This window comes from Nicotiana tabacum, chromosome 3 (genome assembly GCF_000715075.1).
Source record: "Nicotiana tabacum cultivar K326 chromosome 3, ASM71507v2, whole genome shotgun sequence".
In the NCBI taxonomy this organism is placed as follows: domain Eukaryota; kingdom Viridiplantae; phylum Streptophyta; class Magnoliopsida; order Solanales; family Solanaceae; genus Nicotiana; species Nicotiana tabacum.
The window spans coordinates 201,514,375-201,586,463 of NC_134082.1; the positions used below are offsets into that span (position 1 = coordinate 201,514,375).

Below are 72,089 nucleotides of genomic sequence, written 5' to 3' on the forward strand. Positions count from 1 at the left end.
ATGTTTTGTTACTAACAATGTACCTAAGGAAACTGCTTCAAATAAGAAAAGATTTAATATCTAGTAAAAATGCAGTCCATACTACTTTGGAGGATCGTTGACATTACTAGAGGCGATACCTCACATCGTTATGCATGTACGGATAGTATACTTAATAGTATATTTAGCACTAGCACTTGTAATATGATGCATGAGCATCACAACCCTATGCGCATGTTTTAATATATGTTACTTACCTTTCCTACCAAAAAAAAGATATGTAATTTGGTGCAATATACATAATATTATCACTACCACACAACCAAGTGGATTCAAGTATAACATTTCTTTCTGATCTGTTGTCATTTTACATATTTTTCCCAAATATTTAGTAGAACATGTCTCTTTTAAAATATGACATATTAAATATAAACGTTTATATATACTTAATACCTGTAATATACCAAAAATATTACACAACAACACTTGAATAAAACATACAATATTTGTAACCACGTAATTTTTGACTCGCACACTAAAATTATCTTTAGTAGTTTAAGTATTTTTAGAATATTTCTTTGAGTAAATTTCTATGGGATTTCGCTCTATTATTAATTTTAATTCTAGTTCTTAAAGCATAAAAATTAGAAACCGCAAAAAATAGTTTCACTCTCTGTCTTATTTGTATGTATTTGAGTAGTTAGTATTTTATAGTGATATTGATTTAGCTTATTTTAGTTTAATTTTTGAAAAATACAAAAATAGTTTCACTTTTAATATCTAATTTTATTTTAGTAGTATATGTTAATTAATTAAGAGTGATTTTTATATTTTATAAATACATTATACTATTTTAGAAGAAGATTTGAGATTTTAGCTAAAAGAGTTTGAACAACTCCAAAATTAGCCCCATTTTGGATTTTCTTAAGCAATTTTGGACCAGCCCAATTCCTCTTAGCCCAAATATCCAATAGACCTACGACCCACGTCCAAAAATTCATTGGACCCATCAGTTCAACTCTTAAAACCCTAATAGTTTAAGATGACACTCTCATAGCCTGTTGGCCAAGCTTCTCAAGAAGTCAAAAGTGTCTTTTTTTCTTTATTCCAAAAGCACTTTTTTTCCTAACTTGAGGTGTTTGACCAAGCTTTTTAGAGGGAAAAAATGCTTTTGGGAAGAAGCACAAGCAGTTTCTGAGAAGCAGAAAAAAGTAGTTTCTTTCCAAAAGCAGAAGCAAAAGTAGTTTTGACTTTTCTTTTTACCAAAAATACCCTTAACAAAATATATTATATACCAAAATAATCGTTAAACCTAATACTTAGGATATTAATATATAAGTATTTCTTCTTATTTTTAGGATAACTTTCTAATATATAGTAACTTTAGGGGTGAATGCTTTTATATTTGTTAAATGTTTTTAATATATTTAACTTATATTAAAAGAATTAAGTACTTTTTAATTTTATTTTCATATTTTACTTAAATAAAATGAAAAGATTTAACTATTACCTGTAATAACAAATTTTTGAGATTATTTATTTACTTATAATATTAACTATTAAGTAAATATATTCATGTCCTTATTCGTAATCTCATACTTAAAAGCATTTTCTGAAAAGCTTGGCCAAACACAAATTATTGTTTAAAAGTGCTTTGTAGATTGATTAGCCTAACACAAACTGTCTCTCTCCAAAAGTACGTTTTTCAAAAGCACTTTTGAAAAAAAACACTTATCAAAATAAGCCGATTTCTCTAGCTTGGACGAACATGCTATCATTCTCTAACCACTCTGTTTGGATCATTGTTCCCCATCGTTTTATAATGTATTGTATCGTGTCGTTTTATGAATATAATGTTTGAATAGATTATACAATAACAACAACAACGACCCAGTATAATCCCACAAGTGGGGTCTGGGGAGGGTAATATGTACGCAGACCTTACCGCTACCCTGAAGGATAGAGATGCTGTTTCCAGGAGACGTTTGAATATATTGTATTGTTTGTTATTGTTAAATAATATTGTTGTTTGGTTTGACTGTATCGTACTGTACTATAACTGATAAGTTTACTAAAATACCCTCAATTGTTTAAATATTAAAATTTATCAAAAATTATGCATAAAAATAATTTTAAAAAATAAAACAAAAGAAGGCAAAATACCTTAAGAAAGCAGAACAAAGGAGCGAGACAGAAGCAGACAAAACAAACGAACACAACTAATTAGAATTGAGTTAAAAGTAAATTAGGAGAAAATAAAACAGAATGCGACAAAACACCTTTAACGTTGACAGTAGAAGTTTTGAAAAAAAAAATAAAGTAGGTCATATGTTGGAGATTTGGAATTAAAATAACAAAAAGGCTAAAAGGTAAAATAGAATTATGGAGTAATAAATTAAAGCATGATTGGAAAAAAAATTTATAAACAATACCACCATACTAAATCGATTATTTTAAAAAAAATACTAATCATTGTTCCGGAACAATTAATTTAACGATACAATACAATCCATTATAATTAAACAATCATAACAACCACTTTTACGTAACAGTACAATACCATACGGCAACACCAATCTAAACAAGCTGTAAATCCATCCGCCACCCTCACTCAGCTCCCCCCTTTCCAACAACCCAGCCGCCGTCGAGCAGAGCAGAACAGCCGCCCACCCCATCTTCTCGCCTCTGCCAGCGAGACCACCCTTCTCCATTCTTCCGGCAGCCGCCGGAAACCAGACGCAAAATTCCTTCCTCTCAAAAACAATAAAAAACGGCAGCCCCAACCTCTCAATCCCTCCAACCTTAGAACAACAGGAGCATACCCTAATCTCAAAGACAAGAAACGAACCCTCCCCCCTCTCATTTTCGGAACCTTCAGCCGCAACACACACCCATATAAACAGACACACACACAAAGAACGCCGGAAATCAGCCACGCACCAGATTTTCAAGCTTCGTCGATCCTTTCACTCATCCGAGCTTCTACTGGCTTCTCCTTTTCTCTCGATACCTACCGCTGCTACTGCATTAGCACACGTCGGTGGTGCATCAGCAGGTGCAGCGTTGAACCAACGGAGTTGAGATCGTAGTCTGAGGTTCCCGGAGATATTCGCGGTTCCGTCAAGGTCGTCGCCGGTTTGAGATTTCTGTCGTGGTTTCTGGGTGACGGGTCTGTTCGTTTTTAACTACAGTGTCGGGTTCTTCTTGTAAACCAGTTGGAAGATCTTTAATATATTGAAAGGTTTCAAAGGTCCGTTGTTTTCTTCTTTACCATTTTGCTCGGAAGATCATGCTTGGTTAAATTTCTATAATCTGTTATGGTTGTGTCGTTTGAATTTTTCGTGCTAGTAAATTTCGTTGTATTGTGTGGCGGAATATTTTTGTGTTCTGTTAACTTTGTTGTTAAGGATGTAAGTGCTTAATTTTAATTTTTTAACCCCAAACTATAAAAAATGAAGAATGCTAAATGTTTTGCCATAGAAATCATTTTCGATTGGTTTGTCTCATGTTTGTTATTGAATCTTCTTGTTAATCATGAAAATTACAAAGACTAATTGAATAATTAGGGGATTAGAAATAATGGGTCATGTGTTTGCTTGTAAGAAATTACAGGTTGTAGTGGTATAAGCAGATTGTAACGTTATGGGATTGTGGGGGTTGGATAGAGCTAACTGGAATCACCCCTAAGTTTTTCAGTGAATTTCCTTAATTAGAACCTCCGCAATTAATCCTGTTTCTTAGGAAATTAATTAACCCTTTGGATATTCATAGAAATGCTTTAGGCACGCATTTAATCTACTATCGTAATTGTGTACACGTTCGCGTGACATGATTATGATTTCCAAAATTGAAACCGAAGTATGCGTTCGCGCAACAACAATATTAATAATAAAGTGTTATTAGTTGTATACACGTACGCGTGACATAACTTTGGTACACCAAACAAAAAGAGTACACGTACGCGTGACTCGTATCAAGATAATTCCATAATCACGAATAATCGAGTAATTAGAAGCGGTAAAAGGTAAAGTACACATAGGTTCTAAAATACGTAATTAAACAATTTAATTAGGCCAGGTATGATTGAAAGCGATCGTGCTAAAATCACGGAACTTGGGAGTGCCTAACACGTTCTCCCGGGTTAACAGAATTCCTTACCCAGTCTTCTGGTTTCACGGACTTTTAAACAGAGTCAAATTTCCTTGATTTGGGATTTAAAATAAACCGGTGACTTGGGACACCATAAATTATTCCAAGTGGCGACTCTGAAATTAAAAAAAATAATCCCATTTCGATTAATGTCACATTTAAATTGGAAAAACTCTCTATCCCCTCGAAAAAAGGAGGTGTGACAATATTTATACGGTGCTTTAAATACACTTATTGAGTATGTTTTATAATGATATTATACCACAAAAGTATATTTATACCAAGGGGATTTCTGGTATTTTCTTAATATTTTATTTTTATGTTGGACAATTTTATGTTTTCAACACAATATATATTTAATATATTTATAGGATATTATATTGTAAAAGTTTTATATAATTTGAATGTTCCATCAATATTAACTGAAATTATACTGTGGATATAATATAAATATTTCATCAAATATTTTACCTATTACTCTTCAGATTCCAGCAATGTATATTAGTATAAAAGAATATAATGTAAATTATACAGTGAATAATATGTAAATATTCTATTAATTTATTTCACCTTAAAAGAAAATTAAAAGAAAGACAAAAAGTTAGAAAATAGGAGACTCGGTGTGTTGGTGACATATAGAATCTTGAATGAATGTGTATAATTTCTGTTAGAGTGACGAGGGGAAGGAAAATAAGAGACTTAAATAGAAGAAATGAAAGATTATTGTTAAAAGAGAATCCCTACAAATAAGCAAAAATAAGTGGTGATTCGGAATAACTTAGTTTCCTACAAATAAGCAAAAATCTTTGTGTTTCTCTTAAGCAATGAAATTAATTAGGTGCTATTTTTGTTAATTACGTAATATTCCCTCCGTCTCATATTATCAGTCGTGGTTACTAAAATAATTGTCTCAAATTATTTGTCATTTTAGAAGTTCAAGACAAAATTAATCATTTTTTTCTTAAGGGTAAAATAGTCTATCCCTTTCTTAATTAATGTTTCTTAAGGGGAAGAAAAACACGACCGATAATATGAGGCAGAGGGAGTAGTGCCATAATTCTGTCAATTTTTTTTGAATGCTGTCTACTTATTTTGCCCATGTAAATTTTATACAATTTCAGCACAATAAGACACTATCCCATAAACTCGAATACAACAACAGTAAAATGTCCGCTCAGTCAAATTAGTGCTACACATAAGCTTTGTTACGGTTAGGAGGGATTAAAACACTTGTTTTGATTAGAAGGTATATAGAAGAAAAAAGGATGCAAATACTCGGTTCTAACTGTTATTCAGTCAAAATTATAAAATAGGGAAAAGAAAGATCTGATAGGCTAATCAACTCCCAATGTAAGTACGAATTTTATTTGATGTAAACTTAGAGCCCGTTTGGATTGGCTTAAAAATGAGTTTTCAGCAGAAATAGCTTTTAAGTCAAAAAATAATAAGTTGGGGTTATTGCGTTTGACTTATTTTATGCATTTTTTAATTTATTTTAAGCACTTTTTAACTCTGTCAAATACTGAAAAAGCTAAAAAGAGCTTAAAAGCTAATTTAACCGGCTTAAAAGCCAATTGTTGCATAAATGTTTAGAACTTAGAAGCTGTTACACATTTTTGGAATAAAGAGTCGAGCAAAGGAGTAGTAGTTAGAAATTCAAATTGTCGTTAGAGTTAGTTAGAATAACTACCTACTGTTAGTTAGAGGATATGTCAGTAGGGTCGTTAGTTAGAGAATCTATAGAAGGGGAATTCAATCAATTGTAATAGATATATATACAATTGCCATGAACAATTACAATCACATATGAAATTACATTCTTCTATCCTAATCTCTCTCTTCTCTTCTTCTCTTGTTCTTCTTTTGTAAACTCTAACCATAGCTGAATTCTCAAAGCTTTTCCTGAATCGAGCTCCTGCAATCGTGTAACATTGGTATCAGAGCTTTTGATCCTCCGAATCATGGAAAAAGGTACTGGATCAACTGATAAGTTGACTGAAGAACCCATTGATCTGCGCGAGTTGATACATAAACTAACAGCAGATGTGGGAGCTTTATCAGGTGAAGTCTCACATATGAAGTAGTTAGATCAGACAATCCTTAAATTGAAGGAGCAATTCACGAATTCAAGGGAGCAACCAAATGATAAATCATTAGTGCAGAATGAATGTGAACCATCTGAAGGAGAAAAGAGCCCTACTAGTTGTAATCACCTCGATTCTAATTTCTCGAGGTGGTCTAGAATGGAATGGAGTTCCTGCTATTTACGGGTGAAGATTTGAGATCGTGGTTATTCAAAATTGAACAATTTTTCTCTATGGAAAAAGTATTTGTTAAGGAAAGAGTGGACGTAGCTGCAATGCAATTGGAAGGAGAGGCTATTCAATTGCATCTTTCCTTCATGAGGTACATACAGTATCTACGGCCAGCTACTTGGAATGAATATGTTATGGCACTGGTAGAAAGGTTTGGGCTGATTTTGATGATCCAATGGAGGAGATCAGAAAGATCAAACAGACTGGAAGTGTGAAAGAATACCAAGCTATTTTTGAGAGGAATCTGAATCAAGTGAGGCTATCTCAAGAAAATGCCATCAGTTGTTTTATTGGTGGTTTGAAACACGAGCTGAACATTGCAATCAAACTCACCGATCCTACTACTCTATCTCAGGTGTACAAAACTGCTAGAATGCAAGAGGCTTACTTAGCTGCAACTAGACAATCCTCTTACACACCTAATTCTTCAATCAAGAGATATCCAAGACAAGGAACTACTAGTAAGCCCTTACTACCTACTCCTAACCCCAGTGGTTCAAATTATACTAACGGATTCAATAGAAGGACATTGAGTATAGAAGAAATGAATGACAAGAGGGCAAGGGGGTTATGCTAATTCTGCAATGAGAAGTATGTACCTGGGCATAAGTGCAAGAATTCCACAGATATATGTATTGGAGGTAGAAGAAATAGAGGAAGGACATGACACAGAGGAGGAGGGTGAACTGATACTACAAGAGGAAGAGTTAAAGCAACTAGAACCAGCTCAGTCCATAGAGCAAATGGAGATTTCTATCCATGCTCGGAATGGCTCTCTATTCTACAAAACTCTGAAGGTGACTGGTTATCATGTTAAAAAGGCATTGAACATACTAATTGATACGGGGAATTCACATAATTTCATAGATCCTGAATTGGTTCATCACTTGGGATGAAGATTAGATCAACTACTTCTCAAATGGTGGCTGTTGCTAATGGAAATATGATGGTGGACAAAATGTGTACCATCACATGTTTGTTGCAAGGTGCTGAGTTTTCAGCATAATTCTCACTACTACCACTAGGCTCCTATGGAGCAGTCTTAGGAGTGCAATGGTTGCTGACGCCGGGGGATATAAAAATGAGCTTCAGGAAGTTAACTACGGAGTTTTGGTACAAAGGAAGAAAGCATCTTCTGAGAGGAGCCAGCAACCAGGTCAAGGTTCAAGAAGCTGGAAAGATAGCCAAACATACAAGTAATACTTCTCAGTTATGCATGATTCAAGTAGTGCCTATGGCGAGTGCGAGTGAACAATGGCCTGCACTTAAGGCTAAAGAAGAACCTAAAACAGATGTTAGGCTAACACAACTGTTATCTGAGTATTCTAAATTCTAAACTGTTTGAAGAACCTACTGAACTACCTCCTTCTAGAGGTGTATTTGATATCATTGAGGGTTTAGTATAACAGATGCTTGATCAAGGCATCATACAACCTAGCTGTAGTCCCTTTGCATCTCCAGTTGTCTTGGTGGGGAAAAAGGATGGTACATGGAGACTTTGTGTGGACTATAGGGATCTGAATAGACATACTGTGAAGAACAAGTTTCCCATCCCAATTGAGGAAGACTTGTTAGATGAATTAGGAGGATCCAGAATCTTTTCTAAGATAGATTTAAGGTCAGGCTACCATCAACTTAGAATGGCAAAGGAGGATGTGCCTAAAACTGCTTTCAGAACTCACTCAGGTCATTTTGAGTACCTGGTTATGCCTTTTGGCCTCTCAAATGCTCCTGCAACCTTCCAAGGATTAATGAACTCTATTTTTCACAAGTTTCTTAGGAAACATGTGTTGATTTTCTTTGATGATATCCTAATCTACAACCGTACTATGGAAGATCATTTGATTCACTTAAGGTCTGTCTTTGAGGAGATTATGAAGCATCAATTGTTTGCTAAGAGGAGGAAGTGTTTCTTTGGAGTCCACAAAATTGAATATCTAGGCCACTTTATTACATCAGAATGAGTCTCTACTGATCCCCATAAAATAGAAGCTGTGAGGAATTGGCCTACACCAACCACTCTCAAACAGTTGAGAGGATTCTTAGGCCTAGCTGGCTACTACAGGAGGTTTATCAAAGGCTTTGGTGTTATTTGCAAACCATTAACTGAATTGACCAAGAAGAACAATTTCAAATGGTCACCAGTAGCAGATGCAGCCTTTGCAGAACTAAAGGAGGCACTTACTCATGCTCCTGTCTTAGCTTTACCTGATGCCAACAAGACATTCATTGTGGAGACTGATGCAAGTGGCTTTGGGATATGGGTTATACTCATGCAAGAAGGGCATCCAATAGCCTTTATTAGCAAAGCTCTGTCACCTAGACATGCTACCTTATCTGTCTATGATAGGGAGCTATTGGCTGTTGTTCATGCAGTTTCTAAATGGTCACAATACATGCTGGGATAAAAGTTTATCATAAGGACTGATCAGAAGGCTCTGAAGTTCCTTATGGAGCAAAAACTGCACACTAATTCTCAACTGCTATGGTTAACTAAATTTATGCCTTTTGACTACTCTATAGAATACAAGAAGGGAGTGGAAAACAAAGTAACTAATTCTTTTTCAAGGGTCACTGGTGCTGAACTATTAGCACTAATGCTATCACCTCATGACACTGATCTATTCCAAAACATAGTATCCAGTTGGAGTTCAGATTCTGAGCTTAAGCAACATATTATAGAACTTCAACATAACCCTGCTGCTCATAAACAGCTCACTTGGACTGAAGACCAACTAAGGAGGAAGGGCAGATTGGTGATTGGGAAAGTTCCAGAACTAAGAAAGGCAATCATGACAGCATGGCATGCTGGTCTTCAAGGTGGTCACTCAGGTGTTGAAGCTACATTAAGGAGGCTGGTGAGTTTTACTGGAAGAATATGAGGAAAGACATAAAGAAATTTGTCCAGAAACGTGATGTCTGTCAAAGGAACAAATCAGACTTAGCTGCTTATTTAGGCCTATTGCAACCACTACCTATACCAGATGTAGTTTGGTCACAGATCAACATGGACTTCATTGATGGTTTGCCAAAGTCAAATGGATGTGAAGTAATCCTAGTAGTAGTAGACAAGCTAAGCAAGTATGGTCATTTCATTCCACTTAAACATCCCTACACTGCTCAGTGAGTAGGGATTTCTTTTCATTTGATTTTACTTACTAAATTTACAAGCATTTACCTGCTTATTTTTGGAGTATTTTAAGGATACCCCTTGCCCCCCTTGGTTTCATTAACTGCCTTATAGGTGTTCGACCTTTTGCCTCAATTGGATTTGCTCGCTATCTAATCACTATCTTTCTTTCTTTTGTGGCATAATCTTTATTTCTTATTCCATTTCACATATGCAAGAATTCAAAAGAAGATTTTAGAATATTGTGTTGTTTTAGTTGTTTGATTAAAAAGTGAGAGACTGACTATTTTTCCTTTAAGAAAATCGAAAATTCAATTAATAAAAGTAGATAGGAGACAGTTCTTATCGATTAATAGAATGACTAAGTAGAATGAAAAGTACAATAATAATGTTGTATCCAGCTTGTTTGCTTCTTTATTTTATTTATTTATATTCTTTTGTGCTCAATATTTGTCATTTTTCATGTTTAGGTATCGATTTTCTGAAAACGCATTCCATTAGCATTAGAGTATTTGGTTACGTTTTTGCTTTTGGAAGTTTTTTAGGTAATAATTTCAACAGCATAGCATTAGAGAGTGACGCTAGTTTACATCTAACCTCAGGAACTTTTTTGTTCTTTCTTTTGGTTTTGTTAGAGAGTGACGCTCGTTTACACTCAAGATCTCTCTTTTACTTCCTTAATGGTTTAACTGTTGAACAGTTGCCCAATAGATACTGACACCTAGAAGCTTACTGTCATTGATAGGGTTTTCAGAGCTTGAAATTTCAACATCATGCTTTCTCGAAAAAAAGAAAAGTTCCAACATCATCCGTTGTGTTTGTTGGTGTGAAATGGCATTGGTGAGCTGTAACTTCACATGTTTTGCTTCCTGTAGTCTTCTTAACTTGAACCGTCACACTTCTTAATTATCTCATGATACATGTGCTTTTTAACAAAGTTAATCATCCATTTACCACTTGAGTCTGCAAAGTGTTTTGCACGCTTAGTCCACTTGACATCTAATACTTCTTATCAACAAGGATAAATGTTAATTTTTCCATTGTTTTCTTATCTAGGTTAATTCATTTCTTAAAGGAGTGAAAAGAGTTTGATGACAACTTGGAAAATACGCATTAAGTATTGCTGCACGAGTTAGAAGCTTTTTTTCTTCGTAATCATGATAGATTACCCCAATGAATAATCTATTCTTGGTGTTATCTTATGGCAATATGATCGACTTGCAATAGTTACTTGTGCTTGTTGGTAATTATTCTTCATTTGCTTTAATCAATATTATGTCATGTCAGGCACTAGAGCAGTATGTAATGTTGGTTCCACAACTACCAGTCTCAACAGAGTTATTTTTTATATTCCCTCCAGGTACTTTGTCTGAGAACTCACTTAGGGCAAATTGGTTGCACTTGGGAGGCCTATTTTCACAAGTCTTAGGCTTCTGCAATGGATTAACCTTGCCATGCCGCATCGTGCTGTCTCCGGCCATTTTCTATTTGTGGCAAAGCATTGATCAGGAACAGAAGGTGTATGATTGGGGAACAGTAGGTGCATGACAAGTGAGTGCATCCATCACTCAGTGCACTATTTAGTATTTGGACTAACAACAGCTGCAATACCCTCTTTGTCTTGTGGGAGAATCCCCTCTGATTATTCTGGTTTGGCACAATGCTCAACCTTATTGGTAAACGGGGATGTTTTTCTGCTGAACTAAATACATCAATTGCATTCTTGTTCATAGATTCTTCAGCAATCTTGCAATTGCATCGATCAATGACCACCAGTAAAAGAGTCCAAGACAGAAGCAAGAAGAAGCGGGTGCATGACCTTGAAATAGCCACAGAAAAGCACAAGATCCTCTCTAAAGTCCTATTAATATTTGAAGTCCTCAAACAGGAGCCTCAAAAAATCATATCTATTAGGGAACTTGATCAATATAGGAGGCAAATAAACCTCCCGAAGCCCCATAAAATCTCAGCTTTTCTACGGAAGTCCCCAAAGCTCTTTGAACTGTACAAGGATCATAGAGGGATTTTATGGTGTGGTATGACAAAGGAGGCTGAAGATTTAGTCCAAGAAGAGGAGGCTATTATTGAACAGCAGAGTGATAAAGCTGCAGAACTTGTAACTAGGATGCTGATGATGTCCATGGACAAGCGCCTTGCCTTAGATAAGATTGTTCATTTCAGAAGAGATTTGGGGTTGCCAATGGATTTTAGGAACCATTGGGTGCACAGATTTCCTGAGTACTTTAGAGTTGTTCATCCATTTAAACCTTATGATGAAAGTGAGTATTTAGAGCTTGTGAATTGGAGATCGAGTTGGGCTATGACAGAGTTAGAAAGGAAGGCGCTGGGTGGTATGCAGGCCCCAGATGATCACGTAGCTGGTCTTCTTTCCTTGTCTTTCCCAATGAAATTCCCACCTGATTATAAACAAGTTTTGTCTAGATATAAGGGGAAGATAGAGAATTTTCAGAAGCGGGAATACTTGTCGCCTTATGCAGATGCCAGGGAACTAAAGGCCGGAACACTGGAGTTCAATAAGAGGGCGGTTGCAGTGATGCATGAGCTGCTGAGCTTCACAATCGAAAAGAGGTTGGTGACAGATTATTTGACACATTTTAGGAGGGAGTTCGTAATGCCTCAGAAGCTGATGAGGCTGTTGCTTAAACATTTTGGAATGTTTTATGTTTCAGAAAGGGGTAAGAGATTTCATGTATTTCTTAATAGTGCTTATGAAGGTTCTGAGTTGAGCGAGAAGCACCCTTTGACTGTTTGGAGGGAAAAGGTTCTAAGTTTTGTTGGATACAGGAGGAAGAAGGAAACAATGGATACTCTTAAAGATTTGCAGGAATTCGTGGATGATGATTTGCTTGAGAATGAGTCAGAAGATGAAAGAGTTCAAGTGGAAAATAACGAGCATAGTATGGGTAGTTTGGAGGGTGATTTGGAAGATGAATCCGAGATGGAGATTAATGAAGTTTATAGCGCATACAGGGAATGAGAAGTTAGAAGTGCATACTAGCATGAAGAATCTTAAGGTCAGGAATCTTCTTTCATTGAATACAGAAGTCACAATTTGATTCTAATTGACATTTATTTATCTGCATTACATTGATTGCTTAACTTGTTAAGTGCTTTAGTTTCTTAAGGCAGATATTGCCAGTGGAAAGTGCAATCTCATTACATTTTTCCCTATTAAGAACAAATAACAGGCATATTGAATTCTTTCTAGATGTTTACAGAGATTATTTTGTTGGCTTAGAGTTGATTCTGTAATTAGCTTTTCCGATTTCACGAATTTGCTGGACTCTATTACTGTGTAGTTTTTGTTAGAATCCTGATCCTTCGTAAACGTTTTGGTACCTTCTTGGTACTGTTCAATTAAATACTTTACCTTATAATAAAAAAGGACAGTCATACTGAATTCTTATGAACGAAACGTGCTTCGTACTTTAGCAGTTCTAGATCTGTCCCGCTGAATTTAGGAACTTCACATATTCAACCATGTCAATTGGTTTGATAGAGACTTTTGTTTGTTACAAAGTATTCAACTAGAAGAAGATTGGTATGGGTAATTTTGCAAGCAATTTGTCCAGACAAGAGAAGCTCTTTTTGGTTAGATATGAATTTCTACCACATTTTGTTTAAAGAAACTTGATAACTAGCAACAGATTTGGCCAAGTATGAAATTTTGGAGTGTAATTTGTGGGCTACAGCAGAACACCCAGTGAATTAGTGCAGGTGAACTAAGCTGGTCCTGCCCTTTGCCGGACCTTGCGCATAGTGGGAGTTTAGTGCACCGTAGATGAAGGAAGCTAGTCCTGCCCTTTGCCGGACCCTGTGCATAGCGGGAGCTTAGTATAGCGGGTTAGCCTCTAAAAAAAGAATAAATTTTCTAGTGCAACATGAGGAAATATTAACATAAGCTGCACTATACTAATGTTTGTATAATCAGGTTTCCTTTTCAAAAAAAGGTTTCCTTTAATTGTCACACAAGTGTGAGAATTACAAGAAAATTAAGCATTAGAAGCTAAATACGCCCATCAATTGAGTTTATGGAAATGAACTGGAATAGTAAAAAATTGAAATAGATACCAAACTTGGGACAGAGTGAAATGTTTTGTATGGTATCCTCCTATATTTGAGGTATTGGATCATTTTCACACAATGTCTGAAATTAGAGGCAACATAATAAATATGACTATGTTATCTTTCCTTTACCTTTACTAAAGTGTGCACTTTATCTGTGCTTTCTGTTTAAAACCCCAACAGATACTTGGGTGCTTATTTATGCTTTTCGCCTCTGATAACCATGCTGGTAACAGTAAAATCCAAACTGCCTCATAGATTATATATGCTGTGTTGTTTTACTTCATTATTCAATCTTGAATTTCTATTCTCTACTTTTCTACCCTCATTCCCTCCCATTCTCCATGTTGGTTTTGCAATAACTTTCTTCCAGTTTGGTTTATCATTTTCTAAAACCAGCTGCTTGTAAGAAAATCAATAATCTCTTAAAGTTCTTTTACAGAGGCCTAAGTTTTGTGAAAGCACAAGTTTTCAGCTTGTAGAAGACAATAAGATCTGTCATGATTGTCAGGAGATTAAAATCCAAGAAAGTACTCAGGTATTGGCTGTTGGGGCTATTCCTCGCTCCATTCCTGTCATTCTGAAGGATGATCTTGTTGACACGGTTAAAGCTGGAGGTACTATTTTGTTAAAACTAGCTTGTTTGCAGTTCAATAAAGGTGTGTGGGCTGATTAGCTGTCTCTTGCTGCTTTTACTATGGAATATACTAAAACATCTTATGCTCTGACGCCACAAAGATTTAAGCCCCTCCATCCTACATGGTTCAAAAAGATCAATGTTTAGTATCATTTAGGACATTTATCATTCACATGTTATAAAAAAACATTTGTTGCTGTAAAGCACCCTATTCGCTACAAATTTTGTAATGAAATTTCGAAGCATTTGTTTGAGTAATCAAGGTCAAAGTTAAGATGTGTTTTGAATTTGAAACAGTAATAGGTCGCTTTTCGTAATGGAGGTAGTTTATATGTCAGTCTGCTTATTTGCAATGTTATTCTGTGTTATTTTATGTTAATTCATCTTCTATCCTAATGAGAAACAATTCTCTCTTTTCTTCCTCTTTTTCACTGATAAGCTTGATGCAGATTTTCTTCCTTGTCCTTAATTTACTGCCATGTTTTAATGTTGTCAGATGATGTGATTGTCACTGGGATCTTAACCGCCAAATGGTCCCCCGATTTAAGAGATATTCGCTGTGACCTTGATCCGGTACTAATTGCCAACCATGTAAGGTAAAGGGAGTACTCAGTTCATTTTGAGAAAGATTTCAATTCATTTCATGTGACCACAATTCAAATCCGGATAGTTAAAGGATTGTTATCCAGTTATATGTGCAGAACCTATGAATGCGAATTATTGGTATTTTGTACAAATCATTGCTGTTGCTTGAGATGAAGTGCATCACTTTGATTTGTCCTTAAGTATTACTCCCTCCGTTTCAATTTAGATGACACACTTTCCTTATTAGTCTATTCCAAAAAGAATGACACATTTCTATAATTGGAAATAATTCAACTTTAAAATTTTCATTTTACCCATTTTACCCTTAATGAGAAGCTTTTATAACCACACAAATGTCATGGGCCCATAAAGCTTTTACCTTTTAAGCTTTTAATACCACAAGTTTTAAAAGTCTCCCTCTTTTCTCTTAAACTCCGTGCCAAGTTAAACTACCTCATTTAAATCGAAACGTAGGGAGTAGGTTGTTTAGAGTCGCAGAGTAAACCATGGCAAACTCAATCTCCCTCTTTTTTCCTTTTGCCTTCGATCCTTGTCAATTTAATTTGAGAATGAAATCAGAAAGTGCCACTTAAACTGTTAGATACTGCTTGATATCTCATCAATTGGGAAGGATGGTTAATAATTGGGTTAAACAGAAGCAGGTCACGTTTTTCTTTTTGTTTCCTCTCGTTTAACATTGTTTGCAGTGACATAGATTTTTTCTCATCATAAAACTAATAGCATGGTTTCACCATCTCCCCTCCCCCCTCTAAAGGTTTATTTTTGTTATCACTGCATTTTCTTGATGACGTTCAATGAAACAACTTACAACAACAACGACGACAATATACCCAATATAATCCCACAAGTGGGGTCTGGGGAGGGTAGAGTGTACGCATACCTTACTCCTACCTTTAAGAAGGCAATGGAACAATTTACCTTGTCAAAAAAAAATTTAAAAATAAAGAAGAAGTAGAGTAATTCTAAGCCTTAGGTTGGGTCATTGTTCAGTAGATACAGCAATTTCATACAGTAAAGCATGGTGTAGATGCGACGAAGACTTTGGATGAGAGCTAATTTGCTCCGACACAGCAGTTTAGGTGTCGTACCCTTGTCGACACGACACTAGTATGCATGTGGATATGAGATCTGTACCGGATCTTGGTAAATTTGAAGAAAATAGCATACCTTATTTAGGAAATCAATCCTTTATTTTTCTACAACTTGAGAATAAAAAAGAAATTCACACTTTACAAGCTATACGTAAGTATTCCACAAAATTTCTCATAATTTTTAATATTTTTATTTTTTAAAATTATTTTTAGCCGGTTCCCCGCACCCGTATCCATACTAGGATCTATATCGTTAAATCTTAGAATTTACATCTTTAATGATCCGACCTCTAGATCTGCACCCGAGTCAGATTATCCGCACCCGTGTGCAAGCAACTTAGGGTATGTAGTTGGCCTTTTATTGACAGTATAGGGGAGTACCAATGAAGGGCTCAAGAGTATGAAGTATTGCCTTTGAATTCTTTCACTGATTTTTGTTACCAGAAAGGTGATCATCCTCCAGGATCTTGTTGTAGTTCCTCTTTCCTTTTGATTGATAGGTAAAGAAATATACGATATTACTAATTGAATTTGTCATCTTCCCAAGCTAAAATAGCATTGTGATATTTGTAGAGCTTAATGAATCTTATATCCAAGAAGGAATGGCCAAATAAGGATTTAAACTTAGAAGAGAAACAATAATATAATTGTTTTTATTAAAAAGTATCAGGAGCAGATGTACACTTTTATCTCTCAAAATATTTCAAAAACTTACACGAAGCAAAACATGACTTTCAAAGCTTTGAGGTGAAAGGCTTTGTTGACCTACCACCTTTTGTCTCCGCTGCTTGGAGGAGGTAATACATTTCTCTGACTCTTTCTCATAAAATAAACTGCCTTTCTCTTCACGTATTTCCTATAATGTGAGCTAAAGTCAGAAATCGATATCCCTGATGATGCTATTCTGAAATTCAAGCAGTTTTGGACTGATTTCAAAGATACTCCTTTAAAGGGTAAAAATTCTTTAAGCAAGTTAGATTTTAAATTACTTGCTAAAATTACTTGGGACTCAGACCTGCTTTTCTTTCTATTCTCCTTTTATTCCTAAACACAGGTAGGAATGCGATTCTAAAAGGTATTTGCCCACAGGTCTTTGGGCTTTTCACAGTCAAGCTTGCAGGTATTGTCCCCTGCAAGTGTCTCCTTTTCAGTTGATGCCACATGTGTAATTGTTAATTTATAGTTTTAACTTGTTCGATATAAAGTAGAGGGAATTTGTGTTACTCTTGGTTTTCTCTCAGCAACTGTGCATCGTGAAAAGTATCCACTATGATGTTAATGTATAATTCAATCTGTCCAAATGATGATGGATAATCCCTTTACCGTTTTGGCCAATGACCAACTTCGAGTTCAATGTAGTGGCATTGACGCTTATTGGAGGTGTCCAGATAACAATTTTTTGGAATTTGGGGTGTGAGAACCAGGAACTATCATTTTAATGTTAACTTACAGAAAGTTGGAGCAACAAGTGTCCCAGTAAATGCATTATTACCTTTCTAAAAAAAGGGTGTCCAAGGAAATACAGATATAGTTATAAAAGGAAACAATCAATTACATAAGGAGATATAACAATCTCTCTTGAGTTGGAAAACATAATTATTTTTATTTGAGATACTGTCGACAGTTGGAGGGTAGGGAATTACACCGTATACAGTCAGAAATGGCAGAAACTAGTTTGATTAGTTTAAACTATGCAGTATCTTTATGATCATCTACTTTATCTTTCTGTTGCAAGATGTCTTCACCAATTTCACGTTTCTTCTGTAAATACATTGTGAGTCCTTGGTGCTTTGATAACAGTGAAGCATCTACTTGACATTGGCCAATATCTGTAAGAATCAACTCCTTGCGTTTATACACACACCCACACACCCACCCACCCCACCCACCCACACCCTATGTCACATGAAAAATATAATTTTGATAATATACTACAGTAACAGAAACGATATGTCTCACACAGGATAAGGAGGTAACATCTTACATCACCCTATATTACATATTGGTTATTAATATGCGCTAGTGGTTAGGCAATATAAGGTATGCCTAACTCCTGCCACACCCAAGACATATTTTAAAAGATATGGGCCTCCACTACTCGATTGACCATGTTAAGCGGTCAGATAATTTTTTATTAGAAATGAATTTGCAAGAAAAATTTATTGTGAGTTGTATATGCTTTTTGAATGATGAAGGTGTCTGGATTCATTTACTCTCTCTAGTGGGTAAGTCTTTTATGAACGATTCGTAGTAGTAGAGATTTGATATGCCCTAGTTTAGTTTAATTCAAAAGTTTGTTTTATATTGTGGGTAGAATTGATTATGTGCTTGTACTTTTAACAATTTACTTATGAAGATGATTTCATTCTTCTTTGCAAAGTCTGGTTTATTCGTGAAAAATAAACTAGTAGTGTCCGGTATGATGTGGATTTTAGCCCCAAAAAAAGAAAGTTTCTTGCCCTATTTGGGTTGGTTACCAAGATAACGACCATATTGGCTTCATATAATTGCTCTGAAATTAATAGTTGCTCCTATTGTCATGCATTGTCCATGGACGGTTCTACAAACGTTTAATCACACAGTCTCAATATAGTTATGGCTGAAGTCGATCGGCTAGCAGATTTCTTAAAACAAGTTTTGGTAGGTGTTTAATCATCTTTGGATCTGGAAAAATCTATGACTATTGGCAGCAAATTGAATATGATATGATTTCAAAGTATTGTTATCGAATTATATGAACTGCTTCATCTAAAAGCTTAAACTATTAAAGAGGGAATCTATTTTCTTTAAGTCTTCAATACATCCATGTTGTCTCAGCTGATACATTTTCTTTTGCTGGACCTATAATGTGAAATATTTTGTTGATGCATAATGGTGTGACTCAAGCCGAGGACCTCTAATTGCTCTAGTATCATGTAAAACTGTGTGGATTACCTCATCCTAAGGTTAAGCTATTAAAGAGATGACACTTCTATTTATGTTTTTATGTCTTCAAGATGTTATCTTCAAAGACATGATGAAGGTGAATGATGTGAAGCTATAAAATTGGACTCGTATGGAATTGCTGCTCCAGGAGAACAAGAAAGCTGTTCGATATATCTTTGACAAGATGACAATAGACACATGACCATAGAACAGTGTTGAATGAAAGATGGGGCATGGAGTCACGGCAGGCGAAGTTTAAATGTTTAAGGTCAAAATGATTTGTTTTTGTTTATAGTAGTGAAGATGGTAAATATGATTCCGACTAAAGGAATTATTTAATCACTGTTGGCGATGATATGGCTAAAGATCAAGGAATTGATTGGGCAAAATCTGTAATTTCAGTTGTAGGGGTGCAATTAACTGCAAATATCCAAATGTTTACTGCAAATCCTATTGCCGCTATGTTAAGTTTCTGTCAATATGACATTGAGAATTGGAACAGGGGGGACTATTTGCACAAATAGGGACTCAAGAGCATGTGTATAATGAGACTGTTAATAATGTTGTAGACATGCGAGCCACTGTTTAGTTCCTAATATAGATAGTCAAGGTGCACATATATGAAAAGGGAGGATAGGAGGTTAGTGACTAACTAAGATGTGGTGATTCCTTTTCTTAGAATATTTATCTATTATATACATGTTTATAAATAGAGAATGCTTCTTTCCTCTATTCTATTTCTACCGATTGTAGGTTAATAAAATATACAAGTATTAAAGAAAGCTACTCAAGTAAACACATTGAAGCATTTGAAAGGAAATAACTAGGCTTCCATAGATTAAGTACAAAAGAATTAAAAAGAAGGAAGTTAATATAGGCTTAAGGCTATCTTCTGCTTAAACTAAGATCTTGGAAAAACCAATAAGCTTGAGAGGAACTTTCTTGTTTGAATGTAGCACTTGAACTGCTCCTAGCTGGGCTACCATCAGTACACTCTTCTCCTCTTTCAAACTTGGCTGAAGCTGAAAATTTAATCTCCTTTTTTTTTTCCCTCTTTTAATTATTGTTAGGCCCAATACTTAGTGTTAGCTCCACATCTGCTTCCTCATCAATATTTCTCATCTTGGCATGGTCATAACTAGCACAAATAGTACTTGTTGAAGTTCCTTCTTGATGATCAGAAGGCAATTCAAGATTCAATCCTCTAACTGGCATTAATATTCTTGAGTTCTCACCTGAGCAACTACCACTTCTTTCCCCTTGTTGATCATCTGTTAAACCATAATGACGAACACTGTTAAACCCTATTTCTCTTGTGGATTGTTGTTGCCAAGTGGACAAGTTTTGATTGATCATAGACTTGTCTAATAATACTCTTGGATCCTCTATCTTTGACATGCCATTCTTCAACTCTAGCATCAGTTTCCTTTGAAGATTGTATAGTCGGTGGAGCTCTTTTACCTGTTATTAGTTTGGAGGTTAAGTTACATTTACTGATAGTGTAAAAATATACATAATCGAAGTTACTAAAAAGGCAACAGCAGGTAACTTCCTATAAAAACATTAAATGGTGATCTGAAAAAATTACATATAACCTGCTATAAGAAGTAAAATTACATTGATATGATGATAGTGTGCAGATTCTTTATATTGTCAATACATTTCTTTTTTTTTTCCAGGTCAACATGAGATTCAAATACTAAGAAACAACAACAACAGCAACAACCCAGTATAATCCCACAAGTGGGGTCTGAGGAGGGTAGGATGTACACAACCTTACCCCTACCCTGGAAGGGCAGAAAGACTGTTTCCGATAGACCCTCGGCTAAAGAAGGTGAAAGAAGCCCTGATATCAAATACTGAGAAAGAAGACTTATTTTCTTCTTTTTCTGTAGATCCATGCGCAGATAAGTTAATCATAAAAAAGTGAAATTTAATATAGTGTCATTGACGAGGCAGATTGTGAAGCATGTTATTCTAATCTGTGACAAACTGGATGATAATAAAATACTGTAAGCCGCCATTTATCTCCTCAATCTTAGGGGTGCATATGGGCCAATTTAATTAGCATGTGGTCTTACTAGTGAATGATTATAAAAAAAACACGCCCAATTTAAATAAAAGCATTTTTTCCATCTACCTTATTTCTAGTGTATCTGATCCGAATAGCCTATTGGATCATATTCAAGTCAAATTCCCCAAAAAGTCGATTTTGGATAAAATAGTTCTAAAAACAGGAAAAGTAATTCCGGCAAGGAAAAAAGCTTCTCAAAAAATGCAAAAATTCAAAATTCATAACCTGCAAATTGCAATTAAGATGGAAGAGTACCTGGTGTTTGAAAATGTTTTCATGCATCAGCATTGTCCTCTTGATGGATTCTATACTCTTCAATTCACCAATCCTATCCATTGAATATCCAACTTTGTGTAAAGTATCACAGAAGTTATACAATTGTTTCACTACGAAATAGTAGTTTGGAGAATTAGCTATTGCATTTTTGGCATATAAGAGTTTTCTTCCCATTCCTGCAATATTGAACAGTCACTTTACTCTCTTGCGAGTATCACCACGAAACCTTTTCACCGTCTAGTAACATGAGAGCACATCTCAGCTCCTATCATATGTGTGCATGTCAATTGAAGTGGTCTCTTGCCCGTATAAAGTTTCTGAGAAATTTAAGGTTTCCACAAATTCGTCATAGGAAGATCTTTTATTTTCCCATTGTAGTGTGACTTTCGTGCTTACTTAGATCATTCCGCAGTAAGTCACTCATTTGGTTCATAATATTGCAGTTGCTTATGAAGTGGCCTGGTATTGCAACCTGGGAGTTATTATGGCAGAAACATGTCTATCTCATAGAAAAGTGTTTATTCTCTCTCACCAATACATGATTTCATCCCAATATTTAGTTGTCCTAGCTACGTGGTTTCACTCGTGAAAGGCTTCAGATTAAATGTTTCAGGTTTTGACACATATCACGAACATTTTGATTTGGAAGACAAATTGTCGTATCTTTAGTTCTCTCATATAGGATCAATTATCAGGAAAGGTTAAGCTGTTTGAATTATGATAATCTCATAAGTGTTCAACTTATTTTTCATCCTCACTGACTTGTGGCATAAATTCCTTGTGTCAGTTAATGTTAGGAGTGTAATTTAACTTCATGTATTTTGAAACCCATATCACATTCAAGGTGCCAGAGTATTCTCATCTTTGTTAAACTGATTTTCCCTACACTCCAGGAGACGACTGGGGTCACGTACCTGAATATTCCTCCTTAATGATTTTTATTGCCAATGTACTAGTTAACTCTATGCCTTATTTGTCAAATCAATGATTTCATCATAATGATTAATCTTGTCAGCCTTATCAGTAGTAAGCTTCATGTCTCTTAGGATATATAACCTCTTGAAACTCAGCATATTTATAGATTCTTGAAAATTTTCTAGCTAATCTCGAACCTCGTTGTTCCATCTTATAGAAATCTATGGGGGTTGAAGGTTCAAATATGTCAAAGAAGAAGCATCACCCCGTGATTCAAATATATTCAATAGGAAAATTCTATGGTCAATTTTTGATGGAACATCTTAGAGTATTTGTTCGAGGTCGGCAAAGGTTTAGTTTGGGTGTTCGACATAGAGATTTAGAGTTGAAGAAAATGAACGGGTTATTTTCAATTATTTCTCCCTGAAGGAGTAATACAAATTGCTAAGGAAGGTAAATTATGTGTGGTCACATTAGGCCTTATGAAATCTTGAAAGAAATTGGCCAAACTGTGAGTATGCTATTTTCCCTATTATTGTCACTGTGTCCCGGTGTTTCATGTGTCTATGTCAAAGGAGATAATTGGAAATTCTTTGTGTATCATTTTGGTGGAAATTGTTGAAGGAGAAGTTAATGAATAGTTAGCTTATGAGAGGTACTTAATTGCCATCCTTGTTAGATAAGTCCGGAAGTTGGGATTGCCTTCTTTAATGTATTGTGAGTCGAGAAGGTCACTTTGAAGGCCGAAAGTGTTGTGGGAAGATTGTTCTCACTTGTTTGTATAGCAAATGATTGTGGATCGAAAGGTTATTTCTGCATGTTATGATTCAAATATGTACAGTTCATGTCGAGATGCCAGTTTTGTTAATATATTGTAGGTTGGTTTGTGGTAATGCATTATTGAGTTGTGAATGTGTTATTAGGATAGTTTTGATGATTCTCTGGCAGGTGGATAGGCCCAAGGAGACTCTGCCGAAATTTTTGAAAAATTTGGGAGTTAGTCAAAATTTGGAGATTTGAGGTATGCGATACCAATCTGTCACGACCCAAAATCTACTAATCGTTATGACACCTAACCCAACTCGCTAAGTAAGACAATTAATAATTATCCATTTCCATTTAATTTAATAAGACAATTAAACAAAGGAATTATCAAATCTTATACATTTTTTTAGGACTGGTAGTACAAATCATGAGCTTCTAAAAGTAGAGATTTCAAAACTGATAGTAAATAAATACATCTTCTATTTGAAAAGTACATAAACAGAGTTATATAATCTAAGGCTACCATGAACAAGAGGCAGTACAACCGGGACGCAAGTACATCTTCCAATCCAACTTCCGTCGAATGCAACAACATTGACATTCGAAATCTGCACGCAATGTGCAGGAAGTGTAGTACGAGTACAACCGACCCCATGTACTAAAAAAGTAATAAACCTAAACTTAGGTTGAAAGCAGTGACGAGCTGGAACATATGTCGGGTATAAAACCAATAACCAATAGCAGTTCATAACAGTGTAAGCAAATAAATAAAGAAATAGCTCAGAGATAAAGTGCTCAACCTTTTTATAGTTTTCCGAAATCAGTTTCACTTTTCTGGTATACCAATGAAAGCCCAAATCCTTTACTGAAATCGTCAAAAATATGAGTAAGTTTGAAAACTGTAACTTTTTCCCAAAAATCCTTCCAACAGTAAATATGATGTTTCATTTTTTTCTAGATAGCATGTGTGAAATACCTCTTTATAATCATATATCAATGTGTGTAAAAATTCATGAATGACGTGATATCGTACAATATGAGGAAAAATGCATCTCTATGCCTGTATGTCATGTGCATGTCAAATGTGATGCGACTCAGTAATAAAACTATATGCATACTCTCAGAGTATCAATTCACTCAGTCCTCCCAGTCGCTCAGTCCTCACAGCCACTCAATCCTCACAATCACTCGGACTCGGCACTCGACACTCAGCACTCGCACTCAGTAAGTACCTGTGCTCACTAGGGTGTGTAGACTTCGGAGAGGCTCCTTTAGACCAAGCACTATAATAAGCCAATTATGGCATAAATCAATCAGGCCCTCGGCCTCACTCAAGCATAAATCAATAAAACATGTTGCGGCGTGCGACCCGATCCCATAAATATCCTCACAATCAGGCCCTCAACCTCACTCAAGCATAAATCAATAAAACATGCTACGACGTGCAGCCCGATCCCATCAATATCCTCACAATCAGGCCCTCGACCTCACTCAGTCATCAATCTCTCCAGTCTCTCGAGCTCTCAACGTTATGAAACTAGCCCGACAATAATGATGTGAAGTATCAATAATAACAACTGAGACTGAGATACGATATGAATGCATGAATATGAAATATTAATAAAATCAATGAGATGATAGCAAGAAACGACCATTATGGGTCCCAACAATATCAGTATAGGCCCAAACATGATATCTATCATGATGTACATCTCATTTACTTTATCAAATGGTGAAAACACATGTATCAGCAAAATAGGACCACTATTCTGTGCCTTGGACACAACAAAGTCACAATTCACAGGGTGCACGCCCACACGCCCATCACCTAGCATGTGCATCACCTCAATATCAATCACATAGCACGTAATTCGAGGTTTCATACCCTCAGCTCTAAGTTTAGAAGAGTTACTTATCTTAAACAAGCCAAATCCAATGCCGAGCAAGCCAAGCGATGCTCCAAGAATGCCATCACGTGCGTAGCGACCTCTGAATGGCTCAAACTAGCCAAAACCAACTCAAATACATAAGATAAAACCCAAGGAAACAATTTCAAATGATAAAGATCGAATTCTACATCAAATCTCAAATTCGGCCAAAAATCATACCCCGGCCCACGCCTCGAAACTCGACATAATTTGTACATCATTTAAAAAAATAAAACGTCATGGTTTGAGTGAATGAATTGACAAAGTGATTTTCAATTTGAATTTATCCAAATATTTCTCCAATATAATGTACATAATTTTTTTGAAAATAGAGATCACATTATTAATGTTTGAATATGATTTGAAATTAAATATCATTTTAGCGTTTATCCCTAGCCTAATTCTTAGTGGTTTAACATTATTAATAGTCCTACCTTTTTAGTTCTTCTATATATATAAAATTACTAGGTTACAACTCGATAGTGCAAATAATAGATTTTGGCTTTAATTTATGTAGTCCGATAGGTTTATAAATGTTAAATTCAAAGAAGGTCTATTTTGGGTAACCCCTATTTCTTCTCTTCCTTTCCCCTTCCATAAAATTCCAGCTTTTGTCCAATCATGTCACCGTCGGCTACTCCGCCTCCATTGTCAGCTCTGCATCAACTGCTATCTCTTTTTTCATTTTCATGTTTAGTCTTTTTCCCTTGCTCATTCTTTGCCCTTGTCTTACATCCCATTTTTTTGAAACTCTTGGATTCATCTTCCCACGCCAAAATCATCACATTCCTAATGCTTCATATTCCTACCTCGGGAAGAGGTAGATTAGGAAGGAGAGAGAGAGGTAATTCGGGTCCCCAAATGGGCCGAACCAATTCCTCATATCTATCTCCCCGCTATAATTCCTTGCAAAAATGAGAACCAAAAACTCAGGGAAAATGGCTACTGATTTTCCCCTCTCTATCTCTGTTGTTTTATAGTTGAGCCAGAGAAAGAAATAACAACAACAACATACCCATTATATTTCACGTACTGGATTTTGGAGAAAATCGTGTGTCCGCAGACCTTACCCCTGAAAACATCTTGAACGTAAAAATTTAGGTAAAATTGCATTAGGGTTTCAACTCATATGGAGAGAATATTTTCTTCTCTATATATGTTGAAAATGAGGAAAAGAATCTGATGGATCTTTCTAGATCCATTATTGTATATTTATATAATAGGCCAAAACAAATCCGGGTGCCCAATACCAAATGGACTCATTGACAGACTAAAGAACAAGACTAAGCATTATTACAAAAACAACCAGAAAATTAAATACAATTATTACACGGCTAACCACTTGTGTCACTACTTTTGTGTTTGGGATTAAAAGCTAAATACTCTATTATGCCAACACCCCCCCTCAAGTTGGAGGGGGAGATCACCTGCAACTTGGAGAGAAAATGATGATGGAGAGTGCCTGGCAGGGGCTTAGTGAGCAGATTAGCCAACTGGTTGGAGGTAGTGATGTGAGACAAGTATATCAAACCATCACTCAGCTTGGTCCGGATGAAGTAGCAATCAACTTCAATGTGCTTCGTTCGTTCATGGAAGACTAGATTCTTATCTATATGGAGGGCTGCCTGATTGTCACAAAAAACAGAAAATGGAAGCATAACAGGTACAACAAAATCAGCCAACACCTAGAAAACCAAGTTAATTCAGCAACCATATTTCTCAATGGCATGTACTCAGCTTCAGTAGAAGAAAGGGAAATAATGGGTTACTTCTTAGACTTCTAACTAACTAGACTATCCCCCAGAAAGATACAGAAACTAGTGACAGACCTCCTGGTATCAGGGCAAGCTGCCCAGTCATTGTCTGAGAAGGCAGTAATAGAGAAATCAGAGGAATCTGAATAAAACAAACCCAGATCCACAATGCCTTTGAGATATCTCAAAACATGTAAAGCAGTAGTCATGTGAGGGACCCTTAGGGACTTCAAAAACTGATTTAAATACTGAACAACAAAACAAATATCAGGTCTGGTATGAGTGAGGAAAACAATTTGCCTACCACACTTCTATAAGACTCAGGAGCAGACAGTAAATCACTAGAATTAGCATGCAATTTGGTGTTCAAATCCAAGGGGCAGACCACAAGAGTGACTGCAGCGCAGACAAACTACTGAAGAAGATCTGAAGTAAATTTCTTTTGATTGAGAATAACCCCACCAAGAATAGAAGACATTTCAATACCCAGGAAGTAATGCAAAGACCTTAGATCTTTGATTTTGAATTGAGAGTCCAAGAATTGCTTCAAGAGGAGATTTCAACACTATCATCCCCAGTTATAATGATGTCATGAACATACACTACCAGAAGAACCTTATGCCCACTACTGCCTTTGACAAACAAAGAGTAGCCATTAAGGGAATGAGAATAACCCCTAGAATATAAGGCCTGGGAAAGTTTGGCATACTATTGCCTAGAAGCTTGTCTAAGACTATAAAGGGATTTCTTCAGCTTACAAACAAGAGGGACAAAATTAGAAGGAGAAGAGATGGACAACCCCTGGGGTAATTTCATATAAACCTCCTCATCAATATTCACATGAAGGAAAGCATTGTTAGCACCAAGTTGAAAAAGATGTCAATATTCCTTAATAGCTACAACCACTAGACATTTGACAGTAGACATTTTAACTATAAGGGAAAAGATTTATGTAAATTCAACCCCTTCAACTTGAGTGTCACCTCTTATGACAAGTCTAGCTTTGTATCTCTCAACACTACCATCAACCATATACTTTATTTTGTACACCTATTTGTAACCTATTGGCTTCTTGCCAGCAGGGAGAGGGACAACATCCCAAGTCTGATTGGAATCCAAGGCTTTAAATTCCTTTGTCATTTCATCCTGCCAAGCCGGGATTAAGGCAGCTTGAGAGTAAGGCAATTTACATACATAATCGTGGAGGTAAGATGGAGTAGTATGTTGCCTGGAGGATTTTCTAATATGAGGAGAAGGAGAAAAAATGGGAGGAGAAGGAATATCAGAATTAAAAGGTACATGAGAAGCATTATGAGCAGGAGGAGAAGAACTAGGTGCAGGAGAAACAGGATGAGCAGGAGAACTAGGTACAGGAGGAGAAGAACTAGAAGAAGAAGTAGAGAGAGTTGAAGGAGAGGGAGGATAAGGAGAGGTAGGAGCAACAACAGAAGTGCGATGAGGAAAAGTAGTGAAAGGAATATCATTGGGATGATGAACTGTGACAACAGAAGGTGGAAGGTCAAAGGAAGGAGGAGAAGTTGCAAAAGGAAAACAATGTTCATGGAAGATGACATCCCTTGATACAAAAACATTTCTTGGTATACAGATTGTAAAGTTTGTAGCCCTTCTGGGCAAAAGGATAGCCTAAGAAAACACAAGGAATAGCCCTGGGTTGTAGCTTGTCCCTTTAAGGAATTGGAACAGTTGAATAAGCTAAACAGCCAAAGACCCTCAAATGTGAATATGTCGGTGGCTTCCCATACAGAACTTCATATGTAGAAGTATTTTGAAGGATTCTAGATAGAATTCTGTTGATCAAATAAGTAGCAGTTAACAAGTAGTCCCCCCAAAAACTGATAGGAAGTTTGGACTTAAAAAATAAAGCTCTACATGTTTCTAGGAGAGTTCTAAGTTTTCTTTCAACCACACCATTTTGTTGAGGTGTGTGAGAATGTTGTTTCAACCACACCATAAGAAAATACTTAGATCCAGAAGATATGGGTAAGGCCCCCATGTATCAATTGAAAGGGTCGAGTAGTAGTAATAAAATTGTCAGGAAAGGGAAGTCTAGTTTTTCTAGCCATAGGACAAATAGAACAAGGAAATGATTGCCTAGGTGGTAAAGAAGTTGATAAGATAGATATATTTTTCAATGCAATTGTTGGCTCCATTTCTGAGGCCTTAGCGGGAACCAGTGCTGGTATCCGTAAGAAGAAGGACCCCTGTCCAAGAACCAAGAAAGGGAAAAAGAAGGCGGATGAGAGGACTCCTCCTAAACAAGAGAGGACCTTAATGTTCATCGAGATGAAGGTAAATGACAAGCCCATTCGGGCGATAATAGACATGGGTGCTACCCACAATTACTTAGCCTCGACTCAGGTGGAGCGCCTTGGTCTAGTTGTAGGAAAGGACAGAGGTAGTGTCAAGGCTATCAACTCACCTCCTAAGCCAGTGGATGGAATAGCTAAAGAGGTACCAGTGAAGCTTGGCCCTTACGAAGGAAAATTCAACCTGCACGTGGTGATCATAGATAACTTCGAGTTGATAGTTAGATTGGAATTCCTGAGGCAAACGAACACCATGCCTGTACCATATGCTGACATGTTACTGATGATGGGAGAAAATGGAACCAAGCCCTACAATATCTCGTGCATGCCCATGAAGATGGCCGTTGAGAACATCTCGACCTTGCAGTTGAAGAAGGGGGTCAAAAGACATGAGCCCACGTTCCAAGCAACCCTCTGCATTGAAGATATAGAACGCTCCTCGGGTCATATTCCTAAACCCGTGAAGGAGCTACTACTGGAGTTTGAAGATGTCATGCCACAAGGCATGCCAAAGCGACTACCGCCTAGGCGCACTGTGGACCATGAAATTGAGTTGGTGCCGGGTGTGAAGCCACCCGCCCAGGTGCCCTATAGGATGTCACAACCCGAACTCATCGAGCTTCGGAGACAATTGACGGAAATGCTATATACAGGGATCATTGTGCCCTCCAAGTCCCTATATGGGTCCCCTGTTCTATTCCAAAAGAAACATGATGGCAGCGTGCGACTCTATGTGAATTATCGGTGCTCTAAACAAAATCACCGTGAAGAACAAGTACCCTATTCTGCTAACGGCAGACTTGTTCTATAGACTGAGTGGTGTGACGATGTTCACTAAGATAGAACTGAAGACATGTTATTGGCAAGTTCGGATTGCAAAGGGTGATGATCGCAAGATGACCTGTGTGACAAGATATAGGTCGTACGACTTCCTGGTCATGCCGTTCGGCTTGACTAACGCCCCATCTATATTTTGCAGTCTGATGAACCAAGTCTCCGAGAGTACACTGACGAATTTGTGGTGGTCTACTTGGATGACATTGTGGTATATAGCCAAATATTGGAAGAACACCTAGTGTACTTGCGGAAGGTCTTAGCACGATTGCAGGAGTATGAACTATATGCGAAGCTATCTAAGTGCTCCTTTGCTCAAAAGCAAATTGACTTACTCGTACATGTCATCGAGGAAGGGCGGATCAAGATGGACCAACAAAAGATTCAGGCAATCACAGCTTGGCCGCTGCCCAAGGATGTTCACGCCATGAGTGCGTTCCTTGGCCTATGCAACTTCTATAGGCGGTTTGTGAAAAACTACTCCCTCATCGCAGTGCCATTGAGAGAACTCCTCAAGAAGGTCACACCCTGGGATTGGGGATCGAGGCGAACAGAGGCCTTCAACGCATTGAAAACGGCTATGTCTAGTAGCCCCGTCTTGGCCCTCCCTGATTTGGCCAAGCCATTTTAGGTACAAACGGATGCATCCGATTATGCCCTCGGTGGAGTCTTGCTACAAGAAGGGCATCCTGTAGCGTACGAGAGTCGGAAGCTAAAGGATGCAGAGCGGCACTATGCCACCCACTTGCGCCTTTGGAGGTATTATCTCTTGGGGACCCCGTTCGTGGTCAAGACAGACAACACTGTTGTTAGCCATTTCATGACGCAGCCGAAGCTGAATGGTCGACAAGCCAGGTGACAAGAACTTCTAGCTGAATTCCACTTTAACCTGGAGTACCGCAGTGGGAACACCAATCATGTTGCTGATGCGCTCAGTCAGAGAGCTGATCTAGCACCGGTGTGCCTACTCGCCACCCTAAGGGGGAGCGAAGTAGCCACCTCCATCAAGGACCAGATACAGGATCTACTCATCAAGGATCCTGCTGTATAGTATTTGGTTGATTTGGTAGGACATGGCAAGACTCGCCAATTCTACATGGAAGATGGTTTTCTGAAAGTGAAAGGGAACAGACTTTATGTTCCTAAATGAGGAGATATGCGAAGGACTCTTCTGGTGGAATGACATGATACTCTATGGGCCAGCCATCTCGGTGAAGAACACACCATGGCGTTACTTTGTCGTGCATATTATTGGCCTCAAATGGCCGATGACGTCACTCAGTATGTGAAGACTTGTCTAGTATGGCAGAAGGACAAGTCAGACCACTTGACACAAGCGGGACTCTTGGAACCACTAGCTGTCCCAAAGAGACCTTGGGAAAGCGTTTCCCTGGATTTCATCACCGAATTGCCCAAAGTCGGAGACCTCACAACTATCTTGGTGGTGGTAGATCGGTTTTCCAAGTATGCTACCTTTATTGCAGCCCTACAATATATATCAGCAGGAGATACAACTCGACGCTTCTTCTCTCATTTCGTCAAATATTGGGGCTTGCCCAAAGATATTGTTAGTGATCGCGACTCATGCTTCACTAAGAACTTTTGGACCCAACTCTTTAAGTGCCTTGACATTGTTTTTCCCGTACGCTACTGACAATCTCGTCTAGCGTACGGAGGGGACCTCCGTTTGCGGATAGTAACTGCACTGACATCAATTGCTTAGCCTTACGTCGCCCTTCCAAGGAATCCCAGGGAGGCGCCGCGTAACAGGTTGGATGAAGAGTTGGTGGATTCCCCCAAATTGGAATGTTGTAGCAGACTGATCAATTGTGCATACTTTTGCTTGGTCAACCCTGGAATGACTGAATTTTGAGTTTCAATAGCTGGGGTAATAGAAGCTGGACCCTCATTGAAGTTAGCAGCAAAATCAGAATTGCTGAACTCATGGTAAAACCAGCAGCACTGTGGGCAACACTTCTTTTACCCTTGAACACCTTAGAATTTTGTGGAAACCCATGAAGTTTGAAGCATTGATCAATTAAATGTTCAGACTTTTTGCAGTACTTACAGAACAAAGTTACCTTGTTCTGTTCAAAATTTATCCTTTGAGGATACTGCATGGGAAGAGGAGCACTATGATTGAAGGCTGGGACAAGACAAATACCAGGATGGGAACCCATTTTTACATTAGCGTTCACATTGAAGGACATTGAGTTAGGGTTGAACTGGGAATTAGATGGAACTTGTCTTTGTTTTTCATCATTAAGTAAAATGTTATAAGCACTATCAAGAGTTGGAGGAGGCTGCATCATAAGCAAATTGCTCCTGACACCTACATATACCTCAGTTAAACCCATTAGGAGTTGGAAAAACTTGTTCTCCTCATCCTCTTGTTAAATACCAGGTTTAGCAGCACAAATGCACCTTTATGCATGATTGGTGCAAATTACCCCTAGTTCATCTTATAGTTTCTTCAATTTATTAAAATATGAAACTATGTCTAAAACACCTTGAGATGTATAAGCTAGTTCACGCTTGAGTTCAAAAATCTTTGCCCTATTTGTAGTCCATACCTAGTTTGGAGCTGAGTCCAAATACTTTGAGCAGTATCAGAGTATTGCACACTTTCTACTATTTCAGGGGAAAGGGAACTAGTTAACCAGAAAATTACCATATTATTGTATCTGTCCCATATTTTCTGTTGAGATCCACTAATAGTTGGTCTGGGGTACGTACCATCTACGAAGGCTATTTAATTCTTAGTAGAAAGGGCAACAATCATCTTCCTCTTCCAACCCCCAAATTCACTTCCTGAAAAAGGAACAAGAACTAAAAAAATTCCGGGAATATCAGAGGAGTGAACAAACATGGGGCTAGAGGGATCAGGAGAAAAGTTCTCAGGAGTTCCCATTACACCATTCGTCTAATACCTAACTAGTGAAATTAGACAATGTCGTAATCAAATAATTTTAATACGAAAGAAATGAAATTACCAGCCTTCTTCACTACCGGAGAAGAGCGGCCTTCAAAATTGGATCTTATCACCCAAACAAAGTCGAGCAAAACCCTAACTTCTTCACTGCCCAGATTGAGACCAAGATGAAGAGCACACGTCGAAAAATTCACCCATACGTTGAGAAGAAAATCTATACACCGGTGGAAGCTAGCTAGAAACGAAGAATCAAACCAAAATTCGAAAGAAAATTCGAATCCTAAAAAAATGCGATGACCAGAAAATCTCCATATGTTGATTACACGGATGCGGGGTAAGGTCGGACGTTAAGGATCCATGGGAGAAATCAAAAATGCCCGCTCTGATACCATAAAAATATCTTGAATGAAGGAATTTAGGTAAAATTGCATTAGGGTTTCAACTCATATGGAGAGAACATTTTCTTCTCTGTGTATATTGAAAATGAAGAAAAGAATCCGATGGATCTTTCTAGATCCATTATTGTATATTTATACAATCGGCCTAAATAAATCCGGGTGCCCAATACCAAATGGACCAATTGACAGACTAACTAACAAGACTAAGCATTATTACAAAAATATCTAGAAAAATAAATACAACTATTACACGGCTAGCCACTTGTGTCACTACTTTTATGTTTGGGACTAGAAGCTAAATACTCCATCATGCCAACAACCCTTATCTTGTGTATCCCTACCTTGTGGAGATAGATAGCCTATTTCCAATAGACAAAATGAGCCAGAGAAAGAAGGTGAAAGATAAAATGGTGACATCAATTGAGCAAGTGACTATCCCCGATCATCTTCCTGAGTTCTTTAAGATTTATCACCCTCAAATATGCAACCCCCAACTGGTAATATTTGTTGTTGTAATTGTTAGTTATTTCTCCTTAACTGGTAATAAAACGCCGCATTAAGATCCACTAGTTGAACTTTTAACTTATTCCAACTTTTTTGCTGTTCTTAATCAATTAAAAAACAGAGGTCATTTCATGTAGGTATGTTCTCTTATAGTTTTTGGTTCTTGTCTGAATGTTCACAGTTCATATGGGTCCTTTTAGATGTTGATGAAAATAATACTAAAAACGTGCAAATATTTATTTCCTACCACTACTCCTTATAATCTGGTAAAATGGGTGTTTATTATCCTAATAAGCAATCTATACTCGTATAATTGCAGAGAAACTAGGATTAGAGATGGTTTGTAAATATTTAAAGAAGGGCTAAAGATGTATATGTGAAAGGAATGCCAATTTAATACACTTTGTTATTGACTGAAGAGTGAATGATGACTTAGTAAAAGATTTACCTGGTGGTTATGGCCCTAAATATAGAAGATTAGAGTGGACATTATCAAACAATATACTCAAAAAAATTAGCACGGGATTAAGACCCATCTAGGAGTGTAGTTCAATTTTTTGTTATATCAATTCTATCTTGTTCTATTGTTTATATTGCACATTTTTCTTCTGCCAGAAATCAAAGCGAAGTTATATTCCGTTTTGTGTCTCCTTTGCTTGGAGAATTCCATCGACCTTTCTCTAGTTTTTCAATGGAGATATTCCTCCGAACTCTAGGGAGATCTTGGAAGGTTTTTGTGGAAAAGAATGACAATGATTTCTTTTTCATGGGAGTTGGCCAGACTTTGTGCGGGACAATAATTTGGAATTTGGAGAATTTTTAACCTTTTCCTATGCTGGAAATTCGAAGTTTACGTTAAAATACTTGGGATAAATGGCAGCTTAAAGCGGGACGTAACTGCCATCAAAGAACATGGGATGCATCCATTGGACAAAGAAATTGTGCGTGGTAAGTTTCTTTCAAGGTCTTCAGTTTGTAGCTAGTTTGGTGCAACACATCCCTCTTCATGTTAAACTTCAGTTCCAAAAATAGTCAACTTACAAATGAGCAACTGGTTTAGAGATAACTACTGCACCTCTTCCAGCTGATCAAGCACTTAATGGATCAGGACACTTGGTTGTCTAAGTCCCTTCATTCTTGTCATCAAGTCATCCTATATCCAAAAAAGCGCTTGGTAAGTAATTATATTTGCTAATTTGCATGTATTCAAAAATCCTTGGAACGAATTTTCGAAGATGTCATTAAATACAATTGCTTTAGTATAAAAAATGCAACACAGTATCAAAAATTCATGTAAACTAGTCACTTTATCCGGTGGCATATTTAATTCCTTTTACAAGTGTTTCTAGTATTGAGAATTTATGTCCAATAATTTCCCAACAAAAGATACCTTTAAAGAATATTCTTGTGAGCTAATTAGTTGAAATTGTTGACCTTTTTTGGAAGATAGAATTGTGTGAAATGTTGTGCAATTTATTATTGAGCAAAAGGTAAATGTTTCATGAAAAGAGAAGTAATTAGTTCTCCATTAGCTTCCTAAGGAACTGTCAATATCAATCAGAAGATTTATATCATTTGCATCTTAAAATTAGGCCAAACTGACAAAAATTATAAGTAATTGTATTTTTTATATATATATATATATATATATATATATATATATATATATATATATATATATATATATATATATATATATATATATATATATATATATATATATATATATATATATATATATATATATATATATATATATATATATATATATCTTTTTTCACACAAAGAACATCTACTGCATGCATAAGATAAAACCTCTTTTGGATAGATTATCTTGTGCAAAGCATGCTTCACGCAATGCTATCCAGCCAAAACATTGCCACTCTGGGAGGAACTTTTGCTTTGAATGAATCTTCATTACCACTTCTAGTAAGAGCTGTGTATTCTTCCCTTACTGCAAAATTTCCACCAGCTTATTTCCTTTTCATAAGTAATACATCTCGTCCTACATTTGACTACATTCCTCTATGCTGATCGTCAACTGCAGCCGACTGTCCATCTCCAAGGCATGAAATTTCCTTCTAAAATGTTGTGCGATTTTAACTACCGAATTTATGGGAATGTAATTTTTGAGATCCTCCGAAAGACATCCTCTTTGATTCTTTGTGTTTCTCTTAATATTTGATGAAGAGAAAATATTTTACCTTCAAAAATATTATAACTTACTTCAGATTCATATAATTCGCAAAAGCTGATGATAACTCGGTATTTTATGATTATATAGTTGTAACTTTGCATGTCGTCGCAATAACATCAGCTGTGTGAATATTATTGGTCAATTGGTATTCTTTTAAGTAGTTGAATATACTTAGAATAGTGATGGGAGTTGTCTTACTGCTTGTTGTAGTGTTTTTAATTCATTGCATTTGATACCGACCACTTGATTATTAAATGTGTATTGTGTTTGAGCATGTTTATGATCACACATGCTGTTACGCAACGCCTTCCTGATGTTCTTTGGAAGGGCAACGTAAGGCTAAGCAACCGATGTTAGTGCGGTTGCTGTCCGCCAATGAGGTCTCCTCCGCACGCTAGACTAGATTATCAGTATCGTGCGGGAAAATCAATATCACGAACAATTGCAGAAGCTGAGAGAGAATTGGGTTTTGAATGATGATGATGATTTTATTGACGAATGAAATGCTGATTATAAAAGATGCGGTGTCGAGGGGGAGAGACACCAGTGTCGCACCTCCTTTTTCCGCCCCCGCGAGGGGTGAAGGAGTTTTTTTCAATTAAAGGACAGTCGAAACGGGATTTGTTTGTTTATTTCAGAGTCGCCACCTGGGAATTTTATGGCGTCCCAAGTCACCGGTTTTAATCCCGAATCGAGGAAAATATGACTCTATTTGTCATTCTGCGAACCAGAAATCCGAGTAAGGAATTCTGTTAATTCGGAAGAAGGTGTTAGGCATTCCCGAATTCCGTGGTTCTAGCACGGTCGCTTAACCATTTTTATACTTGGCTTAATTATCTCGACTTACTAAATACATTTTTTCTTGTTGCATGATTATGTTACCGCTTTTGTTTAGATTGTTTACAATTATAGACCTTTCTTGAAACGAATCACGCGTACGTATATTCGTATTATATATATATATATTTTATAAATGTAAATAATCGTGTCACGCATACGTGTACACAATAAGATTGATAATATTTTTTATATTTTTATTAAAGAAAAACTTATGTTCGAAATTGTGCTTAAAATAAAATTAAGAACATTCGTCACTCTTGTATGATTAAATAGTGAACTGCACATCTCGGGTTATATGAAATTAATTTAATATCCTTCGAAGAACTCCCTTTTATTAAAAGTTTGCTCGAAGTTGGGCGAACGCATAATCCGAACTGCCTTTAGAAAATGTAATTAGGTCACGCGAACGTATCCCTAATTTCACAAAATATTCTTGATGGTAATATAAAATTTCTACAAATGTTTATTATATCCATCTATTTTTTAATATGAAAGTCATGGGAAATCACTGATTAGAACGCCTCCAAATTTCTTGAAAAGAATTCAAAATTTATTAGGTGTTGACCACAGGTTATATTTTAAACGTATGAATTATATACCTCAAAACTATTCAAATTTAAAGAATTAATGATATGAAAAACAAACAACGTGCAACTAAAACTACCATTTTTATCGTGAATACAGTATCCGTATTTTGTTTATGTATTTTTAGTACTTGATAATTATATGCACAATTTGTTTGTTATTTTCCTAGGCTTAAGACTAAGTGTATATGTTTGAAAATTTACCAAAAAAAAAAAAAACGAATTACGTGCAAAACTAGGAAAGAATTAATTGATAAGCAAACTAATAGTTTTCGAAGAATTTTCATTGTTCTATTCGGAGCGGACTCTATTTTGTATATCTTTGACTTAAAATGTTGCAATTCGTATTTATAAATCCCACCTCCTTCTCATCAACTTGTTTTTAGTCCAAAGTTCTAATTATTTGGTTAATTTGCTTACGATGATTGAGTTTGGGATAGATAAAATCAAACCAATTTTTATTCTCGGCCTATACAAGCTATTTACAAACACTAAATCTACACTTTGTAAAAATCATTGACATTATTTTTTTTTATATACTATTTTTAAGAAATGAGTTAAACGCATTCTTAAAATAAATGGACCATTTGTTGTTTGGAAAGAGAACTAATCTACAAGTTGATTTAATAAAATAACATTACATGTAACGTAAATATACATCTGAACCATCCGTAATAATCCAATATCTTAATCGTAACGAATTATATCGATTCACCTTTCACTTAGAGTAATCCGCATTATTAGGCCCTATTTTTGTATAAACGAGAATACTTATGTCAACTAGAATTAAACAATATCGGACTTGACGAAATTTAATAGCTAGTTCCCCGATATTTTCATGTTACCAAGTGCTTAGTTAACATGGTCTAAATACAAAGTTTAAAGAATAATCAACTTTCTACCAAGTTCCCTGTCTTACAATTCGAATATAACTATACTTAATGAGATTCTGAAATAGATAACATTATTACAAAGCTTAGACGAATTTCAAAAGAGGATGATTAACTAATAGTTCTCATGTCAAGCGCAAGCTAATAGTTAATTAAAAAAAACTAAACTCAACTAATGCCTTAAGATGAACAGCAGACATATTTGAAATTCCAGATTTCATTTACTTGCAATATTGAAGCTTTTCATGACATGAGTCTACAGATATGTACCTGGAAATGAGGGTAAAAGAGGTAATACTTCAGCAATAGCAGCAACAGAAAACCCAACAACAGAAAAATGCCAATGATTCAGCAGATTTGAGCAAAAAAAAAAATAGCAAGACCCGTGAAAACCAGACGCACAGTAGCAGAAATCTTAGGAAAATTTCAGATTCAAACGAACAGTATCACCAAACAAGTCCGGACAGATATGAGGAAAACAATATTTCTGATTTTTTCTTTCTTTCTTCTCTTATCTTTTCTGTTCTGTTTCTCTTTTCTGTGTGTGTGTGTATGCTCTTTGTTTTTCTATTTTTCTCTTTCTATTTTTTTTTCTATGTCTGTATCTTCTGTTTCTCTTCCCCTCTTTTTCTCTATCTGTTCTCTTCTTTTTTCTTCTGTCCTCTCTATCTGTTCTCTCTATTGATTTTTTTTCCAGCTCTTTCCCATTCTTCTTTAACACTGTCCAGCTTCCCCCTTTTAAACAAGTCTGCCCCCCTTTTAAAACTCAATGCTCGACCCCTTTATGTTATTCAAAACAGATTTTTTCCACTGAAACTGCCATTATGGCTGCTTTTCTAATTAATCAGCCACTAAGGAAAACTTTTCCCTTAATTTCAGCCCCCCATTATCTTTTGATCCCCATTATCACATTAAATTAAAGCCATTAACATTCCACTAATAACACACTAATACTAACATATTGTTCTTACTGTTTCATTCCCAAAATACCCATATAATCCTACTGTTATTACTGCCCTTAATTCCAAACTTTTAGTAACCTATTATTGAACCTCTATATTTCAAACCTATCAGTTGATGACTGAAGACCAAAACTGAATGACCAAGGCTGAATTCTAATTGAAACAACTGAACTGAATTTAAGTCAAAACTAACACAACATAGAATTCAACAGAATCATTGAAACTGAAATTCAGACTTGAATCAATATGCACATGAATGAAGGTAATGTGAATGCAGGTTCATTGTCAACTTAATGACAATGTCCTGAAATTAGGTGGCCATAGATCAAACATACACAACAACAATTGACGAACTTAACTGATTTAACAAACAAGAACGAATTAATCGGCAAGAACTAATTAACTGATTACCTACAACAAATGATAACAATCAATCCAAAATAGATAAACAGGTTGTTTCAATCAACATTAACAGAAACAGGAATTTATGAAACAACTAATCGACGAACTTAATCGAGTCGATTACACACATTGTAAACAATCACAACAAACAGAAACAATGTTATAATTTGATCGAATAAACGGGTATAATGGATATGAGACAGAATCAAATAAAAAGATAGGAAAATTACATAGATTACTGAAACAGGCAACAATACACACATAGGATACAAGAGAAAAACAGGGAAAATATCTCTGAATCTTCAAACCCAAAATATGTCCTAATCTTGAATTGATTTGAACCTTATCGAGGTCGAACAGACCTGAATCGAAGTATTCTAATTTGAGAATACTTTGATTAAGGTCCATTAGACCCCAAACATTCATTTAATCGGACAAAATCCATGATTTGGAATTTTAGGGTTTCACTTTTTCTCAGATTTAGGGTTTGAACATTTCTGGGCAGATTTGAAGGGAACCAATGACGACTTAGGGGTCAGGGAGGCTTAGGGGTCATTTGGTATGAATTTGGGATGGATCTGGATGAGTTCACGTTTGGCTCGAATCTTCAAATGAAGATTCGAGAAGCTCTGAGATGATTCGAGCCAAACGGTTTGAAGATCCGTGTTGGGGGTGGCTGGAAGGTTACTGGGTGTTGGTTTGGTGGTCATCGGAGATGGTCGTGTCCTCAGGCCCACCTTCGATTTAAGATTCGAAGAGCTGGGTCCTGATTCGATGGGAGTAATGGTGATAGTTGGGAAGAGGAGGTCGAGGGGGTTCAGGGGTGTTAAGGTGGTGACCGGCGGCATCATTGCCACCGGGTTTCAGGCGAGGGGGAGTTAGGGCAGCTAGGGTTTGGGGTATCGTCTTAGGGACGATGATGAACATGAGAGGTAGGGGGGTGTTTGGTTTGGGGGTGGGGGTAAGGATTTGGGGCTTATATATGGGAGGGGTGGTCTGATCTCGTCCGTTGGATCAGGTAAGATCTACGGTCGGGATCAATTCATTTAGCTAAACGGTGACGTTTTGGTTTAAGTGAGGATTGGGTCGGTCTCAGATGCAGGTGGGTCGGGTATAGAGGACTGATCGGGACCGTTGGATTAAAAGGGAAAAGACGGCCCTGATTGAATTCAATCATACGACGTCGTTTGGTTTAATTAAAGATCTGAACTGGACCGTTGGATCTGACTGATCAATGGTCCAGATTGAAAGTATCCAAACAACGTCGTTTGGGAGACGGCTGAGAGACCTGGTCCCGGACTGGGTTATTACACACATTGGGCCTGATTTTTGTCAATTAAAAATGGCCCAGCCCAATTTTTTCTTCCTATTTACTTCCCCCCTTTTTTTTTTCATTTCCTTTAATTCCTAATTATTAAATTCCTAATTTTAATTATAAAATCAAAATTACCCTTACAAAAATATTAATTACCCCTTAACAATCATTAACACACAAGACAAAACATTAATCACACCATGACATATTTAAATGGCAAAAATAGGATAAATGCATATTTTTTGTGATTTTTCTTTTTCTTAGAGCTAAATGACGGTTTAATTAATTCTTAAATGCATAATTAAATCCTAGATATGCATGCAACATGTATTTTTTATTTTATTTTTCATTTAACTATAACAAAGTAAACAGTTACAGACAAAACACAATTAATTATCCAAAAATACCACATAAATTCTAAAAATTGCATACAAAGAAAAATTATTTGTGATTTCTTTCGGAGTAGTTCTTGTGAGGCAAAAATCACGTGCTCACAGCTGCCCCTCTTTGTCCGGAAACACGAAGAGTTTTCGTGCAAAGATAAAGTGAGCGGATACGAGCGATTTTTGCATGTTTGAATACTCCGTTGGAAGCATTTTTTGAAAGATTTGACCGAACCTCTGCTTCAAAGGTTTCCTACATATCCTTGGCTATAAAGGAATCAGGTCAATGTAGTTCGGGAAGTTTTGGTAGCTGGGACTACCATGGGACCGTGATGTTACTGCTGTTGCGTGCTGCTTTTACTGCTTGCTGACCTCCTTATTACACCCTGCTTAAAGAAAAAAACAAAAAGCTAGACTAGACCATGATGTATGAATTACAAAATCTTATCTAGATCATGCCCTTTGTGTCTCTTGTTGCTTTGATGTCTTGGTGACCCCTTTAGTCTCTTTTGCTTCCGATTTGTCTCGTATTCTCTTTAGACTACCGGTCTTGACCTGCTTGTTTCTTTTTTGTATTGTTTTTTCATCGAGTCTTGTACTTCCTTCCTCTGCTTGGGATTCTTTGTTGTTTCTCGCTGGGGATTCCGATCGGATTCCTTTTCCTTATTGATTCTAAGTGTATTCCTCCATTTTATGGGTGGGTTCCTGACTTCAACCAATAATGTCAAAAATAAATCGTCATTCTGTTCTTCAGGGGGGATCCTGACCTTGAAATTTGAATTATATTCCCTTGTTCTCCAGGTGGACGCCTGTTTGCTGATATTTCAACTGTTCTTCCTTGTTCTCCAGGTGGACGCCTGCTTGCTGTTTCAACTGTTCTTCCTTGTTCTCCAGGTGGACGCCTGCTTGCTATTTCAACTGTTCTTCCTTGTTCTCCAGGTGGACGCCTGCTTGCTATTTCAACTGTTCTTCCTTGTTCTCCAGGTGGACGCCTGCTTGCTATTTCAACTGTTCTTCCTTGTTCTCCAGGTGGACGCCTGCTTGCTATTTCAACTGTTCTTCCTTGTTCTCCAGGTGGACGCCTGCTTGCTATTTCAACTGTTCTTCTTTGTTCTCCAGGTGGACGCCTGCTTGCTATTTCAACTATTCTTCCTTGTTCTCCAAGTGGACGCCTGCTTGCTATTTCAACTGTTCTTCCTTGTTCTCCAGGTGGACGCCTACTTGTTATTTCAACACCGGGTGTTTTCCTGAAACAAATATTGTTTTTTCCCCTGTTTCAAATCAAGGAAAATCTTGTTAGTTTAAAGCATGGTGGTTAGTTGTGGCATTCTTGCTGAGGGTGGGGTTTCTCTTTGCCCTGTTTTTCTGCCTTAGAGTGGTTGAAAAGACTGTTTTGTCCTCATAATTTATCCTTAACCGTAGGATCCCCACTTTTGTTTTCACTTCAAAACCCTTTCAATCGTAATCATATGTCTCTCCTGACATTACTGAACCACCTTTCTGATTCAACTTTTCTCATACCCATATCTTATTTTCATCCTATTAATTCCCACCTATCATGGCTGTATTTTGCATTGTGCAATCTTAAATCTTGGTAGTATACCTTGATATTCCTTTTTATTTGCTTGGAACGAAACTTACGTCAAAAGCTTTAGAAGAGTAAGACTATTAGTGACAAAACATGACGATTTCGACAATTAGTAATGAAAAGAAAAATCTAAATTTGGATGACTATTGGAGATAGGAATAAGGAACTTATTTTGATTGGAGTTACTGGCACCAATGATCAGGGTATGCATTTTGGATTAATCAACCCAGTCTATTTAACCAATCTCCTTTTCAATTTTTCCAAAATTTCCATAACCCAATTTTACTTTTTGCCAACTTACGGACCTTGTTTGACTTGCAGTGTCTTAAAGAGTTTTCATCGACCAACTTCCCTCATTTGTTTATTTCTTAATTCCTTTTCGCCTTATGGTGCCTGCGAAGGCTTTCACCAATAAGACTCTCTCATTTTACTTTCTCTCAGCTTCCGTCGTCTCATGGTGCCCGTGTGGGTTTTCACCTATAAGACTCTCTTATTTTCATCGCTTTTTCTGGTTTGGACCAGAGTGTTATGAACCATCTCCATTTGCTTGACTTCGCATTTTTCTAAGATTGATCGAAAGGTCTTTTGGTATGTGGTTGGAATGAAAGGGTATCAAAAGTTAAACAATTTTGATATGGGTTTAAAATTACAACTCTTGGAACCATTTTTCTTATTGCCAATACAATTCCTGCCCCAGTTTCTTGATTGGGGGTCTCTTGATGTTTCATTTTATGCACATTATGCATATTATGCACCCTATGACCGAGCCGTGAGGCGCCTACGTATCCTCTTTGAGGAATCAGGTCAAACGTAGTTCACTCCAATAATAATAATTTTTTTCCAAAAGAGGGTAGGAAAGAAACAAATGTGGCTCAAAGGGGGAACAAAGGGTACAGTGTTTGGATAGCAGAATAAATTGCCTTTGTCATTCCAATCTTCGAAATAATGCCAAATACAAACATTCAATAACTATACCAAAGAAAAATCATGCATAATATCTCTTCACCGCATCAGAATTGATAGCCATGTCTATGCATTTTCCTTCAATATCTGTTAAACATAATGCACCATTGGACAATACTCTCGTCACAATGAACGGTCCTTGCCAATTCGGGGCAAATTTGCCCTTTGCTTCAACCTGATGTGGAAGAATACGTTTCGGCACATGTCGACCCACTTCAAACTTTTGGGGACGCACCTTTTTGTTGTATGCTCTTGCTATTCTTCTTTGATACAATTGGCCATGACATACTGCTGCCAATCATTTTTCATCAATCAAGTTTAACTGTTCCAAACGGGTTTTGACCCATTCATCATCATCAATCTTAGCTTCGGCGACGATCCGAAGGGAAGGAATCTCAACTTCTGCAGGAATTACCGCCTCAGTGCCATATACCAACAAATAAGGAGTTGCTCCTACTGAAGTGCGAACAGTAGTGCGATATCCCAACAACGCAAATGGTAATTTTTCGTGCCATTGTCTTGAACCTTCTACCATTTTCCGAAGTATCTTCTTTATGTTTTTGTTGGCTGCTTCGACTACTCCATTCGCCTTGGGCCGATATGGGGTAGAATTGCGATGTACAATCTTAAACTGTTGACATACCTCTCTCATTAAGTTACTGTTAAGATTAGCACCGTTATCTGTGATGATCACCTTCGGGATTCCGAATCGACATATGATATTTGAGTGAACAAAATCGACCACAGCTTTCTTGGTCACCGATTTGAATGTTTTAGCCTCAACCCATTTGGTGAAATAATCAATGGCTACCAGAATGAACCTGTGCCCATTGGATGCTGCCGGCTCAATTGGTCCAATAACATCCATGCCCCAAGCGACGAAGGGACATGGTGCCGACATTGTGTGCAACTCGGATGGCGGGGAATGAATCAAATCCCCGTGTATCTGGCATTGATGACATTTGCGCACAAAACTGATACAATCTCGCTTCATGGTAAGCCAATAGTAACCAGCTCGGAGAATTTTCTTTGCCAACACATATCCGCTCATGTGGGGTCCGCAAACTCCCAAATGTACTTCAGACATGACAGCCGTAGCTTGTTTAGCATCTATGCATCTTAATAATCCAAGGTATGGTGTTCTTTTATACAAAACTCCTCCACTTAAGAAAAATCCACTTGCCAATCGTCTAATGGTTCTCTTTTGATCCTCTATGGCCTGCGCTGGATATATCCCCATTTTGATATACTCCTTGATGTCGTGGAACCATGGTTTGCCATCAAATTCTTCTTCAACCATGTTGCAGTAAGCGTGCTGATCGTGGACTTGAATATGCAGTGGATCCACATAAGCTTTGTCCGGATGGTGCAACATTGATGCCAGGGTAGCCAATGCATCGACAACCTCATTATGGATCCTTGGAATATGCCTGAACTCCACTGATCGAAACTGCTGACAAAGATCATGTAAACATTGTCGGTATGGTATGAGCTTCAAGTCTCGGGTTTCCCATTCTCCTTGAATTTGATGTACCAGAAGATCTGAATCTCCCAAGACCAAGATTTCCTGGATACCCATGTCTGCAGCTAGCCTTAACCCCAAAATACAAGCTTCATACTCAGCCATATTATTGGTGCAATAAAATCGAAGTTGAGCCGTAACAGGATAGTGATGCTCGGTTTCAGAAATAATTACAGCTCCTATCCCGACTCCTTTCATGTTAGCAGCCCCATCAAAGAAAAGTTTCCAGCCAGGTTTTTCAATTTGCTCCATTTCACCGATATGCATTATTTCTTCATCGGGAAAATAAGTTCTCAATGGCTCGTACTCCTCATCGACCGGGTTTTCGACTAAATGATCAGCCAATGCTTGGGCTTTTATTGCAGTCCGAGTCACATAGATGATGTCAAATTCTGTGAGCAATATCTGCCACTTTGCAAGTCTCCCTGTTGGCATAGACTTTTGAAAAATATATTTCAACGGATCCAGACGCGAAATGAGGTAAGTAGTGTAAGATGACAAATAGTGTTTCAATTTCTAAGCTACCCAAGTTAGGGCGCAACATGTCCTTTCCAGATGAGTGTACTTAACCTCATAAGCTGTGAACTTCTTGCTAAGGTAGTAGATGGCCTGTTCTTTTCTGCCGGTGAGGTCATGTTGCCCCAGTACACAACCAAATGAATTTTCCAAGACTGTCAAGTAAAGAATCAAAGGTCTTCCTGGCTCTGGCGAAACCAGCACGGGGGGGTTTGACAAGTATCCTTTTATCTTATCAAATACTTCTTGACACTCATCAGTCCACTTGACCGCATCATCCTTCTTCAACAATTTGAAAATAGACTCACAGGTTGTCGTGAGCTGAGCAATAAACCTGCTGATGTAATTTAACCTCCCTAACAAACTCATTACTTCAGTTTTGTTCCTTGGAGGTGGAAATTCTTATATGACTTTGATCTTTGATGGGTCTAGCTCGATGCCTCACCGACTGAATATGAATCCCAACAGCTTTCCAGATGGAACACCAAATGCGCACTTGGCAGGGTTAAGCTTGAGGTTGTACCTGCGAAGTCTCAGGAAGAATTTCCTCAAATCCCCAACGTGGTCGGCCTGATGCTTTGATTTTATGATCACATCGTCCACGTATACCTCAATCTCCTTATGTATCATATCATGAAACACTGTGGTCATTGCTCTCATGTAAGTTGCCCCGGCGTTCTTCAAACCAAATGGCATTACCCGGTAGCAATAAGTTCCCCATGGTGTGATGAATGCCGTCTTTTCTGCATCTTCTTCATCCATTAGAATTTGATGATACCCGGCATAACAATCCACAAAAGATCCTATCGCATGCTTGGCACAATTATCGATCAAAATATGGATATTGGGTAATGGGAAGTTATCCTTCGGACTTGCTTTGTTGAGATTGCGGTAATCGACGCATACTCTAATCTTGCCGTCTTTCTTTGGCACAGGAACGGCATTAGCCAACTAAACAGTATATTGAGTGACTCGAATGACCTTTGCCTCCAACTGTTTGGTGATTTCTTCTTTAATTCTCACACTCATATCAGGCTTGAGCTTTCTCAACTTTTGCTTGACAGGAGGCACCATTGGATCAGTGGGCAATTTGTGAACCACTAAATCAGTGCTCAAGCCTGGCATATCGTCATATGACCATGCAAAAACATCTTTGAATTCGATGAGTGCTTTAATTAACTCTTCCCAGATCTTTGGTTTGAGGTGGACACTTATTTTAGTTTCTTGGATATTATTTGTGTCTCCTAGATTGATGTCTTCGGTATCACTCAGGTTAGGTTTGGTTTTTTCTTCAAAATGAATTAACTCTTTACTAATCTCTTCGAAAGCCTCATCATATTCTGATTCATAATCACAATATACTTCTTGAATTATTATTTCGGAACCAGATTGATTTTTAAGACTGGGGTGAGGATTCCTTATGCATGCCATACCACTAGAGCCAGCGTAAAAAGGACTGTACATAAAAAGAAGAAAAAGAAAAGAAAACTATCAGGAATGATAATGAAAAGGAAACCGTATTTCATTGGATGATGAAAGATAACAAGGTTTGCACACTTCAAACAAACTGTAAGATAAAAAAATTTGGATTACAACCCTGAAGTAACCCAAACAAACTGAAGGAAAATCAAAATAAACTACCAAGACTCCTTTCAAATGAGGAGAGGAGTGGCTTTCCAATTATTAAGCTTTGTCTCTGGCCCAACTAATTGAACTTCCGCATTGCTAGAACCTTCACCGCTTTCCACCATGTTCACATCGTCAAACAGCTTTTCAAATCTTTCAATTAATTCCTCCTCAGGATTAATCATGGATTTAGGAATTGTTGTTATCAGGTGATTTCTGGTACCGAACTTGACAAAAGACTTTGATAGATGTGGGACTGGTTTTGGAAGGACCCATGCTTTTTGTTTCGGCTTTCTGGCCTTTCTCACGTCTGTGAAAGTGGGTATGAATCCCAATCCAAATGTTCCCCAGTTCTCGGGAAGAGATACTGGTTGTATAATGCCTTGCAAAGATGAGCCCAAACCTTTTACGGGTACAAAACCATTCTTCATCATTTCATAGGCTACCATGACTGATGCGGCGGTTATCTTTGGATTCGGAATGTATTTCCCCTCTGGAATTTTCTCTACCAACATTGTGTCGGAAACCTGGTAAACCCATGGTCCCTGGTCATTTTCTATTCCTTCGACCGGTATGATGGCACTGCTGTGAACATTTAAACTGTCTTCCCCATGCACAACTATTTCTTGCTTTTCCCATTCAAACTTGACCACCTGGTGTAGTGTTGATGGGACTGCTTTAGCAGCATGGATCCATGGTCGACCCAACAGTAAATTATAAGAAACAACTATATCCAACACCTGAAACTCCATTGTGAATTCAACCGGCCCTATTGTCAGTTCCAGCACTACGTCGCCAAATGAATCTCTGCCTCCACCGTCAAACCCCCGTATGCAAATACTATTCTTTTGGATCCTCTCCTCTTTTATTTTCAACTTGCTTAGAGTGGAGAGAAGGCAGATGTTTGCGCTTGAACCGTTGTCAACCAACACCCGGGTCACTACGGAGTTTTCACATTTCAAGGTGAGGTAAAGAGCTCTGTTGTGCTCAGTACCTTCCACAGGCAATTCATCATCAGAAAATGTGATTCTGTTTGCCTCAAAGATTTTGTTGGCTATTTTTTCCAAGTGATTCACGGAGATTTTATCAGGAATGTGTGCTTCATTCAAGATCTTCATTAAAGCTTGACGGTGCTCATCTAAATGGATCAGCAATGAAAATAATGAAATTTGAGCGGGCGTCTTTTTCAATTGTTCCACGATAGAATAGTCGTAGAGCTCATCTTTCTCAAGAATTCTTCCGCTTCTTCTTCCGTCACAGCTTTCTTAATTGGTGTTGGATTATTTTTTGTTTTTCTTAACTCTTCGGGAGTAAAACATCTTCCCGAACGAGTCAAGCCTTGCACCTCACAGACTTCTTCCTTGACTTCTTTTCCTTTGTACATTACTGTCACCCGTTCGTAGTTCCATGGAATAGCCTTGTTGTTGATCACTGGTAACTGGGTTACTGGCTTGATAATAACCCGATCTACACGGGCTCCTTCCATGACTATGATGGGTTTGCTAGCCACCCCTGGTACAATTACTTTTGATCCCTCTTGCTTTGTGACAACTTTGCTCGAAGATCCCTTCTCAACTACCACAGATGCCTCATCACCATTTTTGTTCTGCTTAGGTACCAACTTCTCCTCTGCTAATTGTTCATCTGGCTTGGCTTCATGAGACCGAATCATCATGACGGTTTGTGACAGCTTCTTTGTTTCCCCATCAGCCCGTACTATTTCTATCATATTGGCCTCCTGATGGGCTGACATTGGATTTCTGTTGATATTGGGAGCTTCGGGGGTTTGAACTTCAATTTTATTAGTATCAATCAGCTCTTGTATTGCATTTTTTAAATGCCAGCACTTTTCTGTATCATGGCCTGGTGTACCAGAACAATACTCACAGCTAACGGTGTAGTCCAGATTCTTTGGAGGAGGATTGGGCAGCTTGGATTGTATTGGCCTTAGCATGTCTAGCTGTCTTAGCCTGTGGAACAGACTAGTGTAGGATTCTCCCAATGGAGTGAAGGTTTTCTTTTTCTGCATCCTTTAACCCCTAAGTGCTTGATTAGGCCTGAAACCTGGTCTGGGGTAGGTTCGCGGATAAGGATAGGTACTTGGTATGATAGGAGCACGCCAATGAGCGTGGGCAGGTGGCTGATTGTATGCTTGCGCATGGTTGATGGAAAAATGAGGTTCTGACGGGTGATAGTAGTGTTGGGGTGAATTGTGATGGTAAGTTGATTGGTGGGATCGATGTTGATTGTAGTATTGAGGTGAACCTCTGGATCCCGACCAAGTTCCTGAATCAACCATCGCCGCCTCCTCCCTTTTCTTCTTTCCAATTCCTCCTACTCCACCTTGAATAGCTTGAGTAGTTGCCTTAATAGCCTAATAACTCATGATTTTATTCGTCTTGAGGCCTTCTTCCACCATACCTCCCATCTTCACTACTTCGTTGAATGATTTTCCTATTGCTGAAACCAAATAGGCGTAGTAAGTAGGCTCCAAGGCTTGTAGGAAATAATCTACCATCTCACTTTCCTTCATTGGAGGGTCTACCCTTGCTGCCTGTTCCCTCCACCGGAAACCATACTCTCTAAAGCTTTCATTGTGCTTTTTCTCAAATTTTGTCAAGGATAGTCGATCTGGGATGATTTCCAGATTGTATTGGAAGTGACAAGCAAATGCCTGTGCCAGGTCATCCCAAGTGTACCATCTCCCATGGTCCTGGCGGGTATACCAGTCCAAAGCTGATCCGCTCAAACTTTGACTGAAGTAAGCCATTAATAATTCGTCTCTTCCCTCAGCTCCTCGCATCTTGCTGCAGAAACCCCTCAAGTGGGCTACTGGATCGCCGTGCCCGTTGTATAGGTCAAATTTGGGCATCTTGAAACCAACTGGTAATTGCACATTTGGGAACAAAGATAAGTCCTTGTAGGCCACACTGACCTGCCCTCCTAACCCTCGCATGTCTCGGAACGATTGTTCTAAGCTTTTGACCTTCCTAAACATCTCTTCTTGTTCGGTATTTTTGACTGGTTTGTCAATTTCTGTTGGGAGGTCAAAACGGGGAGTAAATGAATGGATTTCGGAGGTTTTGAAAGTGGGCTCCGGGGGGTAGTATTGGTTGTCCTGGGCCTGGAATATAGGCTCACTAGGAGATTTGTGGAATGTAGCAGTGGGAGGTACCATGAAGACAGAAGTTACTGGTGTCACTCCTCCTTTTTGCGCGCCCGCTCCGAAGGGTTAAATGCGCGGGTGGAGTTTTTCCAATTTAAGTGACAATATTCGAAATGGGATTATTTATTTAATTCAGAGTCGCCACTTGGGAAAGGTTTGGCTTTTGGTGTCCCAAGTCACCGGTTTATCTTGAATCCCAAATCGAGGAAATTTTCGACTTTTCCAAATGAAGTCTGCGAACCAGAAATTCTAAGTAAGGAATTCTGTTGACCCGAGGGAAGGTGTTAGGCACCCTCGAATCCCGTGGTTCTAGCACGGTCGCTTAAATTGTTATAATGGCTAAATATCTGATTTAAATACATGTTATGACTTACGTGCTTTTATTAAGTTTAAACCGCTTTTATTATTATCATTTATTTTTATAGAATTGCAACGTCGTGAAAATGCATTTCAAACCGCGTCACAGTCAATGCACCCGTAGTTGTTAACACATTTTGACTCCGTTGAGACTTGGATTTGGGTCACATCAATGCACACCCAAATTTAAAAATATAATTTACTTAAAGTCGCGCCTAAAGAATCTAACGCGTTATTATCTTTGGGGAAGGCGGTGGAATTCACTAAACAGTCCATCCCAAATTCTAAGTATTTATCATGATCAATTATTGAGGGCCCCGCAATTTGCATTTTTATTTGGAGAGGCTCGTCTCATTATTTTTAGAAGGGTATCCTACAGTGACTACATTTCTACTACGTTCGTTTTTTAAAAAGAAGGATGATACCGAACTTTGCTTGTTTGAACAAATACGGACTGAATCTTTATTTTTGTTTGCCGAACCTAAATTTGTTTGATTACCTGATTGATTGTTTATGAGGTGAGAGTTACATCATGCTTTGTCTTCATCGAGTGAATACGCTTATTAATTTGCTAAGTGAGATTGCAAGCAAACTAACAACATATACTGAGTTATATTTTACTACCTCCAAGTTCTATTTTAAACTCTAACCTATTTGAAATTGATAAAAAAAAATTGGCTGTTTATTGGGAAAATTACTACTAATTAAACTCGAAATGACTATTAGCTTCCCTCAACAATCATCACATTATTTCGAAACAAGGAATCTATACCGAGACCCGATATCGAACCTATATTGGAACACATAATCTGATAGGAAAGCTGGCCTTCATAGCCAGACTCTTAATGTGACTGCATGAGAGTTTGTTTGGGATACATTTATCCCGGACCTAGTATCACAGATTTGTCAATTCAGTGGTCTAGGCAAGAATACATACAAGTGCTTACCATGACTCTATGTTATACAGTCATAACTAAGCCAAACAGAGTGTTATACTGAACTGAATGTATACTAAATCAAACATGCCGTCTATGTCATACTGTCATTACTATTGAACCATGCTATCTAACAGTTCATCTTAAACAGAATGTATGCTAGTTTGTACAGAATATTTGCAGTTTGCTGTAAAAATACAGGCCCAACTAACATTCGATTTATTTTTTTTAAACACCAATGCTATAACATAAACTGATGTTCATTTCTTTATTTCTGCTTCAGCTTCAAACTTTCAACAATACAAGGTTTCAGAGGTTGTGTACCTGGAAATATTTGACAATTGAAGAAAAGGGGAATCAGCAGAGTACAATGACAACAAAATGCAGCAGCAATCACAGCACTATCAGTAGCAGCAGGGCAGAATAACAACAGCAACAAGAAACAGAAGAGTAGCAGCCACAACTCACAAAACAATTGGAGTGAGATCGACCCCCAACTAAACCAAACTCTCGAGTAGAACAAACAACAACCAAGCAGACTCAGTTGGGAGAAATCAGTGTTGCACAAAACAGGTCCAGATTTAGTGAAATCAAAAACAAAAGGAAAGGAAGCAGCTTCTAGTTTTTGTCTATCTGAGTTATCAGAAAAAAAAAAATTCTTTTCCAGTTTTTTGTTTCAAAAAATTTGAACTCTCAGATATTCCCTCTCAGTATCTCTCCCTATCTCTGCGTGTGTGTTTTTCTTTTTCAGCTCCTAAGGTCCAGTGTGTGTATTTTCTTTCCCCCTCTAATTCTGTATATGTCTATCTCCTTTTCTATCTCTCAATGTGCCCCCTTTATAAGCCTAAAAACTACTCCTTTTAACAGCCTCTTTTTAATATCACAGTACCCCTCCCATGTGCCCTTCCATTTTCAGTTCCACTTTAGCTAATTAAGTATTAAACCCATCAATATTCCCTGGCAGACTTATCTTTCCTATTTTATTAACTAAAAACAAACATGGGCAGTAGAATATATCTGACAGCATATGCTGTCAAATTATTTAAAACTTAACAAAGACCTTTATGCAGGCCACAGGTTGTGCACAAAGCACATGAGGTGCACCAATGCACGTGCTGTGCAAGAGTGCACATGCCCTCCAATGCAGCATTTAAACCAAATATCCCTTTTACATTACTGATCCAAATCAACAGCTATAAGTAAACAAAACTGGTTCTTAAATGACTCAACAAATGCTTAACAGAAGTAAGTCGATTTGTTATTATTCGGACAGTTGAAAACTAATTGACGACACATGTCGACTCGACTATATTAGCGTTAACATACACAATCGTAGCCAAAAATCAGACATTTAAACAGTATCGATCATGGTTCGAATCATACTGACTAAACAGAAATGCACTCGAGGAGTCAACTAGTCAATCCAAACTCGAAAATCAGCTACTTGCACAAACAAACACATAATGCCTTATCAGAATAGGAGGGGGATTTAGACAAACAACAGAGGTTCAGGCAAAGTGGTTGAAGCACAGTTGATAGAAGTCAAGGACATAAACAGAAAACGAACAGACCCTTACAACAATCAAACGAACCAAAACAACTAAGAAAAGAAAGAAACTCACCTTAAACCGCAAAAGATCAAAACCTTAACTCGGACTCGGTCAACTGAACGGACTTTAAACGAAGTGTTTCTCAGATTAGAAACACTTTGATTAAAGTCCATTAGACCTTAATCTCTTCGGTTGAACCAGTGACGGAGGAACACAAAATTTCCAAAACTCAGATCTGGGATTCATGCTTCCCTGATCAGATTTGGACCAAACCAAGTATGGTTTGGTCACGAGGGGGGTCTGGGGATTGCCTGGTATGAATTTAAGGCAGATCGGTGTAGATTAGGTTCCGACTCGAATCTTCAAATGAAGATTCGAGAAGGTGGGACAGGATTCGAAGTGTGTGGTTGGTAGATTTGGGTTCAGGATGGCATGGGGGTTCTATGGTGTTCAGGTGGAGGTCACCGGCGTTCAGGCCGCCGGGTTTCTGGTGAAGGTGTGCAGGGGCGGCTAGGGTTTGAGGGGAAGGGTTTGTGGAGACGAAGGCTGGGGTTAGGATAGGGGGGGGCAGGGTAAGGTTATAGGTTTATATATGGAATAGGTGGGCTGATCTCAGCCATCGGATCAACTGAAATCAATGGCTTGGATCTAAAGGCCTAGGGGAAACGATGTCGTTTCAACTAAAGGGGGTTTGGGTTGGTCCGGGTGGAAACGGGTCGGGTTCTGTTCGTGGGTATAGGAAATGTGATCTTGGCCGTTGATCAATCTGAGATCAATGGCCCAGATCAAACTGTATCCACACGACGTCGTTTGGACTCTCTCTGGGCATCATCTGGACTGGACCGGGCAGGCCTGGGTTTGAACGTTGTTTGTTTGGGCCAATTTAATAAATTGGCCCAATCCGGAATAATTGCTGATCTTTTTTTTTTCTTTTTTTTTTATTTTAAAAACAAAACTAAGCAAGAAATCAAATTAAAAATTAAATACACACTCAATACAATTATTTGCACACACACTAAAATATTTCAAAACAGGTAAAATCAAACAAATCGAAATCACGGACGAGGGTGCCTATTTATGATTTTCTATTTAATGACCGGATTACGGTTCGAATTATGCATGACCCACACATTTTTTGTATTTTGTTTTAAACAAATAAATAAATAAAAACGGGCAAAAGTCACAAATAAATCAACAAAGTGCCGTACAGAAATCAAAAATTGTACAACAGGACCAATTTTTATTCTTTTGGAGCGACTGTCGCGCAAAACAAAAAATCACGTGCTCACAACTGCCCCTCTTTGTTCGGAAACACGAAGAGTTTTCGTGCAAAGATAAAGTGAGCGTGTATGAGCGATTTTTTCCTATGGACCACTCCGTATGAAGCATGTTTTTGAAAGATCTGACCGAATCTTGCTTCAAAGATTTCCTACATATCCTGGGCTAAACAGGAATCAGGTCAATGTAGTTCGAGAAGTTTTGGTAGCTGGGACTACCATGGGATTGCAATGCTTGCTGCTACTGCTGTTGCTGTTGTCACTGCTGCGTCACTGACCGCCTTATTACAACCAAACGAAAATTGGAAACTGAACTAACTACTTATATGCATGTCAACTGCTAGTTACAAGATTCCTATCTATGATTCTTTTACGACTTGATCTTGGGTCTTAGCTGATTCTGCTTGTAGACTCCGATCTGAATCTTGATGCTTGCGAGTTGCGGCGACTTGTTTAATCTCTGGGATACTGAGTGAGACGCGATCGGCAGGGTTCAGGACCTTAATCAAATGTTGGAGTCAATCTGTCTTCCGTTTAACTCCGATATCTCGGGACACCTTTTCTCTTTTTCTTCTTTTTCTTCGTTGATTCCGAACTGGGACTCATCTCGTGGGTTATTTCGATCCATGTGGCTCGAGGTTAGACCTACGGAAGAAAACAAACAAACGAACGAAATTTTCTGCCCCAGTTTCACTAGGAAAATTTCGTTAATTATTCGCCAGGAAGTTCATAAAATTGATGAAGGAAGATAAAAATGTTCAGTTCAGGGTTGGAGCCCTAATACCGACTAGCTGGGGAAAGGTTCAGCTTGGGGTTTAAAACCCCAACGCCAAACAAAGGAAGAATTCAGTTTAGGGTGTAAAACCCTAATGCTGACTAAAGAAAGATTCAATTTAGGGTTTAAAACCCTAATGCTGACTAAAAGGAAAATTCAGTTTAGGGTTTAAAACTCTGATGCTAATTGCATGGAAAAGCTCAGTTTAGGGTTTAAAACCCTAATGCTGATTGTATGGAAAAGCTCAGTTTAGGGTTTAAAACCCTAATGCTGGCTGAAAGGAAAAAGTTCAGTTTAGGGTTTAAAACCCTGATGCTGATTGCATGGAAAAGCTCAGTATAGGGTTTAAAACCCTAATGCTGGCTGAAAGGAAAAAGTTCAGTTTAGGGTTTAAAACCCTAATCCTGACTAAAAGGAAAATTCAGTTTAGGGTTTAAAACCCTAATGCTGATTGCATGAAAAAGCTCAGTTTAGGGTTTAAAAACCCTAATGCTGGCTGAAAGGAAAATTCAGTTTAGGGTTTAAAACCCTAATGCTGATTGCATGAAAAAGCTCAGTTTAGGGTTTAAAACCCTAATGCTGGCTGAAAGGAAAATTCAGTTTAGGGTTTAAAACCCTAATGCTGATTGCATGAAAAAGCTCAGTTTAGGGTTTAAAACCCTAATGCTGGCTGAAAGGAAAATTCAGTTTAGGGTTTAAAACCCTAATGCTGATTGCATGAAAAAGCTCAGTTTAGGGTTTAAAACCCTAATGCTGGCTGAAAGGAAAATTCAGTTTAGGGTTTAAAACCCTAATGTTGATTGCATGAAAAAGCTCAGTTTAGGGTTTAAAACCCTAATGCTGGCTGAAAGGAAAATTCAGTTTAGGGTTTAAAACCCTAATGCTGATTGCATGGAAAAGCTCAGTTTAGGGTTTAAAACCCTAATGCTGGCTGAAAGGAAAATTCAGTTTAGGGTTTAAAACCCTAATGCTGATTGCATGGAAAAGCTCAGTTTAGGGTTTAAAACCCTAATGCTGGCTGAAAGGAAAATTCAGTTTAGGGTTTAAAACCCTAATGCTGACTGGCTGGGGATAAAGCTCGAGGATACTACACGATCTATTTTTGAGTTTTCTTGTTTTAAATAGAAGAATGAAAGGGAGTTTCGTGGAAGCTTACCTTTCGAGTGAATCCATCATTGCCGAAGTACTTCCTGTACCCGTGTACCTTCTTCTTTGGGCGACACCTGCTTCTTGCACGGTTGTCTTGGATTAGACCTGTTTCAACCTTTCAAAACAAAGAATCATTCGTTAGTTCGGAAATGACGGTCGGTTTGGTGACCTTGATCGTTCCCAGTTACTTTCTTGCATCTTTATTTCTGTTGTGAAGTTCCGCCATTGATTTGATTCGAATGGCGAAACCCTTCTAGACTGTTCAGGCTTGTATCTCCAGATTCTGCGATGACTTGCCTCGTAAGGCCTCTTTTTTTTTCTTTTGTCCCGTTTTGATTGAAGGTTCTCAACGGGGATTTTATTGGGGGTGTTCTGTGGGAATTTGTACAAAAGAAAGCTCTTATGGGGGGAATATTTACAAAGTGGATCCTTTGTGTGGATTCTGTACAATGGGGTATGCTGGGTTTTTGTTTCAAAACGAGTTTCCCAGGGTTTGTTGGGGTAAGCTTGTTGGGGAATATTTACAAAAGGACTTGCTGGGGATGTGCTGATGAAATTCCAACGGGGATTTTTTTTTTTTTAACATACTGGGGAGACTTTGTGGGAGATTGTATAAAAGGAGAGACTCTGTGGGGATTTGTACAGGGGGAGACTCTGTGGGGATTTGTCCGAAGGCGGACTTGCTGGGGAAGATTTCAAGATTTTTCTCTTTCCTCTTTACTCTGAAACACCATCAAACGTCATGATTCATCATGCTTGGGCAATCATACCAACGAGATGAGGCGCTTTCTTTCATGAGACGGGATTCCGTGCAAACAAACCATGCCACCTGTCCTTTCCGGTGTGTCCTGAACTCGGGGTTAAAATGCAAAAGGGATTCGAAAAGAAACAAAGAAAGGGGAAAACAAATCAGAAAAGGAATACCCTTTTCGGGACGAGAAAGACTTATCTGAGGAAGATAACGCTGGCTTTAAATGACATGACATGCTCTTTGGACTGGACGTCTGACCTTCTAAGAGCTTGCGTTTTCCTGAACCAGAACGGATCTGTGATTCCAAACTGGTGCCATTTTGCCGAAGCTTTCTTGGGGTGGCGTCATTCTTTTTCGGCCAACAGCGCCCTTTGCGGGTTTTCGCTGGCTGTCCTCTCTCATTTCTCTTCCTGTCATCGCTTGATAGCACTCTTTGCGAGTTTTTACTAAACAAGCTCTCTCATTTTGGTTTCTCTAACTCCCGTCGCCTCGTGGTGCCCGAAGGTTTTCACCGCCGAGACTCTCTCATTTTATCTTTCTCAATTTAGAGTGTGCTGGTCTCCATTCGTGACGCTTATTGGTTCCCCACCATATTTGGTAATTGATTTGAAGGCTTGTGCTTGGTAAGGAGAGGTAGTGATACCAACTTCTCAACTGCTTGACGTGCCCCGGTTTCAATTTCAGGGTGGATGGGATTTTATTGTTGGTGTGACTGAACCTCAGGGAGAGGCTGCCTACGTATCCTTTCGGAATCAAGTCAAACGTAGTTCAGGCCTCAATCAATGTTTTGTTTTGTTTTGTTTTTTTGTTTTTTTTTGTGTTTTGTAAGTGGCTCAAAAATTGGTGGAGAGAATTGGGTAGTGTTTGGGGAGTAGTGGGGAATAAAACCTTCGCCATTTTCAAGCGTGTCAGGACCACTGGAGTACGATTTAGACGTAGTATCTCTTGACTGCATCTGCATTTACTGCTGTGTCGGGGTCATTTCCTTCGATATCACCTAAATACAATGCTCCTCTCGGCAATATCTTCCTTACGATGTATGGGCCTTTCCAATTTGGGGCAAACTTTCCTTTTGCTTCTTCATGATGCGGCAGAATACGCCTTAGTACCAACTGACCTACTTCGAAATTCCGGGGTCGGACTTTCTTGTTGTAAGCACGGGCCATCCTTCGTTGGTATAACTGTCCGTGACAAACTGCGGCCATCCACTTTTCATCAATCAACGTCAATTGCTCCAGTCGAGCCTTGACCCACTCGCTGTCTTCGATTTCTGCTTCGACAATGATCCGCACCGAAGGAATCTCTACCTCTGCCGGTATTACAGCCTCGGTCCCATAAACCAAAAGATAAGGAGTCGCTCCCACCGATGTGTGTACCGTAGTGCGGTACCCCAATAATGCAAAAGGTAACTGCTCATGCCACTGTCGGGAACTTTGGATAGTCTTTCTCAAAATCTTCTTGATGTTTTTGTTTGCCGCTTCCACGGCACCATTGGCTTTTGGCCGATAAGGAGTGGAATTCCTATGCGTTATCTTGAATTGCTCGCATACATCTCCCATCAAATGACTGTTCAAGTTCGCTGCGTTATCTGTAATGATAGTCGCAGGAATACCGAAGCGACAGATAAGATTTGAGTGTACAAAATCCACCACAGCTTTCTTAGTGACCGACTTGAGAGTGACAGCTTCTACCCATTTTGTGAAGTAATCGATGGCAACCAGTATAAACCTGTGTCCATTCGAAGCCTTTGGTTCAATTGGTCCAATGACGTCCATGCCCCAAGCGACAAATGGCCAAGGTGCGGACATGGGATGCAGTTCCGTGGGGGGGTGCATGAATCAAATCACCGTGCACCTGACACTGATGACATTTCCGAACGAAGCTAAAGCAATGCTTTTCCATGGTCATCCAGTAATAACATGCTCTAAGGATCTTCTTCGCTAAGACATACCCGTTCATGTGAGGTCCGCACACACCTGCGTGTACTTCGTGCATGATCTTTTTCGCTTCCTCGATATCGACGCATCTTAGGAGATTGAGGTCCGGGGTCCTCTTATATAACATTCACCGCTCAAAAAGAAACCACTCGCATGTCGCCTGATGGTCCTCTTTTGATCTCCAGTAGCGTGCTCGAGGTATTCTTGCGTCTTTAGGAACCTTTTGATATCATGGTACCAAGGCTGCGTATGTGATCCCGCCTCGATTACACTGCAGTAACCGTGTCTTTCCTTGATTTGGATTTCCAAAGGATCGACGTGGGCGTTGCCCGGGTAGGGTAGCATTGAAGCCAAAGTAGCAAGTGCATTCATTGTGACACCTCGGAATGTACCTGAATTCTATCGATGTAAAGCGCCTGCTGAGGTCCTCCACATGTTGTCGGTATGGGATAAGTTTGACATCTCGAGTTTCCCATTCGCCTTGAGCTTGCCGGATGATCAGGTCAGAATCCCCCATAATCAGTAAGTTTTCAACATCCTGATCGATTGCCATATGCATGCCCATAATGCAGGCTTCATACTCAGCTGTATTGTTTGTGCAAAAGAAACGCAGTCTAGCTGTGGCGGGATAATGCTGACCGGAAGGCGAGATCAAAATTGTCCCAATCCCTACACCCTTGGCGTTCACGGCTCCGTCAAAGAACATCTTCCAAACATGTGCTTCCTCCGAGATCGCTTCTATGGTGTTTACCTCTTCATCTGGAAAGTAGGTATCCAATGGCTGGTATTCCTCATCAACCGGATTTTCGGCCAAATGATCTGCTAACGCCTGGGCTTTCATCACCGTGCGGGTGACATAAACTATGTCGAATTCCGTAAGCAAGATTTGCCATTTAGACAGTCTCCCAGTAGGCATTGGTTTCTGAAATATATACTTCAAAGGATCCAACCTGCTTATGAGGAATGTAGTGTGGGCTTGGAGATAATGTCTCAGCTTTTGTGCAACCCATGTGAGAGCGCAGCATGTCCTTTCCAGCAGAGTGTATTTGGCCTCGTAGCCGGTGAATTTCTTGCTCAAGTAGTAGATTGCTTGCTCCTTCTTTCCGGTTACGTCGTGTTGCCCGAGGACGCAGCCGAAAGAGTTCTCCAAGACTGTCAGATACAAGAAAAGTGGCCTTCCCGGTTCTGGAGGGACCAATACCGGGGGATTCGAAAGGTATTCTTTGACTTTATCAAAGGCTTCTTGACACTCAGGTGTCCATTTGATCGCCGCATCTTTCCTTAACAGCTTAAATATGGGCTCACACGTGCTTGTCAGCTGGGCAATGAACCGACTGATGTAATTCAACCTGCCCAACAGACTCATCACGTCTTTCTTTATTCTCGGGGGAGCTAGATCTCTGATGGATTTTATCTTAGTTGGATCTAGCTCGATTCCTCTCCTGCTTACGATGAAGCCCAACAGTTTGCCCGACGGAACTCCGAAAGCGCATTTGGCTGGGTTTAGCTTCAAGTCATATTTTTTTAGCCTTTCGAAGAACTTCCTCAAGTCTTGGATATGATTATCCTGCTTTTTGGACTTGACTATCACATCGTCCACGTACACCTCTATTTCCTGATGCATCATGTCATGGAAAATGGCAGTCATGGCCCTCATGTAAGTAGCCCCAGCATTCTTCAGACCAAATGGCATGACCCGGTAACAGTAGGTGCCCCAAGGTGTGGTGAAGACAGTTTTCTCAGCGTCCTCTTCATCCATCAGTACCTGATGGTACCCGGCATAACAATCTACAAAAGACTGTATCTCGTGCTTAGCACAATTATCAACGAGGATGTGGATGTTGGGCAACGGGAAATTATCTTTAGGACTTGCTCTGTTCAGATCTCGGTAATCTACACATACCCGAGTTTTCCCGTCCTTTTTCGGTACTGGAACCACATTCGCCAACCATGTTGTATATTGGACTACCCGGATCACTCCTGTTTTCAGCTGCTTGGTGATCTCCTCTTTAATCTTGTCACTGACCTCAGTTTTGAACTTTCGTTGCTTTTGTTGAACTGGAGGACAATCAGGATGAATCGGCAATTTATGAACCACCAGATCAACACCTAGTCCCGGCATGTCATCATATGACCAAGCAAACACATCTTTGAATTCAAAAAGAAGTTGAATTATCGCCTCTCGCGTTTTCTTGTCCGTGTGAATGCTTATCTTGGTCTCCCGGATTTCTTCCGGGGTTCCTAAATTTACCGGTTCAGTGTCATTCAGATTTGGCTTAGGTTTATTCTCGAAATATTCCAACTCTCGGTTTATTTCCCTAAAAGCCTCTTCCGCATCATATTCTGGTTCTGGGTTCGTTAATTCGCAGTTAAATAGCTCATTGTGATCTGGGCGTGAAGTCCGCAAGCATGTCATATTTAAAGCCGCATTATTAGGACTGAAAAGGAAGATAAAAGGAAAAGTAATAAAAATCAGAACAAAAGAAAGAATAGGAAAGCAATGATGATTTTTTTTGTATATTTTCTTTGGAAAGTTGGAAGACAACAATGTTTACAACTAGGAATTCAAAACAACAATTGAAAAGAAGAAAACGTTCAAGTTATGTCCCGGAGATAACTTGTGACACAGGAAAGGTGGCAGGACAAGTCTACCCGGACTTCCGTCTAGTCGGGAATGGCGTAGCCTCCCAGTTTTGGAGTTGGGCGTTCGGTCCCATGTACAGCATCTCAGCAGTGCTTGTGCCTTCACCTGGTTGAACCATGTGGACCTCGTAAAGCATCTCTCTCATTGCCCCACATATCTCCTCGATCTCCTCAGCTGTGAAGACCTCATCATCTTCTTCTTCAGCGTACCTTGGCCTGACGAAAGTCGCATATAAATCCGGCAGTGGTTGAGGCAACTTCCAGCCCTCATTTCTCCTTTTCTTTGCCCATTTTTCGTCTGTTGGAGTAGGTTTGAAACCTAGTCCAAAAGGTTTCTTGATGACTGGCAAAGTAATGGGTTCTGTTATTCCCTGAAGGGTTCGTCCAAGTCCCTTTCCTGGCCTAAATCCGTGCCGGATCATCTCTTTGGCCACCATGACCGAGGCGTTAGACAAGAAAGGCTGGGGGCAAGGTATTCCCTCTTCGTGCTGCTCTGCCAGTACAACCTCGAAAGCTTGATAGACCGTATGCTCACTTCCTTCTCTCGGTTCGAGGTACGGGATGGATGGGTCCCGATAAATGGCATGCTCATCTTCCCCATGGACCACGATCTCTTGGTCTTCATACTCGAACTTTACCATCTGGTGAAGAGTGGAAGGCACGGCTCCTGCCGCATGGATTCAAGGTCTGCCAAGGAGAAAATTGTAGGATGTGTCCATGTCGATCACCTGGAAGGTTACTCGAAATTCGACTGGTCCTATGATCAGCAACAGGTCTATTTCTCCCATGGTATCTCTCTTGATGCCGTCGAAAGCTCTTACGCAGACATTGTTGGGTCAGATTCTTCCGGTCCCAATTTCCATCCTTTGTAGCGTGGAGAGCGGGCAAATGTCAACGCCTGAGCCTCCATCCAACATTACCCGCTTGACATAATAGTCTTCGCATTTAACTGTTAGATGCAAAGCCTTATTGTGTGCCGCTCCTTCCGGGGGTAAATCATTCTTGCTGAAAGAGATTTGGTTGACGGCGAAGAATCTTTCTGTCATCCGCTCTAGTTGCTCCACCGAAGTTTCAACTGGTACATATGCTTCATTCAGGGTTTTCAGCAGGATTTTTTGATGCTCGGCCGACCTTATCAATAATGATAGCATGGACACTTGCTCAGGGTGCTTGCGCAGCTGATCTATCACTTCGTAATCCGGCATCTTCATTTGTTGGAAGAACACTTCCGCTTCTTCAACACTCACGGGCTTCTTTGGAGGGAAGCGCCTTTGTGTGGCGTTGTTCAGTTCTTGGGTATTTGAGTACCCTCCAATGAAAGTATTTTCTGGAAGTTCTCCCGTGACCTCTTTACCTTTGTACATTACCAAAGTCTTTTGATAATTCCACGGTACCGTGGACGGGTTGGTCATTGGCTTTTGTGGCACGCGTCCGATAACCACTGGCTCATTCAGCCGAGGTGGTTGAATCGTCCCCCGGACCACATAGGCTCCTTTTGGCACGTACATAGGTTTTGTCTTTTTGATCCCGACGTTCTGCGCCTTCTCAGCTCGACCTCGTGGTATGTAAAGAACTTCATTTTTTACAGGTACCACTTTCTTCTCTACCTTCTTTTCAAGCTTGTTCTTTATAGCCTTGACCTCTTCTCCCTTTTCTGGTTTCTGGTCCATTTCGGGCCTCTTCCCCGTGTCGACAATGGCAATTATAGCTTTCAAAGCAGGATCGAACTCTTTGTCTTCACAAATCATTCCGATCAGCGGCCCATTATTGTGAGCAGGTAATGGATTGTTAGTTACGTTCGGGATTTCCTCGTCCCTTAACACTATTTTCCCTTGCTCTATCAAATTTTCGACCACTCTTTTCAATGACCAGCAGTCATTTGTATCATGTCCCTCGTCCCCTGAATGATAGACGCATCTGACTCCGGCTTTGTAAGAAGGCGATGTCGGGTTTTGCCTTGTTTGGGGAATTGGTTGCAAGAAACCCAACTGGACTAGCTTAGGGAACAAAGTAGAGTATTGTTCACCGATGGGTGTGAAAGTCCGCCGTCGAGGCGGCTCCTGGGGGCGGTAGTTATTCTGCGGGGGTTGTAGGTTATAGTGGTTGCGGTAAGGAGGCCGATTTTTGGGAGGTGGAGCTGGGCCTCGGTTGGCTTGTTGTGGTGGATGGTTATAAGGTTGGGCATTCATGACCATATAAGGTTGATGAGTATATGCCAAATTTGAGTGGGGGTAGTAGTGTTGTGGGGCTCTTTCCGAAAAATGGGGCCTGGGATGACGATACTCCCTTGCTTCAGAGGCTGCCATAGTCGTTTCTTCCTTCTTCTTCCCCCTTGTCGTTCCTCCAGACCCGCTTTGGACGGCCTGGGAAGTTGCCCTTATGGCTGCTTGACTCAGAATCCTACCCGTTTTCAAACCATTTTCCACCATCTCTCCAATCTTGATCGCTTCCGCGAATGGCTTACCCATGGCCGACATCATGTTTTGGAAATAGTCAGATTCTTGAGCCTGGAGAAAGGTAGTGACCATTTCCACTTCATCCATGGGAGGCTTCACTCTCGACGCCTATTCACGCCACTTAATAGCATACTCTCTAAAGCTTTCCGAAGGCTTCTTCTTCAAATTCGACAGAGAGTTTCGGTCTGGCGCAATGTCGATGTTATACTGGAATTGTTTTACAAAATCTCTGGCGAGATCATCCCAAATATGCCATCGGGACATGTCCTGATCCATATACCATTCCGAAGCTATCCCTACTAGGCTTTCCCCAAAATATGCCATTAGCAGTTCTTCTTTTCCGCCGGCTCCCGCAATTGGTTGCAGTATTTCTTAAGATGTGCAATGGGGTCACCGTGCCCATCGTATTTCTCGAACTTGGGGGTCTTGAAACCCGTTGGCAGGTGCACGTGAGGGAACATGCACAGGTCGGCATAAGAGACGCTCTTTTGTCCGCTCAATCCTTGCATATTCTTCAGACTTTGTTCAAGGCTTCTCATCCTTTTGGCAATCTCATTTTGTTCTGCAATTCTGGGGTTCTGATCCTGCCCTGGTGCAAGCTCGCACTGAGGCGGTAGAGGATTAGTACTGGTAGCGAACCTAGTTGGTTCCATTGAGAACGATGGTGCTTGGAATGTAAACGAGGATGAGTCAAAGCTTGGCTTGTACGTGGTAGGCTGCGCTGTAACTGGGCAAGGCGATGCAGAAAAGATGTTCACGCTTGCATCAGTGGCCGACATTCGGGGATGAGGTTCAGAAGGTGATCCAGCGGAGAAGGCTGAGGTGGCTGGGTACCCGAATGGGGTAGCAGGATAATTTATGGGGACATTAGAAGTCCCACTTGACCTGGAGAATAATTCGGGGAATCCGGGGACGACACTTGGCGGCTCTTTCCCATTGTTCCAGTCGTCCAGCATTTCCAACATGCGGAGCCGTAGGATTCTATTTTCCTCCGCATTTGCGGATTCAGGTGTGAGGACGGCTGAGATCGAGCTTTCCTCAGAAACAGGGATTGTTTGCAATGAAATTTCTGAAGACATTTCCACACTTCCTTTTGACCTGGTGAAGTAAGTGTGAGTACTGCTTCTGGTCCTAACAACAGGTAGTTGAACACCTCTCCTTGACCTCGTGAAGTATGAGTGCGAGGCCAGACTTTCACCAAACCAACCGTCTTTTCAAAAAACCCTGGGAAAATGCTCAATGACAAACGCACGGTTAATTTGTAGCAAATAACCGATAGTTAATCTCACGTTGGGCATGATGCATCTATACAGTTAAGTGGATTACTATATGTTGCTGCGAGAGCATGCGTCATTCCGGCATTTTTCCTCTTATTAGTTTTCCCCCTTTTTTTCTTTTCTTTTTCTCTTTTGTTTTCCTTTTATTTTTATTTTTTTTATTTTGCAGTAAAAGAAATGCGACCGGATCCGATGAGGATTGCCTACGTATCACGATGCCTACATGAATCAGATCATTACGTAGTTCGAAAAACACAAATGATCGTAAAAGAAACAACCTCTTTATTATTGAAATGTTCTGTTACAAACTACATTTTGCAAAAGAAAGAGCAAACTTCGAAAGTAAACCTAGACTCAAAAATAAACTAAAAATCACCCTGATGGGAAAAACAGGCGGAAGATGCTAAGATACAGGCTTGACTTATGAGTGCATTATGGTTTTGAAAATCGGTGTCCGCGGGGCATCGTTCGGCCTCGCCGCGGTCCTAGGTGTGAGATCCCTCTCAAGTTGCTCCAACTCATGCATAGTCTGTTTGACATAACCCATTACTGCCGAGAGGACGGTAATACTGGACATGCTCTCACATCGTAGACATCGTCTGGTGATAGCATGGGCAATGGCCTTGATCCTATCTCTGGTCTGCTTCTTCTCTACGAGTAGGCGTTTTATCTGATCGCTGCATATCTTAAAAACTTGAGCATCTTGTACATGCTGATGTTTCAGTTGCCGTACTTCCAACTTCATCTGGGCTATTGAGTCGTACCAATATCTGCTCTCAGTTTGGAAATCCTTGGCCTGATTAGCTGCTTTGATCTCAAGTGCAGCCATCTCTCTCTTTATTTTAGCAACAGTCTTCTCGTGGTCGCCTTCCAATTGATCCAGGTATCGACGATGCTTATCTGCTCTTGTATCCCACTGTGCTTTGAGCTCTGCTATGACGTTTTCAGATTTCTCCAGACCATCTTGCCATTCTCTGACTTCGCTTTTTAGCCTTTTTATCAGGTGCTCGTCTGATTGACGCCTTGGTTGTTTATCTGCATCCAACCTTATCTGTTTGATCTGGGCTCTGAGCATTTCATTTTCTTGAATTAACCTGTTCCGCTCTCCTAGATCGGTAGCTATTTGCACGTTGTGCTCGTATTTCATGCCTTCTACTTGTTGCTTTAACCTGCTGATTTCGGCACAATAGCCTCTTTCCTTTGCTAACCAATCCCAATGCCTTTGCGATGACTCGGTGAAATTCCGGATGTGGGGTCTCTTAGCTGGCCTTTCATGCTCAAGTTCCCTTCTATACCATGCAAGGTAACCTGGTGCCGTCTCTCCTTTGGCTCGATCCCGCACGCAAGTACCTGATTTCAAATATTGACACTCACTCCAGATTTGGCGAATCTTTGCTTCTGGGAATTGTCCGTTAGGACTTATCTCAACTGCTTGAGCGCTAAGATCTTCCTCATGAGGTACCGTCTAGCATCTTCCGAACTGTCTCAAAACTCCGCAGGGTGCGTAAGGTTGAATGCTCTTAAGCCCCATCAGCAAGAAATGAGTTTTAGCTGCAGACATATATAGGATTTCATCAACAGGCAACCATCCCAACGTCCATTGTATTTGGTTGGCCGTAAGAGCTTGAAAGAATGAAGTCCATGCCAAGACTCCTTTGGGCAAAATGATCTCTTTAGTTCTCGTGTAGGATTCTTCTATGCAGGTCTTTTCCGGGGAACCATGGCTCAAAATCTCGGAATGACGGCAGAGGTGCTCGGTCATCCATATCTGTAGGAGCAAGTTACAACCTTCGAAGAAATTTCCCCCAGCTTTACAAGCTGTGAGAGCTCGAAAGATGTCAGATACCACCATTGGCGCGAGAGTACTGTCACTTTGCGTGAGTAAAGTGCTGACGACCCCAGATATCTTCAAATCAATGTTTCCATCTTTCCTCGGAAATACCAGAAGACCCAGGAACACTATCATGAACGCTACCCGTCTGTGCTCGTCCCACCTCTGACGAACTCCTTTGCTGCACAGTTTGTTGATGGGATTGTTGAATCCCCCCTCGTGACCGTACCTATCATATATGAAGCATGGAGTACAAAATCCGGCTGCCAGATCCGGGTTGTGGACTGTTCTAGGTATTTTCAATGAATCCAGGAACCGATGTACCGTGACGACTCTCGGGGCGACCAAGTATTTTTCCCTCAACGGAAGTTCAGTATTCCCGATGTATCCGGCCATTTCTTCCAAAGTCGGGGTGAGCTCAAAATCAGAGAAATGGAAAACATTGTGCGCCGGGTCCCAATAGGTAACCAAAGCTCTTATGATATCTCCCCGAGGCTGGACTTCCAATAAACCCACAAGACCTTTCAGATATTTCTTAACCTTGTTTTGTCCTTCAACACCTAGATCATTCCACCATAGTCGTAACTTGACAGGGATTTTGGTCATTATTGAAAAATGTTCATTTTGCATCGTGCTCATCCTGCACATTTATTAAGGTGATTTTAACAAAAATGACTGACTCAAAAATATTTTTACAAAGGGGATCAAGTTTGAACACGGCCTTTAAACACTCCGGGGATGAAGATTTTAAGGCTGTGTGGGTCTATCGGATAAAAATGCTAAACAAGACCCGAAGGTGGCTATTTATGCAAAGTCAGCCTTTCGGCGTCCCTTTCGGGAACATTCGGCTATTTATGACAAAACAACGTCACCCGACTTATTTATGACTCTTAAAAAATTTGAAACGCCTTTTTTTTTATTTTGGCTATTTTAGCAAAATGGGGGTTGAGCCCGACGAGGGTTGCCTACGTATCTCACATCCGGTGAGAATCAAACCGGCGTAGTTCGGGCATACCGTAAATAGAGAAAATTAAATAAACCTAGAAATCAAAAATAAGTATTTTTATTATTTTTGAAGAAAGATAAAGACTAAAGAAAAAATATATTTTTTGCAATATTTGGACTATCAGTCTGAATTTATAAAAGGGTACTACAAAAGAAACAACACATTTTTTTTTGAATTATGAGTTTTCCATTTTTTTTTCACTTTTAAAGTAAATACCTTTTCTTTCTTTTTTTTTGATTTTGAAAGTGAAAGAATTTTTTTTTTATATACCTTTTTTAATAATTCAAACTAAGAAGACAAATTTTGTTTTTATTCTTTTTTTTTAGAAAAAATTCCGGTGAGGTTTTGACAATACTTGAACATTGGTTTTATTTTTCCAAAATAAGTAATTATCTCCCTACGCTGCTATTTTCCTCTTTTTTTTAGAAACCGGTCAGCATGCGGAACCGAAGCAAATAAATGCGCAAAACAAATAGGATGCAGCAGGGTGGTCTTTTCAATTCAGGTTGCCTGTCCTAGACGGACCCAACCCCTGTGTTGAGCCCCCTAAGTCAAATGCAACATGATGCAAATAAACGTTCCTACTAGGGATCCGGCATGAAGTTTCGTTATACTAGGTTTAAACCTTGGTATTTGTTCTAGACTGTGTACCCGAGCAGACCACTCGAGTCGAGGAGGGGGCTACATACCGGGGACCCGCGAGATCGTCCGGCTTTGTAACTTGTCCGACCTCTTTCTTATTTCAGGTATTGACACTAACAGAATAGGGAGTCTCGACCAGCGAGCTTCTCCCCGGAGGTAAGAAGAGAAGGGTTTCGGCACAGTTTATATACAGTTCAGATAATATCAAAGCGGTAAAAGACAACATTTAGCACGTTATGCAAAAACATGTAATAAAGATCAGATAATAAAGCCAAATATAACAATTATTCTAAGCTCGAATTCTTGAACCCTGAACCAGTGGTTCTGGGTTTAAATCCCCAGCAGAGTCGCCAGAGCTGTCACTCCTCCTTTTTGCGCGCCCGCCCCGAAGGGTTAAATGCGCGGGTGGAGTTTTTCCAATTTAAGTGACAATATTCAAAATGGGATTATTTATTTAATTCAGAGTCGCCACTTGGGAAAGGTTTGACTTTTGGTGTCCCAAGTCACCGGTTTATCTTGAATCCCAAATCGAGGAAATTTTCGACTTTTCCAAATGAAGTCTGCGAACCAGAAATTCTAAGTAAGGAATTCTGTTGACCCGAGGGAAGGTGTTAGGCACCCTCGAATCTCGTGGTTCTAGCACGGTCGCTTAAATTGTTATAATGGCTAAATATCTGATTTAAATACATGTTGGGTCTTATGTACTTTTATTAAGTTTAAACCGCTTTTATTATTATCATTTATTTTTATAGAATTGCAACGTCGTGAAAATGCATCTCAAACCACGTCACAGTCAATGCACCCGTAGTTGTTAACACATTTTGACTCCGTTGAGACTTGGATTTGGGTCACATCAATGCGCACCCGAATTTAAAAATATAATTTACTTAAAGTCGCGCCTAAAGAATCTAACGCGTTATTATCTTTGGGGAAGGCGGTGGAATTCACTAAACAGTCCATCCCAAATTCTAAGTATTTATCATGATCAATTATTGAGGGCCCCGCAATTTGCATTTTTATTTGGAGAGGCTCGTCTCATTATTTTTAGAAGGGTATCCTACAGTGACTACATTTCTACTACGTTCGTTTTTTAAAAAGAAGGATGATACCGAACTTTGCTTGTTTGAACAAATACGGACTGAATCTTTATTTTTGTTTGCCGAACCTAAATTTGTTTGATTACCTGATTGATTGTTTATGAGGTGAGAGTTACCTCATGCTTTGTCTTCATCGAGTGAATACGCTTATTAATTTGCTAAGTGAGATTGCAAGCAAACTAACAACATATACTGAGTTATATTTTACTACCTCCAAGTTCTATTTTAAACTCTAACCTATTTGAAATTGATAAACAAAATTGGCTGTTTATTGGGAAAATTACTACTAATTGAACTCGAAATGACTATTAGCTTCCCTCAACAATCATCACATTATTTCGAAACAAGGAATATACCGAGACCCGATATCGAACCTATATTGGAACACATAATCTGACAGGAAAGCTGGCCTTCATAGCCAGACTCTTAATGTGACTGCATGAGAGTTTGTTTGGGATACATTTATCCCGGACCTAGTATCACAGATTTGTCAATTCAGTGGTCTAGGCAAGAATACATACAAGTGCTTACCATGACTCTATGTTATACAGTCATAACTAAGCCAAACAGAGTGTTATACTGAACTGAATGTATACTAAATCAAACATGTTGTCTATGTCATACTGTCATTACTATTGAACCATGCTATCTAACAGTTCATCTTAAACAGAATGTATGCTAGTTTGTACAGAATATTTGCAGTTTGCAGTAAAAATACAGGCCCAACTAACATTCGACTTATTTTTTTTAAACACCAATGCTATAACATAAACTGATGTTCATTTCTTTATTTCTGCTTCAGCTTCAAACTTTCAACAATACAAGGTTTCAGAGGTTGTGTACCTGGAAATATTTGACAATTGAAGAAAAGGGGAATCAGCAGAGTACAATGACAACAAAATGCAGCAGCAATCACAGCACTATCAGTAGCAGCAGGGCAGAATAACAACAGCAACAAGAAACAGAAGAGTAGCAGCCACAACTCACAAAACAATTGGAGTGAGATCGACCCCCAACTAAACCAAACTCTCGAGTAGAACAAACAACAACCAAGCAGACTCAGTTGGGAGAAATCAGTGTTGCACAAAACAGGTCCAGATTTAGTGAAATCAAAAACAAAAGGAAAGGAAGCAGCTTCTAGTTTTTGTCTATCTGAGTTATCAGGAAAAAAAAAATTCTTTTCCAGTTTTTTGTTTCCAAAAATTTGAACTCTCAGATGTTCCCTCTCAGTATCTCTCCCTATCTCTGCGTGTGTGTTTTTCTTTTTCAGCTCCTAAGGTCCAGTGTGTGTATTTTCTTTCCCCCTCTAATTCTGTATATGTCTATCTCCTTTTCTATCTCTCAATGTGCCCCCTTTATAAGCCTAAAAACTACTCCTTTTAACAGCCTCTTTTTAATATCACAGTACCCCTCCCATGTGCCCTTCCATTTTTAGTTCACTTTAGCTAATTAAGTATTAAACCCATCAATATTCCCTGGCAGACTTATCTTTCCTATTTTATTAACTAAAAACAAACATGGGCAGTAGAATATATCTGACAGCATATGCTGTCAAATTATTTAAAACTTAACAAAGACCTTTATGCAGGCCACAGGTTGTGCACAAAGCACATGAGGTGCACCAATGCACATGCTGTGCAAGAGTGCACATGCCCTCCAATGCAGCATTTAAACCAAACATCCCTTTTACATTACTGATCCAAATCAACAGCTATAAGTAAACAAAACTGGTTCTTAAATGACTCAACAAATGCTTAGCAGAAGTAAGTCGATTTGTTATTGTTCGGATAGTTGAAAACTAATTGACGACACATGTCGACTCGACTA

At 38.9% G+C, this 72,089-nt stretch overlaps 1 protein-coding gene and 1 long non-coding RNA gene across 7 annotated transcripts; both read left to right on the plus strand.

Annotated features, from left to right (window-relative positions):
- The first annotated feature begins 2,517 nt into the window (after positions 1–2,517).
- On the plus strand, positions 2,518–19,380 carry LOC107785500 (protein WHAT'S THIS FACTOR 1 homolog, chloroplastic). 6 transcript variants are annotated; one of them, XM_016606823.2, is made up of 7 exons: positions 2,519–3,229; positions 10,934–12,608; positions 14,102–14,276; positions 14,793–14,892; positions 16,913–16,946; positions 17,048–17,113; positions 18,990–19,380. In XM_016606823.2, the coding sequence occupies exon 2, from the start codon at positions 11,234–11,236 to the stop codon at positions 12,569–12,571; it is 1,338 nt and encodes a 445-aa protein (XP_016462309.1). In that variant the 5' UTR covers positions 2,519–3,229; positions 10,934–11,233; the 3' UTR covers positions 12,572–12,608; positions 14,102–14,276; positions 14,793–14,892; positions 16,913–16,946; positions 17,048–17,113; positions 18,990–19,380. The 6 variants fall into 6 exon arrangements, with proteins under 6 accessions (XP_075106511.1, XP_016462309.1, XP_016462310.1 ...); XM_016606824.2 differs by lacking the exon at positions 16,913–16,946; XM_075250410.1 differs by lacking the exons at positions 16,913–16,946; positions 17,048–17,113; positions 18,990–19,380 and having other exon boundaries at positions 2,518–3,229; positions 10,934–11,124; positions 11,307–12,608; positions 14,793–15,081.
- Positions 19,381–33,415: 14,035 nt separating this feature from the next.
- Positions 33,416–35,115, plus strand: LOC107785499 (uncharacterized). The gene is made up of 2 exons (XR_001647878.2): positions 33,416–33,618; positions 34,241–35,115. It is a non-coding gene; the product is annotated as an uncharacterized LOC107785499 (long non-coding RNA).
- The last annotated feature ends 36,974 nt before the right edge of the window (positions 35,116–72,089 follow it).

What these genes read in the sequence shown, in the direction of transcription:
- LOC107785500 (XM_016606823.2), top strand. Translation starts at nt 11,234, where the DNA reads ATGCTCAACCTTATTGGTAAACGGGGATGTTTTTCTGCTGAACTAAAT.